Source organism: Pleurodeles waltl, chromosome 2_1 (assembly GCF_031143425.1).
Source record: "Pleurodeles waltl isolate 20211129_DDA chromosome 2_1, aPleWal1.hap1.20221129, whole genome shotgun sequence".
NCBI lineage: Eukaryota > Metazoa > Chordata > Amphibia > Caudata > Salamandridae > Pleurodeles > Pleurodeles waltl.
Genome location: NC_090438.1, coordinates 127,520,308 through 127,592,396, shown reverse-complemented (window position 1 = coordinate 127,592,396; position 72,089 = coordinate 127,520,308).

Genomic DNA, 72,089 nt, shown 5'->3' with positions numbered 1-72,089 from the left:
CTTTCTTAGGTGTTTGTTGTTTTTTCTCCCAGCGCTTCTTAGTACCCTCAGGCTGCTGTTGTTTAGCATTATCTTTACTATTTTTACCCTGCAATTGGGGTTTTTGTGGTCTTGCCCCTAGGCTATCACGACCAATACTGGAATATGTTTCTGCTATTATTCTCAGGAGTTCCCGCTCCTGATTAAGTTGCGTAACGTCTCGAAGACGCATATGCACGGCTAGCGCCACTGCCTCTCTCTTGAGATTACTCAAAATAATAGAAGAAACTGCGGCAAAATTGCCCATCAGCTGCATGCCTAAATCTAAGGCCGGGGCAGCCCCATATTCATCTTGAATTTGTTTAAGCACTTCCGGTAGATTAGCTAATGTTGGTGTACCGTGTGCTGTAGTGTAGAGCGCGGCAAACACCGTGCCCCAGGTATTACAAAGGTCCACAGGAGGAACCATTCCATACGGCAAACACATCGTCAATATTCTATGTTTATTCTGAGTTCCCATATGGGGAAATACTGCTTCCAGCGTATCAATTTTTTGCGCCAGCCAAAATGGAGTTTCCTCACGTTTAGCCGGTACCTTACCCATAACAGAGTGTACAGTGGCCGGATTGATACCCGGAACCACTGCCTGTGGGTGCGCCGGAGCAGCATGCGCTGCATTAGTATTTAAGGTCTGCATGACAAACTGAACCAGTCTTCTGTATGTAGTTGCTAAGTCTATATATAAACGACGAACGTCAGCCACTGCCAAGTTAGCAACCGCAGGATATGGTGTATATGTAGCCAATAAAGGCCATGTTGGACCATCATTACTCAGTGGACCTAACCTAACTTGTGATACTGTGTGTGGGAGGGCGCCATCAAGCCAATTATGGCGTTCTTGATAAGATAAAGATATCTCTAAGTATCCATAAGCCCTGTACTGTCCAGGGACATTCGCAACAGTGTAGTCGTGAAAAGTGTTTGTACCCCCATCAACTGCTGGAAATACGACCCAAGAATAAAAAAGTTCTGTTCTATAGGCTGCATGGGCGTCCACCACAAAAGTGACCGGACCCCCCCGGTTCGTCAAACCATGTGCTAACAGATGTCCCGTGAGTGGTTGGCGCATATTAAGCGCTATGTTCACTACTTGAGGATTCGCCATTAGGAAAAAATAGCACCAGGGCAGAGAAGGCACACCAATAACGGGGTTTTCCCTTCAAAGTTCAAGTTTGAACCACCGACAACTAAGGAATAGGATGCACCTATCCCGTGTCGGCGGAAATCATCAGCCCCACGGACGTCTCCGCTTAGGGAACCGAGGAATCAATATATATATGAGACCGAGAGAGTCAGCCAGACCAAAAAATTTGAGCCAGGCCAATCGTTGGTGGTGCCATGTCGCGTGGGCTCTCATTATCCTAAATGAGACTACTGGATTTCTAGGCAGCAGGATCGTTCACGGTGTGGGGGACTGAGTCGGACCCACTTGGAAGGACCTCTGTCACCCTAAACCCGGTTGTGAGGGAAGTAGGGCGATGGTCGGGGATACAGAGAAGACGGACGCAGATCCTTTTTTTTTAACCCTTTTTGTAGGGACTTTTCTTGTTTATTTTCAGGTTCTTGTAAGAGGGTAAATACAAATAAGATAGTGTCCTTCTTTTCCTTTTCCTTGTTCTTCTTTTCCTATTCTGGGGAAGGCCCGGGTCCTCAGGGGGTTTTTAATCTTCTCTCTTTCAGGTGGCGAGATTCAGAGGTCCTTCCTTTGTTCTGCGTTTTACCTCGGAAGAACAACAGAGGATACAGCAGGTAAGTGGGACGATATACCTTTGGTCTTTGGGGTCTCTGTGCGTAGTGAGGGGAGAGGGGCGGTTGTGAGGGAGGTAGTGAGGGGTTTTAACAACTCTAATAATTCGGGGAGGTGCTTTCTTAAGTGCGGATAACTAAGGATTTTTGTGGAGGAGGGAGGTTTTTTTTCCTTTATCTAAGAGTGAGTGGGAGGGGTCCTGGGTGTCCTTCCTTGCCCCCCCCCTTCCCTTCCTTCCCCGCCTTCCCTCTCCCCCTTCCCTTCGTTCTCCTTAGTCTGAGTGCCCTTAAAGAGGGCCCGTACCTTGTTGAGCCACGACCCTCCTGGGCCGTGGCAGGCTAGTTCGTGTCCTCCGGTGTTCGACGTTCCAGCCGTTTCCTCTCTGCTGGAATCTGCTCTCGGTTCCTGTTCGCCTTCGCTGGGGTCTCCAAGGAATTCCCTCCACTCCGGTTCCGCCGCGCGCGCCTCTCTCGCGGCGCCGTCCATTTTTAAAGGGCTGGCAACCCGGAAATCGGGTGCCGATTGCCGTCTCCGCCCCCACGTGTCTCCCTGACGACGTGGGCGGAGATCGGGGAAGGCGTCGTCAACACGCCAGGTCTGCCTGTTCGGAGGCGAGCGACGTCCGCCTACACACCCCTTCCCAAGACCGGGACTGGTTGAGTACCGTGGAGTCCGGACAGCGGGATAGAAAGTCAGCGGGACACTGCCGTGCCCCAGGTATGTGTCGGACCTGGAATATAAAGGGTTGCAATTCAAGGAACCAGCGTAATATACGGGCATTGGTATCCTTATGGGACGACAACCATGTTAAGGGGGCATGGTCCGTGTAAAGGATGAAAGAACGCCCCAGGAGATAATATTGTAAACACTCTATTGCCCATTTTATGGCCAGGCATTCCTTCTCAATGGTAGGATAGTTGAGTTCTCTAGGTAATAACTTCCTGCTGATGTATACAATGGGGTGATCATACCCTTGTTCATCTGGCTGTGCTAATACGGCTCCCAAACCGACATTCGAAGCGTCGGCAAAAAGATGGAAAGGTCTGGAGAAATCCGGACATTTTAATATGGGTTCCGTAGCTAGGGCTTCCTTAAGCCATTGAAATCCACTGAGCTGTGCGGGGGAAAAAGGGGGCAGGGTGTTTGAGTACTGCTTTTTTAACAAATCAGTCAGAGGGGCTGTACTGGTCGAGTATTGAGGAATGAACCGCCGGTAATAACCTACCAGTCCCAGGAATGAACGGAGTTCTTTCTTAGTCTTTGGAAGTGGTATTTGTCTAATGGTGGCTACTTTATCTTTCTGTGGACTCAGTACCCCTTTACCGATGACATAACCAAGATAAGATATCTGGGTCTGTCCTATGACACATTTTTTTGGGTTGGCGGTAAGGCCTGCTTCTGCTAATGCTGAGAATACTTTCCCTAGGTGTAGAAGATGGTCTGACCAGATGGAGCTAAAAATGACAATGTCATCGAGATATGCAGCCGTGAAGTCATGAAAGGGACGTAACAGACGATCCATTAATCGCTGGAACGTGGCCGGGGCACCATGAAGGCCGAAGGGGAGAACGGTAAATTGGTACAACCCCGAAGGGGCAAAGAACGCTGTTTTCTCTTTATCTGAGGGAGCTAGGGGAATCTGCCAATATCCCTTCGTCAAGTCAATAGTGGTCATAAATCGGGCTTGTCTGATTTTTTCTAACACCTCGTCCACCCGGGGAATGGGATAGGTATCAAAAAGGGATACCTCATTGAGTTTTCGAAAGTCGATACAGAAACGGACCGACCCATCTGGTTTCGGCACCAGTACTATAGGAGAGCACCATGGGCTGGTGGATCTTTCAATAACCCCAAGCGATAACATTTTTGTTATTTCGTCCTCTATTAGGATTTTCCTCGCTTCGGGGATGCGGTAAGGACGTTGACGTACAATTTTTCCCTCGGGGTTCGTATTTGATGATAGACCCATGAAGTTTTCCCCGGCACTTCTGAGAAGAAATGGGCATGATTTTGGATTAGTTCCATTATCTGTCGTGTCTCTATCTCTGACAAGGACTCGTTAACCCTGGGAAGTTTTTGGGGTTCTAGATGGGAGAGAGGACATAGTTCTAACGCTAGTGGTTGACTCGGGGTGATCAGGCATGCCTGTGCCGGTGTGGGATTTCCCTTTTCGGGTTCTTCCCATTTCTTTAATAGATTTATGTGATAAATTTGGCTCCGTTTGGGTTGGGTGTTTGATTCTACCAAGTAGGTAACTGGGGTAACCGCTCTTATTAACCGATATGGCCCTTGCCATTTGGCTATCAACTTATGCTCTGAGGTGGGACGGAGGATTAATATCTTATCGTCAGGTTGTAAAACCCGTAGCTTAGTACCCCGATCATAGTAATACTTTTGAGTGTCTTGTGCCTTTTCTAAATGTTGTCTCACATCCTCCCACACTGTCTGGAGATGGCTCTTTAATTTGTGGATGTAGTCTAGGATGGGTCGTTCCTCGTTATTCTCCTCCTCCCATAATTCTGCTGCCATATCTAATAGATTCCTAGGTTGCCTCCCAAACACAAGTTCAAACGGGCTATGCCCGGTAGAGGATTGCTTGTGCGTTCTTATTGCATATAATACTAAGGGAAGTTTTTGATCCCAGTCCTTCCCAGTTTCACTCACTGTCTTTCTTAAAAGGCTTTTGATCGTACGATTGTATCGCTCCACTAAACCATCCGTTTGTGGGTGGTATACTGATGTCCTGATTTGAAGAACCCCTAGGGACTTACATATCTGTTTCATTAGTCCCGAGACAAACGGTGTTCCCTGGTCCGTAAGCAGTTCTTCAGGAAACCCCACTCGGGCAAAGAATGCTATCATGGCTTGTGCTACTGCTCTAGTGGTGATGCTAGTGAGTGGAATAGCCTCTGGATATCTACTCGCATAATCCACTAAGACGAGAATGTGAGTGTGACCCTTGCTGGATGGTAGAAGCGGCCCTACTAGGTCCATACCAACACGTTTGAAGGGGGTATCAATAATCGGAAGTGGCCGTAAGGGGGCTCTCCTTATGGCACTTGGTTCTACCAACTGACATTTTGGACACTGGGCACAATATCGTCTGATATGTGCATATACCCCGGGCCAGTAAAACCGCCTTAGTAAATATTCCTCGGTTTTCTCTCGGCCACAATGACCTCCCCCTGGTTGATTATGGGCTAGGAAGAGAACCTGTGTCCTATAGGGCTCGGGGACCACGAGTTGTCTCTTTTCCCTATTGGCGCTAGTGAGTACTCTATACAGCAAGTCCTTATGTACCAAGAAGTAAGGACCTACCTCCCCAGTAGGGGTAGCCTTAGCGGTTTTCCAGGCGTTCACTAGTGTAGCGTCTTCGTGTTGACTCAGTCGGAATGACACGGGGCAGTGTCTATATTGGCCACCAGTTTCCCTTTTTCTTCTTGTTCCTGCATGGATGCAAATTGTTGTTTCTCTGCTCTCTTTTCTCGCCGGGTCAGTTTTTTCCTTGTGGGTGGGCTACTTATGGAGTCCTTCCAAAAAGGGGCTTTACCCCACCATTCGTCTAAGGGATTGTGTTTCCGGGTTTGATCAAGAATCTCGTGGAATCTCTGGTAATCAGTTCCAATGACGCACTCCTCTATTAATTTATCCATAAGCCCTACGGAGAGAGGGTCTAGGTGAGTGTTCCATCCAACCTCTACCCTTGCAAGGGGATACTGACTCCGGTCCCCATGAATACAGCATATCGTGACCCACTGGTCAGTAGTCTTTGGTGCCGGGTGTATGATACTACGGCGAATCACCGACTGACTGCATCCGGAATCAATCAAGGCGAGGACCGGAATCCCATTTATCTTAAGGGGGTACTTAAAGGATACATCACTTTTTCCCAGGCATAGGACTCGACCCCGCGTGACCCCTATTTCCATTGGTTCTATCCCCTCATGTTTTTTTGGACATCCGCAGGCGATATGACCCCACTGCCCACAACTAAAGCATTGGGGTTGGTGCATGGGACTTCTTTCCACGTTTCTTGAGGGTCCGGGTTCCTCAGTTATTCGTCTGGGAGGAAATTGAGGTGAAGGTATAGGCAATTTCCCCATGGGTCGGGTTGGCTGATGTTTAACCTCCCCGGATCTATGGTAGGCACATGCCAATTCGACGGCCGTCTCCGTGTCTATTTTGGGGTGTTGCCTTATCCAGTTTCGGGTGTTAATCGGTAGGGAATCCAGGTACTGTTCTAGGATTATTATTTTGATAACATCCCCACGGTCAGTCCCTATGGGTCCCAACCATTTTACTCCCAAATCCTTCACCCGGTAATAATACGTCCGTGGGTCTTCATTGGGCCCCCATTTCACCTTTCGGAATTTGGCCCGGTAATACTCGGTGTCGTGTCCCACACGCTCCAAAATACTTTTCTTTATCTCTGCGTATGGTGTGACGCCACCTGGGTTGGCCGCCTGATAAGCAGATTGAAGAGTGCCCGTTAGGAGGGGGGCAACATATTGGCCCCATCTATCTTCGGGCCACTGGGCGGAGGAAGCGACTCTTTCGAAATTTGTGAAAAAAGCATCAGGGTCTTCCCCCTCCTGATACTTTTGTAGCACCGAACTTGGGACATTGGGATGCACCTTGCTGGCAGCGATGGTGTCTGTCAGTCTTTTTAATGCCGTCTCATGGACCAATTGGTTACTGGCCATAATTGTCGCCTGACTTTTTAGAGCGGACTGTAGGGCCTCTCTGTCCTCCTTGGCCTCTCTTTGTTGTGCTTCCCACACTAACTGGAGGTGGCGCTGTCCCTCTGCAAGTTGTTTAATCATATCCTCGAGACCTGGTTTATCCTCCATGGTATCGCTGACTCTGTACCCCGTTGGGGCCCTTTAAAATCCCACTTCTGACACCACTGTGAGGGAAGTAGGGCGATGGTCGGGGATACAGAGAAGACGGACGCAGATCCTTTTTTTTTAACCCTTTTTGTAGGGACTTTTCTTGTTTATTTTCAGGTTCTTGTAAGAGGGTAAATACAAATAAGATAGTGTCCTTCTTTTCCTTTTCCTTGTTCTTCTTTTCCTATTCTGGGGAAGGCCCGGGTCCTCAGGGTTTTTTTAATCTTCTCCCTTTCAGGTGGGGAGATTCAGAGGTCCTTCCTTTGTTCTGCGTTTTCCCTCGGAAGAACAACAGAGGATACAGCAGGTAAGTGGGACGATATACCTTTGGTCTTTGGGGTCTCTGTGCGTAGTGAGGGGAGAGGGGCGGTTGTGAGGGAGGTAGTGAGGGGTTTTAACAACTCTAATAATTCGGGGAGGTGCTTTCTTAAGTGCGGATAACTAAGGATTTTTGTGGAGGAGGGAGGTTTTTTTCCTTTATCTAAGAGTGAGTGGGAGGGGTCCTGGGTGTCCTTCCTTGCCCCCCCTTCCCTTCCTTCCCCGCCTTCCCTCTCCCCCTTCCCTTCGTTCCCCTTAGCCTGAGTGCCCTTAAAGAGGGCCCGTACCTTGTTGAGCCACGACCCTCCTGGGCCGTGGCAGGCTAGTTCGTGTCCTCCGGTGTTCGACGTTCCAGCCGTTTCCTCTCTGCTGGAATCTGCTCTCGGTTCCTGTTCGCCTTCGCTGGGGTCTCCAAGGAATTCCCTCCGCTCTGGTTCCGCCGGACGCGCCTCTCTCGCGGCGCCGTCCATTTTTAAAGGGCTGGCAACCCGGAAATCGGGTGCCGATTGCCGTCTCCACCCCCACGCGTCTCCCTGACGACGTGGGCGGAGATCGGGGAAGGCGTCGTCAACACGCCAGGTCTGTCTGTTCGTAGGAGAGGCGAGCGACCCCCGCCTACACCGGTTTTGCTCCGGCTGACTAGCAGTGCCTCATTTCTCCAAAAGGGAAGAGATGATTGGGCAGCAGAGCGCATGACATCTTTGGAACTTCTCAGGGAAGTCGTGGTCACTCAGATCCAAACCAACTCTCTCATTTACAATATGATCTCATATACAAATGACAAAGGCAGTATAAGTTTTATATAATGTTTTAATAAAACGACTGTATTTTAGATATTAAGGCGTGAGCCACAATAACCAGAACCATACAACACAGTAGGATTGAAATAGTCACGAGGAGAGTGAAAAATAAGAACAACGCTATCATGGTGTTTAACAAATTCTACTCTCTCTCAGCTAGTTCTATTTCGAGCACAGCATGTTAAGCTTCCAACTTGCCTTTCTGAATCCCTGGGGAGACATCAGCCCTCATACCTGAGCAAAGCCTGTGATCTGGTTCAGCATCTGCAACGAGGCAGTCAGCGTCTAGTTGTGGTTCCCTGGTCGGAATCTCCCTCTTGCGTGTATTGGGACAAGGAAGTGTTTTTATAACTAACATGTCAGCGTGATCACAAAATGTCCCTACACAGGAATGCCAAAGACTAAACTCCTACCACGTCTATCGGCAATGTACCAGACAGTATCCTTGACTGAAGCACAGAGTGAACAGGAATGTGTTATGGAGAACCCCAGTGCTGAAGTAGGCTAAACAGTGTGATATAAAAAATAAAGCAAGACCGTAGAACTGGCTATTTGAAAAATAACAGTACGAAGCCGAATAAAAGCATTTAGAGCAAAGTGCACAGAGGCTCTAAACTGCGAGCAAAGGAATAAAATACATCCAGGGCAAAATGCAAAAAGGCCTAAAGCCTGAAGCTAATGCGCAAAGGATACGTAAAACTGACCACACTACAGCACCACTTTCTATAAATCTGCCCCTATGCCTGCCCTCGCACAGTCTTTCAGATGCAATGTCTTGTTATGAATTCAATGTCCCTGCGAGCATCGCACCAGCTTGTGTGAAAAGTTTGAATTTTATCTTATTTCTTTCTTTTTATTTTAGGTGTCTGTATGGAATTGTCCAAGGAGCGAGAGGTCAAGAAGCTGAGGAGAGCCAAGGATCAGGCGGCAAGGATCATAAGAAGTAAGACATACTTCCTCTCTTTTACAGAGGATAAAACACTGTGGGGGTCATTACAACATTGGCAGGCGGCAAGCTGTAACCGCCGTGCGGCCCCAATGCGGCCGCACTCCCGCGGTCCCCATTACGACATTCCCGCTGGGCCGTCGTGCGCAAACCTAGTTTACGCCCGTCGGCCCAGCGGGGATGCGGCCGCAACATGGGAGCCAGCTCCTAATGGAGCCGTCGGTGTTGCGGCCGTGCGACGGGTGCAGTAGCACCCGTCGCGCTTTTCACTGTCTGCTATGCCCTGTTAGGGGGCCTCTGTTAGGGGGCCTCTGCACTCCCCTTACCGCCAGCCTCTTCCTGGCAGTGCAAACAACCAGAAACAGGCTGGCGGTAGGGGAGTCATAATCCCCAGGGCAGCCCTGCTTGCAGCGCTGCCCTAGCGGATTATCACCGCCGGGGCTAAAATGGCAGGAAACCACCGGCCCCGGCAGTGCGACCCCGGCGCTACCGCCGCAGTCATAATAAGGGTCTCTGTAGGCGGCAGCCTGTTGGCGGTACGGATGCCACTTTAGCCCTGGCGGTCTCCGACCGCCAGGGTCGTAATGACCCCCTATGACTTTAGTTTAGGTAAATTTATGGAGTGAAATCACTGCGTACATTCAAGGTATGCTACATGATCCAACCATACAAACTATTAAAATAAAACAAGTTTGAATGTATAACTTGCAGTAAAGATCATTAGCACAACATTAATGCCAATGGTCTTACTGCAGTTTTGAAATAAAGTGTCCCCTGTCCCCAGTGAAAAAGAAAGAAAGCCCCAGGAAGAGCATAGAGTGAGAAAAAATGTATATCTGTGTGTTTTTCAGAAACACATCCAAAATCCATCCATTTTGTTGGGCGCAAATTGACCTAGGGCTAGATCAACTGTTGCATTATTTGAGTTTGTGTGCTGCTAGATGTCAATGGCATCTCAACCTCTTTTGAAGTATTGAGGCCTCAGTTGGACAGCAGGTTGCAAGGGACATCTTAGGATGTACAAGCAGGTACTGGTGTACATCCATGGTTTAAGACGATGACCTATGCTGATGAAAGGAGAACACCAAGGGAGAATGATTATGAAATTGATTTACTCTTGGGCCAGTATCAATAACCCAAGAGTCGTATGTAGAATTGTGGACTACATCAAAGTACGTGAGGCTCACAAAATGTATTCCAATGGTGCTCATTCGTGATGAGCAGGCATCTACGGACCATGTTGCGATGCGCACGCACACTGAAGGATTGGTCCACTAAAGAGGTAGCAAGTCTCACATATTATGTAAACGGGTATATGAGCCACGAACAAGAACAGTGCAACCATCACTGTCTCCATGATTTCCTGCCACCTTGGCTCCTGGCATGTTGATTTGTGGAAGCTGAGGACATCTCTGGTTGCCCAGCATACAGCAAAGGTGCATGTGGGCAAGGTGCATGAGTGTCAGGGAAGCGCTGAGGTCAATACTTGGATGGGTGACACCATCCTGGGTGGGCACAGCCACAATAAAGAGGACACAGGCCAAGCAACACATGACACGTTGTTAGCCAGACCGTCCAAAAGAATTGCTGTTCAGACACATACTTTTTTATCTCGCTTCTCAAATTTGTCAGTATTTGAATCTGCTTGCATGAAAGAGCACTGGCTTCAAAATACGTTTTTGAAAGTAAAATTTAAGGAATTGCTGCAACACATTTAAAAATAAATATTTATTGTCTATAAAAATGTTATCCATGTATAAGACATGAATGGCTACATTCAAAGTTAGGTAGTTATCACACATTTGAAAATAAGTAACATATTTGGTTTGGTGGATCCAGTGGTGTAGCAAGGGTGCAACGGGCCCTTATGCAAGGAAAGAAAATTGACTTCCTTCTGCCCTGGTTACATTATAAAAAAGCATTCATAATTGGGCTGCGGGGACTTGTCTGATCTGGTTACCTTTAGCCTTTCTCTCTTTACCTGTATCTCTAGGTTCATGATCCTGTCCTATCAATCTTCCTTTGCCTTTACATCATTATCTGTATATCTTCGAGCACCCATCCTCTCGATTCCTCAGTATGTCACTACTTTCCATCTTCTATCTACTCCGCTCATCTTTCCCTCTTAATGTCCTCTCTAGCTTTCTGTTCTGTTTTCTCTCCACTCTCACCTCTGTGATTTATCCTATATTTTCTTCATGCCACCCTCTTGTTCTCTTCCCTTTCCATCCTTCTTCTTTGTACATTCCTCTGTTATACACCAATCTTTTCCTTACCCCTATCTTTTCCTTGTTATCTCTCCACTCTATATCTCCGTGCCTCCTTTTATCTTTTCCTACTGTATCACCTTCTTTCCTGTATCTCTGTACCGTCTGTGACCCCCTCTCCACGCCTTTTATTCCCTCTCTACACTTCTTTGCGCTTCTCCTTTTACCCCCACATCCCTCTATTCTGCCTTGTGAATCTATATTTTGTCCATCCTTTCTTGTATCTCTCCACCCTCCTCTTTACCTCATTTCCTATCTGTGTCCTCCCCTTCATGAACTGTCCACTTCCCACTCTCTCTTTATGCACCCTATTATTCTTTATTGTCTTCTCTGTTTTCTCCTCCATATCCCTCCATTCCCTCCCCTTTCATTATCTCTGTATTGCTCCAACCCAATTTATTCAGCCTCCACTTTCCACATATCTCATTACTGTCCAATGAAATCTTTCACTCCTGCATCTCTCCATTCTTCCACTTACCCCTGTCACTGTGTGTTACACACTACACATTACAACACTGCATGAGGCCCTTCAGGAGCTCAATTTGGGGCTTTGACAGCTCACGTGTCAGTATTTATAAATTGTTCATCATGCTTCAAAGAGGCCCATCAAAAAATATAGCAAATGTATAAGCAATTACAAAGTTCTCTGGTTTCCCAGGCCCATGCGTGACTCATCCAGTCCAGCTTTTTGCTTTGCATTGTGGGACTAGTAGTCCTTTTTAATTCTGCACTACTGCTCCCAGATTGCAAAGATTGCAAAGCAAAAACCTGGACAGGATAAGCTACTCAGCACGGACCTGGCAAACCTGAGAGCTCTGCAGGTTAATGTTTCTGCCATTGGTCATCCCTTGCTGTAAAGAGCTCTTCAACTCTAAGCTCTCCTTGTAGTGACATTATCAGCCTCCTTTTAAAAGTAGACAGCTGTGCGTTTCCTCACAAAGCCCTCCCAGTACGCTGGTTATGGGAACCAGTAGTCCATCCAAGCTTCCCATCTACTCGCGATCGCAGCAGGGCTAGGTTTGCTTTCTTCATGTAACTATCACCAAGGTCCCCATCTTACAGTGATGCCAGTAACAAGCTTTCCATCACCTCACAGTGATACCATCACCAGCACTGTCATCATCTCACAGATACCCACACCAAGATTCCCAAATTAACACCAGTACCGAGCATCCGTTCTCCTCTCATCAGCGCCAATCTTCCCATCCCATGGCAGTGATCCTGGTGCGAGCTGCCCATCCCCTCAGGTGATACCACCACTGAGATTCCTATGCACTCACAGTGACACCATAACCAAGCTTCCCATCCCTTGACAGTAACACCAGCACCAAACCTCCCTTCTCGACTGATTGCTACCAGCTTCAAGATTCCCTTCCTGACAGTGATGCCAGCGCTGAGCTGCCCGTCCTCTCAAGTGACACCATAACTGAACTTCAGATCCCCGAGAGTAACACAAGCACCAAGCTTCCTTTCTCCTCTCAGTCCACCAGAGCCAAACTTCTTATCCTTTGACAGTGATGCCAGAGCCGAGCTGCCCATTCCCTCACAGTGATCCCAACTCTGAGATTCCTATGGACTCACAGTACCATCATGGGTAATATTCCGGGACCCACCCATTGTGTCGTGTCCAGGGCCGGCTTTAGGGCGGTGCGAGTGGTGCAGCAGCACCAGGTGCTGACCTGCATGGGGTGGCGCTGGCCTCAGGGGGGGCGCTGTGTTTAGCAATAACTTATGAAACTTGCGATTTAAGAGCACCTGGTAAGAGGCTCCTTGTGCGTCCAGCCTTCAGGAAGGAATTCAAATGTCAAGATAACTCTTGCGATTAATGTTCCTGCTAGAGAGAGAGGTGGAGTATTCTCTGGTGGCAGCTTTGACTCGTCATAACGTAGCACAGAGGGTTAAAGTGCCTGCTGCAAAGAACAGAACAATATTTCATGTGGATAGCTGAGTGGATTAGTAAAGCCAGCCATTACCAGTGCTTAAAACAAATGAATGTATTTGAAAGGGGGGGCTATGGAAAGATGAGGGGCACATTTTCCCTGTGGTAGTGACGGAATCCGAGGAGGTGGTCATGGGGTGGGGGTCGCCACAAAAGACTGTCACACAGAGTGCCACAAGTGCTAAAGCCAATCCTAGTTGTGTCAACAAAACAGCATCCAGACTGCACAGCCGCATGGTGATGCTAAAGCTGGGACTGCAGCCCCTCAGATGGGCAGTCAGACTGTGCCCGGAATGCACTCCTATCCAACAGATGCTGGGCTAGAATGTGATTTAATGCTCTTGGATGTGATTTAATGCACTTACAATTGGAATTAAAGAAATAGGTAGGGGTGGGTAGGGAAATCAGGCACAGAGAACAATAAAGGGAGACAGAAAAGAGAGAGATGCAAAGATGGAGAGAGGGCAGAGACTCCAAGAGAGACAGAAACAGGAAGGAAGAGAGCGAGAGAGCGAGATAGAGACACAGAAAAGATAGGAACAGAAAGAGGGACAGAGGCAGATATGGAGAGAAAGAGGAAGAGGGACAAAGGAGTAGAGAGAGAGAGGGACGGATGTGCAGAGGACAAAAGATAGATAGATAGATAGATAGATAGATAGATAGATAGATAGATAGATAGATAGATAGATAGATAGATAGATAGATAGATAGATAGATAGATTGATTGATTGACTGGTAAAGATAGATAAGGACATGTAGGTAAGTAGAGACAGATGCAGATAAGTATGTTTAGATCGACAGGTATTGATAGATACACAGCTATAGCAAGCTAGTGTTGGGCAGACTGGGCCCCTCAGACTCCTTTGCCCCGGTGTCGCTGCACAGGCTGTACCACTGATAGCTATGCTCCTGGCTGGATCGCAGGCGAAAATAGAAAATGAACAGTGAAATCGGACATACATTACACTGTTTAAAACTATTTCACAGATTGGGAACGCTTAAATATAAAATAGTCTTTTTCACAGATTGGGAACGTTTAAATATAAAACAAGTTATTTCACAGATTGGGAACATTTAAATATAAGACAGACCATTGGAAAGATAAACCCTGTTTTCAGGGACTCGTTTATTTTAGGAACTTGTAGCTTCAGAGAAGAGAACCATTTTCATGGGCACATTCAGCCTCCCATATAATAAAGTGAAACAGTCTAAGACTGCCTTATTCAGCATCATGTCTCCCAGTGCAGGCAACCAAGACATCAGTTCTAGTGTTTCAGAACTTTCTGATCTTCACAGGTACTTGTAGGAGAACAAGTTGTATTGCTGAGGGATTTGATTGTATAAGCTTCTGGCAATAAATGTTCTGAGTAAATATTCACCTGCTACCAACCAATTTAAATGCAATATTCTGGTAATGTACAGTTTTCTGAATTTAAATACTCTTTAGCAGCGGTCGAAGTCCATTAATAAAGTGTGAGAGCTGTGAAGCTGCATGCAATGGGGGCGGGGATGAATGTTGTGGCTAAAAAAACAAAATGTGTATGTGTTTTTGATCTTTCACCATCAGGTAGCTACATATAAAATAATGCGCAGCTTAAATGAAAAATAAATGTATAAAGTTGTTACTTGATGGGAAATGCACCATAGTACATTATGAAACCTCTATTAGTTTGCGCACTGCAGAGGTCTGTGTGTAGCCAGACAGCCACAGAATTAAATCTTGGTTGGTGCAGTGGAGAATAGTGACTTGTGTATCTTTAGTGCTATGAGGTCACAGCCTGTGACAGAAGACACTGTGAGTATGTAAGTCATTATTTTACACTTGCATTACACACAGTATGCGATAGACTGCTTCAAAATTAGTCAAAAGTTTTAAGATAAAATGTTTCTTCCGAAATATAGATTTTAGTAATGCCCAAACTGTACCCAGTGCAATTTCTTTACAGAATTGTCCTTTCAACACCTCTTAAGGGGTAATAAGTGCAATGTAACTGCAATTACAATCAAATACACACACTTCACAGCTCACTCAACTCTTTGAACTGCCACTCAAAAAAATAAATCTTTGTCATCACAAAGCTTTGAGTGATTCCAAGGCTTGACTGGCAATACCGGGCATTGGGTGCTTCCCCGAGAGGCTGGAAGGGTAGGATTGCTTTTGTTACTTGGGGCCGGTTTTGTAGCAGTGCAGCAGTTTTAAAAGCACTGCAGAGTTCCTTGCATATCCAACAGTTTTCAGGCTAGAATAAAAATGGCAAAATAATTCTGGTGATTAATGTGCCTACTAGAGAGATCTGGCTGTTTTGACTCAACCCAAAATAGTGCAGAGGATTACTATGCCTGCTGCAAAGAATGTGTACAATGCAGATTACCGAATAGTATTTTATGTGCAATGCTTAGTGGGATACTGCTTTTATCGCAGAGATCCTTTTGTTACTGTGCAGTTCATAAGTTACAGTCATAATGTAGCACATTGAGCTATGAACTACCATCAAACAGCTGCATGCAAAATACATAGTACAGGTTGGAAAGTAAAGTTTTTTTCCTAGTCCTTTATTATCCTAATTTTGCCAAAAAAGGGTTTGTTTGAGTAGAAATAAATTGCTATTAGTAAAGTCAACCCTAACCACTGTGTTACATTCTGAATCCTCAGTTTATGTTTCCCCAGGCCAAGCACCATTAGAAAATGCCTACTAGAATGGATGACATGTGAATCCTACACTTTATAGTCCCCTTTGTCTTATGTGACGTTTTTGTGATTCATTGTTGCTATATATATGTATGTGTGTGTTTGTGTATGATGTAAATAGCCCCAACTTCCCACTCTGGTAAGAGAGACACTCTAAAACAAATGAAATACATGTGGGAGTTGGGCTATGGAGAGATGAGAGGCACTGTTGGGGTGATGGGGAGGAAAACATTGAAGAGCCCTAATAAAGATCACTGTATCCTAGTGCACTGTAAGGTCATTTACTATGCTCTAAAAACTAATACAATTGAATATACAGTATAATGAAAAATGTATTGCAGAATGCACAGTTTTTGCCCCCCCCCCCCAAGTTTTCTTGATGTGAGAACCCCCCACAATCCTTATTGCAGAGGTTGGATCTTATTGGAGCCGGTCTGACAAGATTTGCCAGGGCTGCTTTGGGTTCCCAGACTGGCCCTGAGTGATTCGATCTATTAAAGTCAGTATCAGCTCCCAAACATCCTCTACATTTGCAGTTTACCCTTTACATTTGCAGATTAACTCATTGCTCACATTTGCATTTCTTTTAGGCAAGCAGACACACTGTGAGGAAGGCTTGTTTAGCTGTATGCCCGGCTTCGGTTTCACCGGACAGGAGACTCACGGAATGACACTTCAGCTGAAGCATTTAAACTATGAGAATTAAAGGATGGTTGTCTTTTTACAAAAAGTAGGGGAATGTTTTTTCATAAATCAAAAAAATAGGGGCTCCTTGTGCGCCTCCAATCCTGCCCACTTTGACTTCTGCTCTTTAGACTATTTAAACATAATTCCAAGTTGAGTGGAAAAATAATTTGAAAAGTGCACATACTTTTACTGATATACTATGGTAACATGGTATGACATGCACGCAACTGGGTGTAAATGTTGAGCAACATGTAGGCAGCACTAGATGGTGTGATGATTTTGAGTGTTTTTACCACATGCAGTTTCAACAGATGCAAAAGGACCATGTTGGTTTTTTACATGTATGACAAAGCAGAAAATCATAGTGTTACAACATAGACAGTAGATAAAAGTGAACAGGAGCACTAAGGAATTTACCTGAACACAAGCAGTCCTTTTCAGAGCACAAATAAAAGCGAAACACCAAATATTGTCCGGTCAAATTCTTCGCAGACAGTAGCCCAGACAGAAAGGATCATATTACCATGGTGTTTACATCCACCAGTAGTACTCCTAGACGATGAGGTGGTGAATGAAGATAGAAGGCTCTTCAGGCACTTTACATCCAAGACATCCTTAAGACGAAATCAAGACTTTGGCTGTCTATCATCAACCAAGTAAACACTAAGGGGGTCATTCTAACTCTGGCGGGCGGCGGAGGCCGCCCGCCAGAGTTCCCCCCTCCAGAATACCGCACTGCGGTCAGAAGACCGCTGCGGTTTTTCTGGGTTTCCCACTGGGCTGGCGGGCGACCGCCAAAAGGCCGCCCGCCAGCCCAGTGGGAAACACCCTTCCCACGAGGAAGCCGGCTCCGAATGGAGCCGGCGGAGTGGGAAAGTGCGACAGGTGCAGTTGCACCCGTCGCGAATTTCAGTGTCTGCAAAGCAGACATTGAAATTCTTTGTGGGGCCCTCTTATGGGGGCCCCTGCAATGCCCATGCCATTGGCATGGGCACTGCAGGGGCCCCCAGGGGCCCCACGACACCCCGTACCGCCATCCTGTTCCTGGCGGGCGAACCGCCAGGAACAGGATGGCGGTATGGGGTGTCTGAATCCCCATGGCGGATTCATGTGGGCAGCGGAAAACCGGCGGGAGACCGCCGGTTTTCCTCTTCTGACCGCGGCCAAACCGCCGCGGTCAGAATGCCCTGCGGGGCACCGCCAGCCTGTTGGCGGTGCTGGTCAGAATGACCCCCTAAGTGTACAGTATAAAGAAAGAGAGACTGACTTCAAGAGATGAGCATAGGCATTGCAGCAAACACCACAGCCAATGACTGGCAACAGGTGGTGGCTCCCCAGCTTCACTAGTCATACGACCATAGCACCCCTTACTGAATGAGTTGTAAATTTTGACAAATCAAATCAATACCTGCTTCCTTCATTGCACCCTTAACTCACCTTGCAATGGCTGCATTCGTAATTGCTTGAAATGGTTTCCCATACAAAACCAATAAATGATCTACTCCATCACTTCTCTTCTCCATCATTCTGCACTCATAATCCTTAATACATTTCACCAGACAAAATGTAGGTGAACTATCCAAATTAGAGTAGAAAATAGAACTGGACATCGTTTTTGTTCTTCTCCAGACCTTGAACAATACCCCTGTTGGCTGATAAAACCTGTTTGAAATCTACAAAGCTCCTACATATGAAACTCTCCTAAAATATACTAAACATAGGAGAGTTGCCAATTTCCAAGAAAGTTCTCTTACCCCTAAGAATGTATTACTTGGCCATTGTTGAAACAATTCCCAAACCAAGTCCACATCCCAAAGGAATTGATACCTAGGACTGGGACATCTCTTTAATCTTCTCCCTTTCATCACCCCACAAACGAGACAACATTTTCCAATCAAACATCCCTGAACCAAAGAACGTCATCCATGTATGAAAGACCCTTATCAAAAAGCTCTGCCAAAAAATTAGCCACCTCTAACTCATCAACATCCACGGGATCCAAGTCCCTTGCCATGCACCAATGTAACCATACTCCCCAAGTACTTCTGTATATCTTGGTAGTTCCTAGGGGCCCATGATTTATTGAGTAATCCCGAAGCAGATTCCAAAAGCTTTGTGAATCTTTCAGCCTCACTGAAACTTTTCATACTACAAGGTGGTTTCACAAACCAGATAGAACTAGGTAGGGAGCACACCCTCTTCTACTTCTTCTAATGAACTTTCCTCGACTTTATTAAATAAGGTCTCTCTCATAAATAGGGTTTGATTAAACAGAAGTATACAAATATGAACTGTAAATACTACTTGTAGGAATGTAGCCTCTTTCTAGCTTGGTTACCCCTACTTGTTGCCTGTTTGTCAGTATGCTTGACAGTGTTTGACTGGGTTCCTGCTAACCAGACCCCAGTAGTTTTTCTCTCTCCTCTAAATTGTACCTTTATCTTCCCACAATTGGCATACTGGCCTCCCCATGTAAGTCCTTAGTATATGGTACCTAGGTACTCAGGGCATTGGGGTTCCCGGGGTTCCCTTTGGGCTACAGCAGCTACTCCACCACCCATAGGGAGCCCATGCTAAGGGTTCTGCATGCCTGCCTTTGCAGCCTGCGTGAAATGGGTGCATGCACCCGTTTTCACTACAGTTCACTACACTATGGCACTGTAAGTCACCCCTATGGTAGGCCCTCTCAGCCCAGAGGGCAGGGTGCAGGTACCTGTGTGTGAGAACAGCCCTGCTCTAGCAGAGGTGCCCCACGCACTCCAGCCCCATTTTACTGGACTTCGTGAGAGCAGGGACGCTATTTTATATGTGTACTGGACATAGGTCACTACCTATATCCAGCTACATAATGGTGTTGGAGTGTAGTTATTATAATCAAAATTAACATGAAATGTTTGTAAATTAATGCCTAATGATGCCGTATAGAAATTGTATTGCTGTGCTTTTACTAAACGCATGTTTGAAATGTTTCCACGGGGAGTGGCCATCACTGTGTACAATGATAAATGAAATTGACTAATGATGAATTATTAATGTACTAATGTATGATTTTGTACTAGCATCAATAGTTATATGTTAAGATGTTGCCACAAATTAATACCTAGACCTTAGTTAGCATGAGTCGGGGCCTAGCTGCCAGTCTCATATTAAATGTGTTTTTCTAACATGCGATGTGCTGACTTGCTGAAGGACATTTACCCGTACTTTTCCAGAAACTAGAAGATGTGTGTAACCGTAGTAAATTCTTTCTCATGAGACTCGACTTGCTCAAGGAGACATTCTTGCCGAACGCAACAGTGTAAACTTGCAACAGGTACAAGGTCGCCTGAACTGGTAAAGACAATGGAGCTACTGACTGGGACCGCAAGAATAAAGTTCGTACCTGACATTCTACCCGTTGGAGACGTCAATTACAGGAGCCAATAAACTACGTGAGAACTGTTCTAAAGCGACAATCCTAATGTGGTGACTACCTCATTATTGGATGGAGATAATGATGCACCAAAATTTGCCCAATTGGAAATTAGGGAACTGTACAACAAGATTGATATAATCCTGTGACACAAGGAGAAATCAGCCATTACGTGCCTTTTTGCTATCACCTAGCCACTTTGTCATTCTGACTTTGCTGTTTGATTCTTCAAACCATTCTTATTTTTGTCTTGCCTGATTCATACTTTTTCTCCTTATGAGGGAAGTGTCCCGTATTGCCTGTCTCGCTGAACTTTGCTGTGTTTCCTGGCTGATGGCAAATCAACTGATGTCCTGAGGATGAAGACTGACTCTGTATGCTGACCCATTACGGAGGGTAACTATATGATAATGAAATTGTAATTGTCTGTTTGCCTTTCCTTTCTAGGTACCAACTGCTACCTTTTGATAGAGACCATAGTTAGATGTTTTCTAAATTTGTGTTGCTAAATTGTTTTGCATGAAGCCCAACATGCTAATGCTAATTTGAGGTTAGTTAAGGAGTTCACTAAAACGGACGCAAATAGACAAATGACTGAATCAATGCTTTGTTGAATGATGCGCTAATGACACTCTGTTAAAGTTAATCCATGTTGACGTTGTGCTTTGTTCTAATGTTTATGATCTTTGCCTTGATGAAATCTTATTCTAGTTGCCATATTGTGACATTGCTGATGTTCTTTCTGGTATTGAGACTAAGGGCCAGATGTAGGAAGGTTCCATTTTTGCGAGTTGCATATAGCGAGTCCCAGCGACTCGCAATTTGCAACTCCCAAAAGGGAATGCAGAAAGGTGTCTCAGTCACCTTCTGCGACTCGCTATGGGGTCGCAAGGACCCACCTCATAAATATTTATGAGGTGGGTCGCAGTTTGCGACCCCATAGCGATTCTAGGCACTCACGGGGATGGTGGCCTGCTGGAGACAGCAGATCACCATGTCTGTGACTGCTATTAAATAAAGCAGTTTTTTTTTTTTCTTTTTGCAGCCCGTTTTCCTTAAAGGAAAACGAGCTGCAAATAGAAAAAATACCGAAACCTTTGTGTTTCGTTTTTTTTCAGAGTAGGCAGTGGTCCATAGGACCACTACCTGCTCTGAAAAAATATTTTTGTCTGCATTCACAAAGGGGAAGGGGTTACCATCCACTTCAAGTGGATGGTAACTGCGAGTTGATTTGCGACCGCTTTCGCGGTCACAAATCAACTCTACATCGCGATGCGGTCGCAAATAGGAAGGGAACACCCCTTCCTATTTGCGAGTCGGAAACACATTTTGCGAGTCGGAATGTGTTTCTGCATCGCGTGAGGCCTTTTGCGCCTCGCAAACAGCGTTTTTCACCGTTTGCGAGGCGCAAAAGGCTACCTACATCTGGCCCTAATAAACTTGCTAGTAGAGTGTAACCAATAGGGAATAAATATCATAAATCTTACTAAATATTGTGGGGTTATTCATGGCTGAAAGGTCATGGTGTGTTTCGATTCTTATTAATGTCATTAACCAATTTGATTGATTTGTTATTGTGAATATTGATGAGGTTATTGATCTATGGATTGACATGTTGACTAGTTATCTCGTCTTAAGGAGTCTCCAATCAGGGTGAAAAGATTCATTGGCCTAAAATGAGTCCCAGACTAAGCAAATTATCTAGGGCAGGACGCATTATCAGTTCTGGTAGCAGAGGACGGTTTAGGCCCTTTGGGGCCCTAGGACGAGGGACCATTGTTTTAGGATTGTTTTCCAAATAATGCAAATTGGAGGTATGATGTGCCCCTAAGTCCCAAATGACTTTCCCGGAACCTCGGAGCTTGCCAAAGTGAGTTGGGTATGTTCTCGGCGTTCTAGTGACAGGTATGCGTGATGTAGAATTTGCGCTTGCTCAGCTTATGCATATCGCAGGTGAACTGTGAGGTTTGTGAGAATTTAGGCCAGGTAATGTTTTAGTTAGAGTAGGTGTACTCTGTAGTATGAGAGTGGGGAAGTCGGCGAACTTCATGTGAGAGTGGCGCTTGGTGCTCAAAAAATTGTCCACGTGTTTGTTGGTAATGTACGGACCCGGCATGGTCTAAGACTCCGGAGTATATTGATAAGTGTATGAGACACTTGGTTTATGTTGTAATTTGCACAGTTTAATAGGTCAATCGGGCGTGGTTGACGAGTCGAGTTTGAGTCAAAATGTGTGAGTGAAACCTTCGATGGAGATTTGGTAAGTTCTAAAGTGAAATTTGCGGGTCAAATTTTGCTTGCGAATGCGGGATCTGAGAAGGAGAGAGTAGCGGTCAAGGCTTCAAGTGAAATCTCCGTAAAGTTCTGAAGCGATTGTGTTACCCTTCCTGTAGTAAACCGGCAAATTTGAGTTTGTTGTTCAGGTGCTCGCAATATCTTACATTAGTTTTGCATGGATTTAGAGTGGGGAAGACAAGCCACAAGACTTTGTCAGCTGCAGTGTGTGTGAGTATGACGTCATTGGAGCCTCGCTGGGATAGGTCAGCGAGTGAGAAGGGTAGCGCACGGATTGGCAGCCGTCCGTGGGAGGCAATTGGTTGAGAAGGTAGGCGAAGAGTGTTCTGGGAACTAAAGTCACTTCCTGATTCGATTCTAAACAAAATAAAGGATGCAAAAATGAAGATTTTCAAGGCTTTAAAGAGTGCTTTGAGGGGAGATGCGTATATTACAGTGAATATGTGGGAGCCTACACCGCCACAGGATACTCCGGCTTATGCCGTAATGGAGGAGAAGGGAGTTGTGCCATGTCTTTGGCTAAAGCAATGGTGCAAATTAACAGAGAAAGATGGGTGTTTGGCGTTTCCAGAGAATGGAACCTTTAACATAGGGGTTCTAGAGAATTTGCAGAAAGCGTTAAATGAGCAAAAGCCGCCTCCGAGACCAGCTCAGTTTGAGGCGTTAGCGATTATTGGCCATACGACAGAGGCAACAGAAATTCGAGAGGAGAATGAGGAAAGCAGAAAAGACTCTAGTGGAGGTGAGATGGGAAAGTGAGACTAAGATGTGGAGAAGGGAAATCATAGACAGAGTTAGGATGTTTTTGGCAATAACTCAAGAAGCCGAAACACAGGGAAGAAAGGCCACTTGTAAAATAAACAAGGGGTCTAGTAGGCAAAATTAGACTCAGAAGTCCTGGGTAGATGCAGATGATTGTTTCTCAATCAGTTGTTGCATGATCGACCACCACCATATGCCATAAATGACAACAGACCGAGTACTAGTGCAGGTCCTGTAAGTTCGCCACAGAATCAGGGGATCACGAATACACAACAGGCAAATAATGCTACCACGTCAGCCCTGATACAGAATGGTGCTAGTGTATCCACTGCACCTGAGACGCAGATACAGTTGCAGCCGCCACCAGTTCAGAAGCTCTACCCTGATGTCCCAGTATTAGAAACAACTACAAATTTGATGGTGCCATCTGATCCAGTATACGTGAGATCAAAGTTAGTGCAGATTGAGCCAACTCCACATTTGCTGCACCAGCCGCAGCAACAGGTGGTTCCGAATTACACTTCGGTCACTGGTCCGCAATCAGTTACAGCACCTATGATGAATCAAGCTATGGGAGTAAATGCTCCACCGGGATTAGGGGGTGGACAGTCACCAGCTGCTATATCTTGGCCAATTACTGTTGGTCCGCCAGTACCGCTATATGCGCAGAGAAAACATAGTGTATGTGACCAAGGAGTAATGACTCAAGGGGTGATAAGAGGAGGGTCCACAGGAAGCTCCCAGGGAATGACACCGGGAGAACAGACAGCGGAGAGGTCTAGATCCTTGTTGGACTTCAGTCCAATTGGGGTTCCTTTAGAAACCATGAGACAAGCAGGTTTGGGTCTACTAACTCCACAGGTACTGAGTGCAAATACGTGATGGTTCCAGCTGGAAATATCTTGTTGCAAGGTTTAACTGCGCAACAGTTGAATGAATGGTAAGACAAGCTTAACACTCCACAAACTACTCCTGCGACAGCAGAGCAATCAGAAAGAGAGGAATACCTGAATTTTGTAAGGTTAGGGGCGGAGGCAGCTGAGTTAGTAGAAGGGAGCATGGGAGTGAACAGATTAGAATCATACACTGAAGCAGAATTACGATTTCTGTGACCGAAAATAACCAAAGAATTGAGTAAGGTGCACCAGAGGTTAGCGAACTTGAAAGACAAATATGGCATAAACTTGGACAATACTAAGCATCTGAAGAGGAATTATAGGCTAGACTTCGAACCTAAAGATTTTGATCACATGAGGTCTACTGGGATGAAGGCACACCTTAAAGAGATACTACAGAGTGTTCAAGTTTGGGGACCTCTAGAAAAGTGGGAAGGCAGGTGGGTGAAGAAGAGAGATAAGAGGAAAAGTGACTGCCTGGAACCACAGCAGGCGAGAGCTGCGCCAGACACGGGAACAATAAAGATGTTACCGATGAGAGAGACAGCTGGAGGGGTTCTGGTTCATGTACCATCCTCTAGAGGTGAAATTTTTTCATTCACAAATGATTATCCCAGGTTGAGGGAAAAGCCGATAGAGTGGTATCAGCAAACGGATAGGTTTGTGAAGCTTGCGAAGTGTCTCTGGGAAGACTTGAGCACACTGTTTGAGATTATAGTTCCAGCTGATTTGTGGCTTGAGTGTAAGAGGAGTGTGGATTGGTCGACAGCGGAACCACCAAGGGACAGGACTACAGGAGCATCGCCTCCTGAGGTGATGAAGCACTACTATAAGGTGATTGAATTTTCTAAGCAGAAAGTGTCGCTGAAAGTTACAGATTGGCAGAAAATTGATCGAACGGCACAAGAAGGCAAAGAGTCGATACATGCTTACTATGAGAGGTTGTTAAAGGCGTTCAAACACTACAGTGGTACAGAGGTCATAGAACCAAAAGACAGGAATCATCTTGTGTTCAGGTTCATTGAAGGATTAAAACCAGAGATTAGGCAGATGATTCAGAATTATTTGATCTGTTGGCAAGCGAAACCGATTGATGAGGTGTTGCAGTACGCGAAATACTGTAGCGATGAGATTGAGTTGAAGCAGAGAAAGCTGAAAGAGAAGGTGATGGTGATGCAAATTAAGGCACCTCAAGCAGGGATGCAGGGAAATGGAGTACAGCAGATGGTACAGTGGCAACCTCAAGGAAACGTAATATTTCAGCCGCAAGCAAGAGGCAGAGGTCGGGGAGGTTTTGTAAACCGTGGTCCAGACTTGAATACTGTTGTGGTTCAAAATGACATGCAAGGGATAAAAAAGATATCACCATGCCATGCGTGCGGCGGCGTGGGACACTGGAAGCGGGAATGTCTGATAATGATGCAGGATGGTGTTGTTCAACAAAGCAATGACATCGGTGCATTCCAAAATGTGAGGGGTCCAAGAATAAGGGGTCCAAATCCGAACTTTCAGAATAACATGGTTCAGATGCAGGGTCTCCAGCCCATGCAACAAAAGTAAATGCCACATGTACAACCAGTGCAGGTGTAGCAAGCGCAACAGCAGATTCCTGTGGTACCTAGACAGCAAATGCAGTTGCCTTTAGCTCCGATGGGACAGCAACAGGTGATGCTTCCTCAACAGGTAACAGGTCAAACAATGAGTCAAAATAATGCAGTACAACAGTTCCCATTGCGTGGTGAGAATGGAATAAACGATGAATGGTCGGATGACTGTTCGGACCGTGAGGCATGCAGGCTTGCAGCACCCCTAGAAGTAGATCAGAGGGGCCCATATGTGCAGGGAAAGGTGATGGGTCACAAGGTTTAGTTCCTGGTTGACACAGGAGCTACACACTCTACAGTCAGAAGTGCAGAAGTTCAGAAACTGCAGCATTTAGGGCGTACTGTAAAGGTGGTAGGAGTAGCAAATCAGCTCCTGACTAATCCAATTACAGATCCGGTCCAAGTCGAGTTTGGTACCTTTCAGGGATTACATAGGTTTGTAGTCTGTGATTCAAGTCCTGTGTCCCTACTGGGGAGAGACTTGCTGTGCAAGACAAGGTGTTCAATCACCTGTTCAAATGAGGGAATTGAGGTGCAGACAAACAGTGAAGATGAAGGGGGCGATGGTCAGATCTCAGAACCAGAGACGGAGACCACTGATGAGGAGTACCCTTTGATAAGCTTTTTCCCGATGTTCACAGTGACTGATTTGCCGACCGAATTACAGGGAACAGTCACAGAGAAGGTGTGGGACTTGACAGGAAAGGAAGTGGGACTGATAAAAGGAGTGGAACCAGTAAAGGTAGAGATGAAACCAAATGCCGTGTTTCCCCAGGTACCGCAGTACCACATGGCACAAGATGTCCTCATACAGGTGACTCAGATAATTGCGGATTTTGTGAAGCAAGGGGTCTTAAAAGAAGTGATGAGCAGCCCATGTAATTCGCCAATAATGGGATTGAGAAAGCCTTGTGGGAAAGTTCGAATTGTCCAAGACCTGAGAAAAATGTATGAGATAGTGGTAAAATGCTGCCCAATAGTGCCAAATCCAGCTGTGATTATGTCTCAGGTTCCATGTGATGCAGAGTGGTTCACAGTCGTGGACCTGTCTCAAGCGTTCTTGTCTGTGCCTCTTCATGAGGACAGCCAATTTCTTTTCAGTTTCAAATTCCTGGACAAGGTTTACAGTTGGTGTTGAATCCCTCAAGGGTTTTCAGAATCACCTTCCATCTTCAATCAGATACTGAAGAAGGACTTGGAATCATTGGAACTGCCATTTAATTCGACTTTAGTACAGTACATTGATGATTTGTTGATTGCATCCAAAACAAAAGATGATTGCCGGTATGATACTATTGCCTTACTGAATCATTTGGGAAAGAACGGACATAAAGTGTCCCCAAAGAAGCTGCAGTACTGTCAGAAAGAGGTGAAGGACTTGGGCCACCTGATTGAGAAGAGGTCAAATAGAATATCCAAAGAAAGAGTGACGGCCATATTACAGATGAGTCCCCCGACATCTAAGAGAGAAGTTAGGATGTTTTTGGGAATGGTGGGCTACTGTTGCCAGTGGATTCCCAACTTTTCAATTATCTCTAAGCCTTTGGTGAGGTTGACTGTCAAGGAGGTTAAGGATGACCCAGATACCCTAACTATTTCCAAGAAAGAGATGAGTGCATTCATTGAACTGAGAGAATGTATGTGCAGGGCTCCAGCTTTAGGTATGCCTGACTACACAAAGCCTTTTGTCCTGTTTTGTCATGAACGTGATGCTTGTTCTTTGTCTATCCTGACACAGGTCCATGGAAGTGCAAACCGCCCAGCAGCATATTTTTCAGCTACTTTGGACCCAATCGCAGCAGCCTTACCGGGTTGTCTGCGTGCGGTTGCAGCAGTTGGTCAAAGCCTCACTCAATGTGAAGGTATAGTGATAGGACATCCCTTAACAGTTATGGTCCCACACTCAGTCGAAATACTACTCACCCGAACTAAGACCCAGCACATGACAAATGCTAGACTGACCAAATACGAGACGATTATATTGGGGTCACCTAATGTATTATTGAAGACCCCTAATGTATTATTGTTAAACCCGGCAACTTTGCTTCCCACTGAGAATACAGATGTTGATGATGTTGAGGAAATAGAACATGATTGTCTTGAGGTAACAGAACTGTGCACCAAACCGAGACCTGACATAAAAGATACTCAATTGGAGGAAAATTATTACGTTATCTTTGTTGATGGTTCATGCCTGCAGGACTCAGTAGGAGTACTGAGAGCCGGATACGCTGTGTGTACAATCACCGGTATCCTGGAAGCATCTTGGCTCGAGAGAGTGTATTCTGCTCAAGTGGCTGAATTGGTTGTTCTTACTAGGGCATGCCATGCTGCTGACAAACTAAAAGTGACTATCTATACTGACAGCAGATACGGATTTGGAATTGTCCATGATTTTGGCCAGCTATGGTCACAGAGGGGTTTCATGACCTCTTCTGGTTCTCCAATGAAAAATGGTGAAAGAATTAAGGAGTTGTTGCACTCGATTCAGTTACCTCTTGAAATTGCCGTGGTGAAATGCAGCGCTCATGTGAAATCACAAGACTTTGTGTCAATGGGAAACGGATATGCAGACCAAGTCGCAAGGTTTTGTGCATTGAACTGTATATTGTTCAAGGATCAGTGGCAATTGTTACCTGAAACTGAAAATGAGACATGCACAGGTTAAGCATTGAGGGTGGTTGACACAATGGAAGAGTTAAAATTGTTGCAGGGACGGGCCAGCAGAGAAGAGAAACGCTCTTGGCTTAAAATGCAATACGTACAAAGACCTGATGATTTGTGGGTTTCAGATGAGGGGAAAATGGTTTTGCCTAACAGTCTTTTGTCACAGTTTGCATGGTTTTACCATGGGCAAGCACATATTGGGAGAGATGCCATGATCTAGTTGTTCAAAATCGATTGGTTCAATCCAAAATTCAGACAAGCGGCAGAAGTAATCTGTCACAGATGCATCATCTGTCAGCAGATGAATGTGGGGAAAGGGACCGTGGTGAATTTGAGCCACATTGGGAGAGCTGGAGGTCCATTTAGCATGATGCAAATGGATTTTATCGAGATGCCTGTGTGTGGAGGTTTTAGATATGTGTTGGTGATTGTGTGTATCTTTAGTCATTGGATTGAAGCATACCCTACATGTAGAAATGACAGTCTCACAGTAGCGAAGCTGCTTCTTAGGGAATTGATACCACGTTTCAGGTTCCCGATCCGATCTTTTTAGAATCAGATAGAGGACGTCACTTCAACAATGAGGTGGTTAAGCTCTTGTGTGCCGCACTGAACATTGAACAGAAGTTGCATTGTAGCTACCGTCCTGAAGCCTCACTACTGCAAGGGTCTGGCTGACGTGGCCGCTCTTTCTCTCACCAGGTGGAAGCAACCACACTGCCACCGATAAATGATCCAGGTCACAATCTGAAAGCCGCTAACTGGGTTGTTGTCAAGAAACACGTGAGGAAGTCGTCTTTGGAGCCACGTTGGAAGGGGCTGTATCAAGTGATACTGACAACTACTACTGCTGTGAAAAATGCGGGAATTCCAAACTGGATACATGCCAGTCACACAAAGAAGGTGACGTGTCCAACTGATGATGAACTTGAGTTATCGAAAATAACAGCTGTAGAAAAGGAAGTCTCAGGGCCAGAGAGTAATCAAAGGGGAACTGAGACTGAAAGAGAGCCCGTTGAGGACGGCTTGGTCACTCAAAGAGCAATCTCAACTGAGGCACCAGGAGGACCGACCCAAAGAGAAGTTCTCCCAGAAGCAGACGGTTACGGGTTTGAAGTTGAACCCCTGACAGACCCAGAAGGCGAAGGATTGGAGACAGAAGGAAGTCAAAGTGTTCAGACTCCTCCCGAGCCACTTGCAGATCAATCAAGAGAAAACACCATAGCACAAGAGGAGGGCATTGAACAGCAACCTGAAAAGCAGAAGGGTAAAAGAACCCTGAGAGGAGATAAGCGGCCAGAATCGCAAACTGAAAAAGGGAAAGTGGTGATCAATGAAACAATAGAGGAAGAGGTCGATACCACAAGGAAGGAAGATCTGAGTGAAGGAGAATTGCAGGGTGACCGCAAGTTGAAAAGAAAGAGAATAGCCAACAGAAGATATGCAGGTCCTGAATGGGCTTATGCAACGTCAGCTGAGTGGCAGCAAGAGTTCTTGCCATTTTGTTTTGATCTTGAGGTTCCAGGTCAATATTATGGTACTTGAAGTCAGCTACAAATAAAAGAGACTGTGTGAAGCTGAAATTGAGGAAAAGGGAAACCTGAGAAAAGAGAGTGATAAATTACCGAATGTGACACTGTTAACCTGAATTGACTTTTGAAAAAAAAAACGATTGTGACAAGCTGCTAACTGAATTGACAAACGACCCTGGGATTGAATGAGAAAGCTGTAAATACTTGCTGAGAAAAAAAAAAGACTTTTGCATAAGCTTTGCGGAAAGAAAGAGTTATTAGCCATCCCCCTATTAGTTGATTACGTTTGTAGTACTTTACTTTCTGATTCTTTACAGATCATGCCTAGGTCAGGAGATGACGTTGAGGGGAATAAGCGCTGTAAATATTTGGGTATTGCTTTGGGTGTTATGTGTGTGATATTCATTATAGCCTTGTTTGTGGAAATGTGTTTGGTGGATGAGAGTGAAGCTAACAATGCTACTGTTTCTGAGACTGCTACACTAACACCGTGGGATAAGTTTGAGCAAGATATAAAGTACTTGCATGACAAAACTAATACAAAAGGGGAGCGGTCTACTAATGTTTTCTATCGCTTGTTGAGTGAGTATGTTGAAACTATGGATGCGAAGGCTTGTTATGTGTGTACACAAATTCCTCTTTCAGTCCAAGAGGGAGTTACATATCACAGTTTGCCATTAACATACGGGATTAGTTGTAGTCTGCTACTAACGCGTTTCTATAATCAAGAAGTGCAATATTTTTATTCGAACTATGATTTAGTGTTCTCTTACGTGCCTATCATAGAAGATTTGAATAGTGTAGCTAAGTATTATGCTATAAAGCTGATTAAGGGATTCTTGAGCCTAGAACGACAATTAGTGCTTCATATGCGCACCGCAATAATTTGACATGCTTGCTTACATCTGTAGAAAAGAGCTTTCTAGATCACACAGAAGATAGAAGGAGGGTTTCAAAGGGGAAATTAGAAAAGGGCTTGCAGCAACGATCATTCCTCAGTAATAGTAATAATGGGGTTAGGGAACAAGGGAAGCTAGCTTTAGATGCGAAACATGTAGGTAGACTTTGCATTACGTGACCAAAGTCATATTATGACGATTTGTTTGTGGGAACGAGTGAGTGTAAGCATGTGTTTTTGTTTCAGAATAAATGGACTTTCATGCTAAATGGAACGGATCATGCGATCCCAGGGGTTTATTACATTTGTGGACTTAGTGCTTATTACCGTCTTCTGAAGGGGTGGTATGAGACATGTTATTTGGGAATAGTTTTTCCAAAGATTTATCAACTAGATGATTTAAAGAAATTTCCGAAAGTGACGGAATTACTTTGTGCTAGACAAAAGAGAGAAACTGCTGCTGGCGTAGTAGGAGACATATTTGGAGCAATAATTCCCTCAGTGGGAGTTGTTTTGAACTCCATAAAGATTTGTAAGTTGTCTACTATGGTGGATAACATGCTGACAAACTTCACAGGGGCTATACTCCTGATGGATACTGAACTTGCTGCGCAGAGGGCTATGACTTTCCAAAATAGGCTTGCTTTAAACATTCGAAAAGTGGCGGAGTCTGTAAGATGCTTAATGAGCGCCACTGTTGTGCCTACATACCGTATAATAGTAATGGGATTAGAAGTAAGCTTACAAACCTAACAAGAGATAGTACAGATTTGAAGGAACTAAAAGAACCAGGAGTCTGGGAAAAGTTTGGAGAGGGATTTTCGCATGTGGGAAGTTGGTTTAGTGGTCTTTGGCATGGGTTCCTGGGAAAATTAATACAGGGAATAGTAATTGTTTTGGCTTGTTTATTTAGACTATGGGTACTTGTAGGAAGCTGGCTCTGTATGTACTATTTCAAAGTAAGAAATAGCATGCACAGAGTCCCAGGGTTCCCCTTAGAGGTAAGATAGTGGCAAAAAGAGATAATTCCAATGCTCTATTTTGTGGTAGTGTGGTCGAGCAGTAGGCTTATCAGAGGGTAGTGTTAAGCATTTGTTGTACACACACAGGCAATAAATGAGGAACACACACTCAAAGACCATTCCAGGCCAATGGGTTTTTATATAGAAAAATATATTTTCTTAGTTTATTTTAAGAACCACAGGTTCAAGATTTACAAGTAATACTTCAAATGAAAGGTATTTCACTTAGGTAACTTAGGAACTTTGAATCAGCAAAAGAGCTTGTACAGTTTTCACAAAATGGCAATAAGCTATTTTAAAACTAGACAGTGCAGTTTTCAACAGTTCCTGGGGGAGGTAAGTGTTTGTTAGTTTTACAGGTAAGTAAACCACCTACAGGGTTCAAAGGTGGGTCCAAGGTAGCCCACAGTTGGGGGTTCGGGGTAACCCCAAAGTTACCACACCAGCAGCTCAGGGCCGGTCAGGTGTAGAGGTCAAAGTGGTGCCCAAAACGGATAGGCTTCAATGGAGAAGGGGGTGCCCCGGTTCCGGTCTGCCAGCAGGTAGGAACCCACGTCTTCGGAGGGCAGGCCAGGGGGGTTTTGTAGGGCACCGGGGGGGACACAAATCAGCACAAAAAAGTACAGCGGCACGGGCGGCCGGGTGCAGAGTGCAAACAGGCGTCTGGTTTGCAATTGGTTTCAATGGGAGACCCATTGGTCTCTTCAGCGAAGCAGGCAGGCAAGGGGGGGGCTCCTCGGGGTAGCCACAACCTGGGCAAGGGAGAAGGCCACCTGGGGGTCGCTTCTGCACTGGAGGTCGGATCCTTCAGATCGTAGGGGCTGCGGGTGCAGTGTCTTTACCAGGCGTCAGATTCTTAGGAGCAGGCAGTCGCGGTCAGGGGGAGCTTCTGGATTCCCTCTGCAGGTGTCGCTGGGGGAGCTCAGGGGGGTCAACTCTGGCTACTCACAGGGTCGCAGTCGGCGGGGAGTCCTCCCTGTAGTGTTGTTTCTCTGCAGGTCGAGCTGTTTCTCCGCAGGTCGAGCAGTTTTTCTTGAAGTGGGGAGACATGCCGGTAGGGCTGGGGCCAAAGCAGTTGGTGTCTCCGTCTTCTCTGCAGGGCTTTCAGGTCAGCAGTCCTTCTTCATCTTCAGGTTGCAGGAATCTATCTTATTAGGTTCTGGGAGCCCCTACATACTCAATTTAGGGGTGTGTTTAGGTCTGGGGGGTTAGTAGCCAATGGCTACTAGCCCTGAGGGTGGTTAAACCCTCTTTGTGCCTCCTCCCTGAGGGGAGGGGGGCGCATCCCTAATCGTATTGGGGGAATCCTCCATCTGCAAGATGGAGGATTTCTAAAAGTCAGAGTCACCTCAGGGTTGTCCTGACTGGCCAGTGACTCCTCCTTGTTTTTCTCATTATCTCCTCCGGCCTTGCCGCCAAAAGTGGGGCCGTGGCCGGAGGGGGCGGGCATCTCTACTAGCTGGAGTGCCCTGGGGCGCTGTAACAAAGGGGGTGAGACTTTGAGGCTCAGTGCCAGGTGTTACAGTTCCTGTAGGGGGAGGTGAGAAGCACCTCTACCCAGTACAGGCTTTGTTACTAGCCACAGAGTGACAAAGGCAGTCTCCCCATGTGGCCAGCAACATGTCTGGTGTGTGGCAGGCTGGTAAAACTAGTCAGCCCACACTGGAAGTCGGGTATGTTTTCAGGGGGCATCTCTAAGATGCCCTCTTGGGTGTATTTCACAATAAAATGTACACTGGCATCAGTGTGCATTTATTGTGCTGAGAAGTTTGATACCAAACTTCCCAGTTTTCAGTGTAGCCATTATGGTGCTGTGGAGTTCGTGTATGACAGACTCCCAGACCATATACTCTTATGGCTACCCTGCACTTACAATGTCTAAGGTTTTGCTTAGACACTGTAGGGGCATAGTGCTCATGCACCTATGCCCTCACCTATGGTATAGTGCACCCTGCCTTAGGGCTGTAAGGCCTGCTAGAGGGGTGACTTATCTATGTCATAGGCAGTGTGAGGTTGGCATGGCACCCTGAGGGGAGTGCCATGTCGACTTAGTCATTTTCTCCCCACCAGCACAAACAAGCTGGCAAGCAGTGTGTCTGTGCTGAGTGAGGGGTCCCCAGGGTGGCATAAGACATGCTGCAGCCCTTAGAGACCTTCCCTGGCATCAGGGTCCTTGGTACCAGGGGTACCAGTTACAAGGGACTTACATGGATGCCAGGGTGTGCCAATTGTGGAAACAAAGGTACAGGTAAGGGAAAGAACACTGGTGCTGAGGCCTGGTTAGCAGGCCTCAGCACACTTTCAAATATTAACTTGGCGTCAGCAAAGGCAAAAAGTCAGGGGGTAACCATGTGAAAATGTTCAGAGCAAAATATGAAAAGGCGAAGCAGAAAGAGGAAATTGAAATGAAGGAATTGAAAAGGTAAAGGATTGTTAAAGAATGGATTTGTGTGATGACAAGTGTCATCAGAGGAGGGATTGTTGGAGTGTAATTATTATAATCAAAATTAACATGACTTTTTTGCAAATTAATGCCTAATGATGCCGTATAGAAATGGTATTGCTGTGCTTTTACTAAACGCATGTTTGAAATGTGCCCACGGGGAGTGGCCACCAATGTATACGATGATAAATTAAATTGACTAATGATGAATTATTAATGTACTAATGTATGATTTTGTACTAGCATCAAGAGTTATATGTTAAGATGTCGCTAAAAATTAATAACTAGGCCTTAGTTAGCATGAGTCGGGCTTAGCTGCCGGTCTCATATTAAATGTGTTTTTCTAACGTGCGATGTCCTGACTTGCTGAAGGACATGTAGCTGTACTTTTCCAGAAACTAGAAGATGTGTGTAACCGTAGTAAATTCTTTCTCATGAGACCGATTTGCTCAAGGAGACATTCTTGCCGAACGCAACAGTGTAAACTTGCAACAGGTACAAGGTCGCCAGAACTGGTAAAGATAATGGAGCTACTGACTGGGACCGCAAGAATAAAGTTTGTACCTGACATTCTACCCGTTGGAGACGTCTATTAAAGGAGCCAATAAACTATGTGAGAACTGTTCTAAAGTGACAATCCTAATGTGGTGACTACCTAATTATTGGATGGAGATAATGATGCACCAAAATATTTGCCCAATTGGAAATTAGGAGACTGTACAACAAGATTGATATAATCCCGTGACACGAGGAGAAATCAGCCATTACGTGCCTTTTTGCTATCCCCTAGCCACTTTGTCATTCTGACTTTGCTGTTGGATTTTTCAAACCATCCTTATTTTTGCCTTGCCTGATTCATACTTTTCCTCCTTATGAGGGAAGTGTCCCGTATTGCCTGGCTCGCCCAACTTTACTGTGTTTCCTGGCTGATGGCGAATCAACTGATGTCCTGACGATGAAGACTGACTCTGTATGCTGACCCATTACGGAGGGTAACTATATGATAATGAAATTGTAATTGTCTGTTTGCCTTTCCTTTCTAGGTACCAACTGCTACCTTTTGATAGAGACCATAGTTAGATGTTTTCTAAATTTGTGTTGCTAAATTGTTTTGCATGAAGCCCAACATGCTAATGCTAATTCGAGGTTAGTTAAGGAGTCCACTAAAACAGACGCAAATAGACGAATGACTGAATCAATGCTTTGTTGAATGATGCACTAATGATACTCTGCTAAAGTTAATCCATGTTGAAGTTGTGCTTTGTTCTAATGTTTATGATCTTTGCCTTGATTAAATCTTATTCTAGTTGCCATATTGTGACATTGCTGATGTGCTTTCTGGTATTGAGACTAAGGGGGTCATTCTGACCCTGGCGGTCGGTGATAAAGCGGCGGCCAACCCGCCAACAGGCCGGCGGTCCAAAATATGCAATTCTGACCCTGGCGGGAACCGCCAACACAGCCCGCCGCATTAACACTCCGACCGCCACGGCGGAACAAACAAACAGAGCGGCGGTCACCACTAACAGGCAGGCGGCAGACAATGTACCGCCCACCCTATCACGACCCACCAATCCGCCACCTTTTCCGGGGCGGGAGCACCGCCGATAAAAACACGGCGGAAACAGACTACGAACGGGAAAACGCTCACCTCGACATACTCCACGCGAGATTCCGGCAGTATGGAACCCGAGTTACAGGTCATCCCCGCACTCCTATACCTGCTCCTGTACCAGGAGCACGCCCGGCGGCGCGGAAGACATCGGTGAGTACTGCACCTACGACACAGGGGAGGGAAAAGGTTACCGGCACACACCCACCCACCCACACCCACTACAACACACACATCAATGCATTCCCACAGATCACTGTCACAACCCACAAACCCCCCCTCCGAAATAATGCAAAGACCAAAAGAAGAGATCTTAAACGGGCAGATATATTGAAAAATGGACAGCAGTAATCCAAATAAATAAATAAACTATGTACAAAATATATACATCTACTATATGTAGTCCAACCACTGTCCGTGGACCACAGGGGTCCTGAGCAAAGGGGCAAGGCCCAGTCCCACGACAAGAACTCCACGGAGAGAACACTGCAGGGGCATCAGAAAGAAAAAAGGACAGGCACCTCAGGGGGAAGGGAAGGGGGGGCACCTCAGCCACTTGAGTACACGACGCCAGATCCACAAGGGGACTCCATGACCACTGGGCCATCCTGGGGAGTGCAAAGCCACAGTCCATACAGTCCATACAGTGGGTGGCCTGCCCACTGGGCCATCCTGGGGAGTGCAAAGCCACAGTCCATACAGTCCATACAGTGGGTGGCCTGCCTACTGGGCCATCCTGGGGAGTGCAAAGCCACAGTCCAAACAGTCCATACAGTGGGTGGCCTGCCCACTGGGCCATCCTGGGGAGTGCAAAGCCACAGTCCATACAGTCCATACAGTGGGTGGCCTGCCCACTGGGCCATCCTGGGGAGTGCAAAGCCACAGTCCAAACAGTCCATACAGTGGGTGGCCTGCCCACTGGGCCATCCTGGGGAGTGCAAAGCCACAGTCCAAACAGTCCATAACAGACTCCACTGCCACTGGAGGAGGCATGTTGGCCAGAGGACATCCTGCAGCCCTGCCCGAGACAGATCCTGCCCTGCCACGTCTGCCAAAGGGCCAGCGGTTCTTGCCTTGAAGGGCCCAGTTCAGCGGTTCTTGCCTTGAAGGGCCCAGTTCAGCGGTTCTTGCCTTGAAGGGCCCAGTTCAGCGGTTCTTGCCTTGAAGGGCCCAGTTCAGCGGTTCTTGAGACGGCGGTCCCCAGCGGAGCGGTGCTGGAGACGGCGGGGCCCAGTTCAGCGGTTCTTGCCTTGAAGGGCCCAGTTCAGCGGTTCTTGAGACGGCGGTCCCCAGCGGAGCGGTGCTGGAGACGGCGGGCCCAGTTCAGCGGTTCTTGCCTTGAAGGGCCCAGTTCAGCGGTTCTTGTCTTGAAGGGCCCAGTTCAGCGGTTCTTGAGACGGCGGTCCCCAGCGGAGCGGTGCTGGAGACGGCGGGGCCCAGTTCAGCGGTTCTTGCCTTGAAGGGCCCAGTTCAGCGGTTCTTGAGACGGCGGTCCCCAGCGGAGCGGTGCTGGAGACGGCGGGGCCCAGTTCAGCGGTTCTTGCCTTGAAGGGCCCAGTTCAGCGGTTCTTGAGACGGCGGTCCCCAGCGGAGCGGTGCTGGAGACGGCGGGGCCCAGTTCAGCGGTTCTTGCCTTGAAGGGCCCAGTTCAGCGGTTCTTGCCTTGAAGGGCCCAGTTCAGCGGTTCTTGAGACGGCGGTCCCCAGCGGAGCGGTGCTGGACACGGCGGGGCCCAGTTCAGCGGTTCTTGCCTTGAAGGGCCCAGTTCAGCGGTTCTTGAGACAGCGGTCCACAGCGGAGCGGTGCTGGAGACGGCGGGGCCCAGTTCAGCGGTTCTTGCTTTGAAGGGCCCAGTTCAGCGGTTCTTGCCTTGAAGGGCCCAGTTCAGCGGTTCTTGAGACGGCGGTCCCCAGCGGAGCGGTGCTGGAGACGGCGGCCATTCTATGGCCAACTGCTCATTGCCTGGTGGTGCCCTCCTGGGCAGCGGGGATGGTGCTCCTTCAATGCCCACCTGGGCTGTGGGTGGTGGGGCCCTCCTGGCCAGCTGGGCTGGGTCCTCCCTGGGCAGCGGCTATGGGGGTGGTGGGCTCTCCCTGGGCAGCTGTGACGGTTCCTCCCTGGGCAGCGGCTATGGGGGTTGTGGGCTCCTCCTGGGCAGCTGTGACGGTTCCTCCCTGGGCAGCGGCTATGGGGGTGGTGGGCTCCTCCTGGGCAGCTGTGACGGGTCCTCCATGGGCAGCAGGCCTGCTGCCTGACTTCTCCGCCTTGCTGCCCTTGCCCTCCTTAGTCGGGAGTCTGTGGCCCTTTCCTCCCTTTGGAGCTGTGGCTGTTGACGGTGGCTGGCTAGTGTCCTGGGGGGATATAGAACCCGGGCTCCTGCGGCGGCCCTTCCGCCTTCTGCTCCTCTTCCCAGGGGGTGGGCTGGCTGTCCCCTTGCTGCTGGGCGAAGATCCAGACCTGCGGGCTGGTGGGCTCCAATACCCCTGCACCCTTGTCAAGGGGGCTGCAGGGCTGGTGGTGGCTGAGGTGCTCTTCTTACCCCGACGAGAAGGAGGGGGGGGCTCAGGGTCAGGAAAAAAGGTAGCAGTAGAGAGATAGATTTTCTTGGGACAATGGAGAGTGATAGGTACAGTGGGAATGGGAGTGGAGGGAGAGGATGTGGTTGTAGGTGAGTCACGTTTGCTGTCTTTGGAGGCAGGTGCAGGAGGGATAGGCTGTCGTGAGGTGGATGGCTGTTGGGTGGGTGGGTGGCTGCGTTTGTGTGGTGTGGAAGAGGGGGTGACAGACACAGTGGGAGAGGACACAGGGGACGTGTAAATGGCAGTGGGGGTGGTGACTGCACGTGTGCGGACTGTACTGGAGGGTGTGCTGGTGATGGAAACACTGGATGATGGTGAGGTGAATGAAGGTGTGAGTGTAGACGTCACAGGGAGGGAGGAGGGAGACGAGGAGGTGGGGGTCACAGAGGTGGTAGTGACTGTTGGCATGTCTGCATCGGAATGTTGCTTGTGTGAATGTCTGCGTGATCTGTGGTGCTTATGTTTGGATGAGCTGCTCTTGGGTGTTGAGGTGTGTGCAGGCTGGTCTGATGGTGTGGGTGGGACAGGCAGAGGAACAGGAGACTGGGAGGAGGGAGTTAGTAGAGGGAGGCAGGAGACAGGGACAATGGCTGCCGTCAGTGCTGAGGCCAGAGCCTGGAACGATCGCTGATGGGCAGCCTGACCCGAATGAATGCCCTCCAGGTACGCATTGCTGCGATGAACCTCCCTCTCCACCCCCTGGATGGCATTCAAAAGGGTAGTCTGCCCAACAATGAGCGTTCGGAGGAGGTCAATGACCTCCTCACTGAGGGCAGCGGGGGTAACAGGGGCAGGGCCTGAGGTGCCTGGGGCGAAGGAGATGCCCGGCTTCCTGGCAGAGCGGGCACGGGGCGAACGCTGAGGGGCTGCTGGGAGGGCAGAGATGGTGCGCTGGGTGGCGGCTGTACCGGTAATGGCGGGGGGCACGGATGGTGCCACCCCCGCAAGGGAGCTCCCTTCCGAGGACTTGTCCGTGTCGCTGCAGGCTCCAGTCGTCCCCGTTGTGGAGCTCCCCTCGCCCTCCGTCTCACTGGTCCAGTCAGACTCTGTGGCATGGCCCTCCTGGGCCATGTGAGATGCAGCTCCCTCCTGCCCCGATGCCACTTCTCCTCCGCCTGATGATGCTGATGCACACAAGCACAGAAAGACAAACAAAAAGGGGGGGGGAGAGAGAAATAAAGAGATTTTGAGTACATGGATCACCGGTACAGTTAGCGGACATGACAGACACAGATGCCCCCTGCACTAAGTTGCGCACTTGGGGTCCGCTACGCATTCCGTGGAACATGCCCTACACGCCTAGAGTTGACAACTGCACCCATGGATGACACGGCCCAGGGATGGCTGTACTGGCACACTACTGAGGGTGGTGGCTGGGGACACAGGGGCTTACGGGGGTGCCCAGCCTACAGATATCGCCCTGGCCTAGGGGGACCCACAGCCCTCCTCCCCCACCCAGACACCTCCACTGCGCGACAACAGAGTAGATTATGCTTGTACTCACCCCCTTGTGTCTGCTGTGCTGCCCTCACGCGCCCATCCAAATCAGGGTAGGCCACCGCCAGGATCCGGAACATCAGGGGGGTCAGTTGACGGCAGGCACCCCGCCTACGTTGGGAGGCCATCCCCAGCAGAGACTCGGCGGTCTTCTTGGTCCTGCGGCGGATGTCCTCCCACCTCTTGCGGCAGTGGGTGCCCCGTCGATGGTGGACCCCCAGGGTCCGGACTTCCTTGGCGATGGCACGCCAAATCCCGATCTTCTCATGGGCGCGGACCTATGTGACACGTACAGGGAGGGAGAAATACCACGTTCAAATTTGTCTGCATTTTCGTTGCCAGTGGCCCAACGCCCCCCATCCCCGCCAGGCCCCCCGCCATGCCCCCCGCCATGCCCCCCGCCAGGCCCCCCGCCAGGCACCCCGCCAGGCCCAACATGCCCCCCATCCCCGCCATGCCCCCCGCCAAGCCCCCCGCCAGGCCCAACCTGCCCCCCATCCCCGCCATGCCCCGCGCCATGCCCCCGCCAGGCCCAACATGCCCCCCATCCCCGCCAGGCCCCCCGCCATGCCCCCCGCCAGGCCCCCCGCCAGGCCCTCCGCCAGGCCCAACATGCCCCCCATCCCCGCCATGCCCCCCGCCTGGCCCAACCTGCCCCCCATCCCCGCCATGCCCCCCGCCAGGCCCAACATGCCCCCCATCCCCGCCATGCCCCCCGCCATGCCCCCCGCCAGGCCCAACCTGCCCCCCATCCCCGCCATGCCCCCCCGCCATGCCCCCCGCCAGGCCCAACATGCCCCCCATCCCCGCCAGGCCCAACCTGCCCCCCATCCCCGCCAGGCCCCCCGCCAGGCCCCCAAGCCAGCCAGTGGCCCCAAATCCATATTGAATTAAACTCACTTGTTGGTCTGGAGGACCGTAGAGTAGCGCATACTGGGGGAGGACCCCATCCACAAGTTTCTCCAACTCTTCTCCAGTGAAGGCAGGGGCCCTTTCCCCAGGCGCAGCAGCCATTGTCCCTTCCAGACCGAGGTCACAGCAACACTTGCAGTATAGGTCCTCTCCTGTGAAAGTTCAAGTCGCGAGTGAATAAGTAGAGAGAAAATGGCGGTCACGCCCGCGGCGGTGCGTACCGCGGCGGTGCGTACCGCCACCGCCGGCGCCCTTCGCCATTGGCTCCTGAAACCCATAGGCTTCAATGTTAACCAATGCGGCTTCGCGCCGCGGTCTTTGACCGCCGACCGCCGCGGTGTGCCACGCCAGCGCATTGACCTCACATCCCATTGTCACACTTCACAGGTCAGGCAGCCGCCATTTCGAGGGTCCACATGGCTCAATTTCAACTGCGTCACACAGGCCTAGGCCTTGCATAGCCACTCATACACGCCATTCACTGCATAGAGAATCGTTTACTGTGCAAGCTGTGAGTACGTACCTGTGGGTTGCTTGACTGTGTGCTCCATGTTGTCCTTCCTAGGCACCGTCCGCTGGGTTTGGCGAGGAGACGGATGAATCCTCCCGTGTACAGGCCGCTGGTGGACCTGTCGACAATGGAAGCACGCCACATTATCCTGACCTACCGGCTTGACCGTGCCACTATACATGAACTGTGTGCCCAGCTGGAGCCCGACCTGATGTCCCCCATCCGCCAACCCACAGGGATTCCCCCTCTGGTGCAGGTCCTGTCAGTACTCCATTTCTTGGCAAGTGGGTCATTTCAGACAACAGTGGGAATTGCTTCTGGGATGTCTCAGCCCATGTTTTCGAAGGTGTTATCCAGAGTGTTGTCTGCCCTGATGAAATACATGAGGAGCTACATCCTTTTCCCTGAGGTGGGCGAATTGGCTACAGTGAAGGGTTATTTCTATGCCCTTGGACATATTCCCAACGTCATTGGTGCCATTGATGGGACCCATGTGGCTTTGGTTCCCCCAAGAGACAGTGAGCAGGTGTACAGGAACAGAAAAAGTTACCATTCCATGAACATCCAGGTGGTGTGTTTGGCTGACCAGTACATCTCGCATGTAAATGCCAAATTCCCTGGGTCAGTGCATGACGCCTACATCCTAAGGAATAGCAGCATCCCTTACGTGATGGAACAGCTAGAGAGACACCGTGTATGGCTATTGGGGGACTCTGGGTACCCCAACCTGTCGTGCTACTGACCCCAGTAAGGAATCCCCGGACCAGGGCAGAGGAACGGTACAATGAGGCCCATGGGCGTACTAGGAGGGTGATCGAACGCACCTTCGGCCTCCTAAAGGCCAGGTTTCGGTGCCTGCATATGACAGGTGGATCCCTAATGTACTCACCTAAGAAGGTGTGTCACATCATCGTGGCCTGCTGCATGCTTCACAACCTGGCTTTGCGCCGCCAGGTGCCTTTCCTGCAGGAGGATGGTCGAGACGGTGGTGTTGTGGCAGCTGTGGAACCTGTGGAGAGTGAAGAGGAGGAAGACGACGGGGATGAAACAGACAACAGGGACAGAATCATTGCACAGTACTTCCAATAGGACACAGGTAACAATTCAAACATAATTTAGTAAATGTAAACTACTCTCCTGCATCTCTGCTGCCTGTCTATTTGCCCCAGTGTATGATGACTGAGTTGTGGCTTTTCCCTCCCTATTTCAGATCTGGGGTCCCCACTACGAGTCCTGTGCTTCGTTTCCCCATGGACTACAGCTTTGTGGCAGCTGTTTGTTGACTTCACTATGTACAAGGACATATTTGCACTGTCATGTCAATTACAATATTTTGAAATCACAGCCAGACTCCAGATAGTTTTGTGCAAAATAGGTGTTTATTTCAGTGCTCAAAATGGGATGGGTGGTTTCAAGTGGGTGGGGGCTATGGTGAAGGAATGTCCATGGCAGAGTCCAGAGTAACAGTCACACAGGTGCATTGTCCATAGGCCTGTGGAGAGATGGAGCATGGGCAGTTCAAGGATGGACAGGGTGACAATGTGGGACAGTGGGATGACATCAGGTGGTATCCTTTGCTGGCGGGGGTCTTGACATCCTACTCTGTCTTCTTGCGAGATCTCAGGGCCCTCTTGCGGGGTGGTTCTTCTCCTGCAGGAGGTGGGGGTCTGGTGGGCTGCTGTTGTGCGGGGGCCTCCTGTCCACTAGCGCCGGCGGAGGTGGTTGGCTGTTCTTGGTCCAGGCTAGTGGCAGGGGCCCTTTGTTGTTGTTGAGTGTCCGTCCTGGTGTTGATGAGTTCCTGCAGCAGCCCTACCATGGTAACCAGGGTGGAGGTGAGGGCTCTGATGTCCTCCCTGTACCCCCGATAGTGTTCCTCCTGCAGTACCTGGATCTCCTGGAACCTGGCCAGTACCGTCGCCATCGTCTCCTGGGAGCGGTTGTATGCTCCCATGATGGTGGTGAGGGCCTCGTGGAGAGTGGGTTCCCTGGGCCCGTCCCTCCCCTGTCGCACAGCTGCCCTCCCAGTTCCCCTGTTTCCCTGGGCCTCTGCCCCCTGGCCAGTGTGCCCACTACCACTGCCCCCAGGTCCCTGTTGTTGTTGGGGTGGTGGGTTATCCTGGGTGCCCTGTAGTGGTAGACACACCGCAGATTGACGCGCCCTGGAGACAGAGGCATGGGCCCGCAGGGTGGGAGCTGTGCTGGTGTTCCCAGAGGGGTTTGGGTCTGTAGTGGCCTGTGGCTGTCTGAGGGGAACCGACTGTCCAGAGGTCCCCGATGGTCCGGGCTGGTCATCAGTGTCCAGGTCGACAGAGCTGCTGTCATCGCTGACGGCCTCTTGGGTGGGGGGTGTGGAGAATTCTGGGCCCTCCGTGGCGGTGTGTTGGCGGTCGGGTCCTGCAGGGGTATAGAGGTATGGTTATAGTTTCAATGTGTGCCATATGGGTGTATCTGTGGGTTCCCGTGTCCCCAAGTGCTGGCATTCGTGTGTGGGGGCTTTGGTGAGGGTGGCTTGTGGGGGGGATGTGTATATGCATTGGGCATGCTTTGGTGATGGGTGTCCATGCTTAGTGGACGCATGCAGGCCTAGGTTTTGGGATGTGTGGGTTGTGATGGTGAGACATTGGCAGGGAATAGGTGTGCTGGGGGTGGGGGTGAGGATGGTGGTGGGGGTGAGGATGGTGGTGGGGGTGAGGGTGGGGGTGAGGATGGGGGTGGGGGTGAGGGTGGGGTTCGAGGATGGGGGTGAGGGTTGGGGTATGATTTGGCATGCAGGTGGGGGGGAAGCAGTATTGAAGCTTCAACTTACCAGAATCCATTCCTCCGCCGACTCCTGCGAGGCCGTCAGGATGCAGGATGTTCAAGACTTCCTCCTCCCATGTTGTAAATTGTGGGGGTTGAGGTGGGGGTCCTCCGCCAGTCTTCTGCACGGCGATGTTGTGCCTGGATACCATGGAACGCACCTTCCCCCGTAGGTCGTTCCATCGCTTCCTGATGTCTTCCCGATTTCTGGGGTGCTGTCCCACAGCGTTGACCCTGTCGACAATCCTCTGCCATAGCTCCGTCCTCCGGGCAATGCTGGTGTATTGGACCTGTGTGCCGAAGAGCTGGTGCTCTACCCGAACGATTTCCTCCACCATGACCCTGAGTTCTTCGTCTGAGAAGCGGGGGTGTCTTTGGGGTGCCATGGAGTGGTGTGTATGATGTGTGGGGTGGAGTATGTGTAGTTAAGTGTGTGGAGTGTGGTGGTGTGTGTTGTTTTGTGTGTGGATATTGTGTGGGTGATGGTGTAGTGTGCCTCTGTGTGATGGTGTTCTGTGATCACTGCTGTGTCTCTCAGTGCTTCTTTTTGGATTTTGGTCGAAGGGGTTTGTGGGTGATGTGGGTGTGTGTTTTATATTGTATTGTGTGTGTGGGAGTGGTGTGTGTATGTGTATCAGGTGTGTGGAATTCAAATCGTCCAATGTGGCTGAGTTTTGTTCGTTTGTGTGTATTCTGACCGCGGCGGTGTGTACCGCCAATGGAAAACCGCATTTGAAAGACCGCCGCGTGGATTCGTGGGTCGTAATGGCATGGGCGTATTTCTGTTGGCGTGACGGTGGAGGTTTGGTCACCTCCACTTTTCCGCCGACCGCTGGTCTGGAGGTCTGTTGTCGCTGTCGGATTTTCGGAGGTTTGGCTGCTGCGGGTCAGAATGACCGTGGCGGATTACCGCGACCGCGGCGGAATTATGGAGGATTTCTGACCGGCGGTAGGCGCCTTTTACCGCCGAGGTCAGAATGAGGGCCTAATACACTTGCTAGTAGAGTGTAACCAATAGGGAATAAATATCATAAATCTAACTAAATGTTGTGTGATTATTCATGGCTGAAAGGTTATGGTGTGTTTTGATTCTTATTAATGTCATTAACTAATTTGATTGATTTGTTATTGTGAATATTAATGAGGTTATTGATCTATGGATTGACATGTTGACTAGTCATCTCGTCTTAAGGAGTCTCCAATCAGGGTCAAAAGATTCATTGGCCTAAAACGAGTCCCAGACTAAGCAAATTATCTAGGGCGGGACGTGTTATCAATGGTAACTCTGAATCCGGGCATGTTTGTTATCAAACATGTCGGAATCATACCCCAATACTATTGCAAGTATTGGAAGTATGATCCCATGCACTCTGGAGGCTCCTTAGAGGACCCCCAGCATTTCTACCACCATTCTTACAGGGTTTTCTAGGCAGCCCAGATGCTGCACCCCTCAGACAGATTTCTGCCCTCCTGTTGCTTGGGAAGCTCAAGCCCAGGAAGGCAGAACAAATTATTTGCTTTGGGAGAGGGGTGTTACACCCTCTCCCTTTCGAAATAGATGTTACAGGCTTGGGAGGGGTAGCCTCCCCAGGCCTCTGCCAATGCTTTGAAGGGCACATTTAGCATCCTCCTTGCATGAACCAGTCTACACTGGTTCAGGGACACCCAGTCCCTGCTCTGGAGTGGAACTGGACAATGGAAAGGGGAGTCACCACTCCCCTGTCCATCACCACCGCAGGGTTGGTGCTCAGAGCTCCTCCAGACGGTCCCTGGGTTCTGCCATCTTGATTCCAAGGTTGTCAGGGAGCTATGGGAGCATCTGACTGTCCAGGCCAGGCAGGTGATGTCAAAGCCCCCTCCTGATAGGTGCTTACCTGGTTAGGTGACCAGTTCCCCTTTCAGGGCTGTTTAGGGTCTGTCTCCTGGGTGGGTCCTCAGATTCAGCTTGCATGATTCCAGCAGGACTCCTCTGCAGCCTCTGCTTCAAATTCTGACCTTCGGAACCGCAACTGGACCCTCCAGGAACCTACAAACTGCAGATCCACAAGGACGACTCTTCTTCAACATTGTATCCAGACTTCCTGCCACCTTTGCAACATTTTCCCAGTAGTCATCCTCAGAAGATTGCTACTCTTCAGCCTGCACAAGAAGAAGAATACATCTCCATTGGGGTGAAGGCATCACTCCCCTGCATCCGAAGGTACCTGGGTGCATCAACAACTGGCTGCATGGATCTCCCCTCCTCCTGAGTGGCTGGATCCTGGAACACGGGTGGTGGTCTGGAGAGTTCCCCTTGGTCCTCTCTACCAGCTGTCACACTTTGGTGGTGGTAAGTCCTTTCCACTCCACACAAGACAGCAGCCCTGTGCACTGCATCCTTTGCAGCTGCCAAGGCTTGTTTGCTTTACCTCCATGGATAACTTCAGGCAACATGAAGCTCCAGCCACCAGCACTCCCTCCTGCAACTCCTGGGCCTCTGCGTTGTCCTCCAGCAACGTGGGAGCAACTTCTGTGGTACTGCGTGGGCTGCTTCAGGGACTTCTGTGTTCCTGTTCTCTGGGACATTTGTGGGTGCTGCCTCTGCTGCTCTGGGTCTTCTGTGACACGGATGATCTGATGTAACTCCCCCTCCTGGGTAGAGTCCTCCTGGGCCTTGCTGGTCCCCGGCAACACCTCTTTTCCTCCAACCGCGAATTTGCCTTTGCCAAGGCTTGTTGGTGGAAATCCTTCAGCGACACCCATCTGCAATCCAGCTTACAGCATGGGACAGCTTCTGCATGCCTCAGGAACTCTTCTCCGGCTTCTGTGCTGCAGTGAAGTCCTGTCTTCCTTCTTCTTCGACCAACTCCAAAAGGAACCTCTGGGTTGGCAATATCTCCTACCCCCGTGGACTCCACAAACACTTCTGGACTTGGTCACCTCTCTCCACAGGTCTCCATATTCAGTAATCCACTGCTGATTTCTTGCAGGCAGTTCTGGGTGTTTTCTTTTTCTTCTTTTCATCCTTTGGGGTGGTTTTGGAGAAATCCAGTGTTTTACTCCTGTATTCCTGGTCAATTGGGGGCACTGTGTTACTTACCTGTGTGGTTTCCTAGTACTCCCAGCTCCCCTTTGCACAATTTACTTACCTAGGTGGGGGCCTTGTGCTCGCATTCCACTTTCATAGTATATGGTTTGGGCTCCCCCTAGCGCTACTATTGCTTATTGCTATTTTACACTGTTTTCTAACCTTTTTATGCCTCTTACTGTTTATTAGTGTGTATATATATATATATATATATATAAATATATTTATTTATATATATATAGTGCATTTACTTACCTCGCGTTGGAGGGTTGCCTCTCTAGTATTTTCTGATACCGTGTTCCAAAATAAAAGTACCTTTATTGTTGTACAACCAAGTGTTTACTTTCGTGTGTGTAAGTACTCTGTGACTGTAGTGGTATTGCATGAGCCTTGCTAGTCTCCTAGATAAGCCTTGGCTTCTCATCCAGAGCTAGAGAGCCTCGCTTCTAGATGCTTCTTACACTTCACTAAGAGGGGATGTGTGGACCTGGTATAAGGTGTAAGTACCATAGGTACCCACCACACACTAGTCCAGCTTCCTACACCAGTCAGGCCCAAAAAGCATGTAATGAAGCCCTGTGTGGACCTAAGGTTATTTTAATCATGAATACCGATGTTAAATATGCTGTAGTACCACACTGGGTGCATGTGTCGCATACCCAGAGAACCAGAGATCTGTATGAAGAAATAGTGTTCTGTTAGCCAGAACGAGAGCACTGGCTACTGTACCACTGCAAGTTGTACAAGAGCAAGGAGCAATAATGCAAGAGACAGCATTAATGCAACAGCAAAGAGTAGAAGGGGGGAAAAACTGCAGACAAGTGCATCAGTCCAGTTTCCGGAGATCTCACAAAGTGGCATTGAAATTTCTGGTGAAGAGAAGCGAGAGCCCAGCCTGAAGTGACAGTTGAGTCAACAACAAAACAACTAGAAAATCCAGGTGAAGGGACAAGTACTGGATCAAGAGGAGGTACTTACAATGCTGAATGGCAAACAACTTATGGTCGAAAGAAATTGAGACCAAGTATGTCAGTTGAACACATACCACCAACAATTGTTGATGAGACAGAGTCAAGCAGTATAAGTGACACAGAAGAAGATCAACATGCACCCATGTGCTGGAAGTTAGCCAAGCGATCTCCACACACTACAAAGGCAGCAAAGCGCTCCTCATGGGCTGAGGGTTAATGAAGCGCTCTACACACTCTCGTTTTTGAACAGTGACGTGGAAGTGCAAAGCGCCCGCTGTGCGATAGGAGAAACTAAGGTGCTTACTACGCGCTTAGTGAAAAAGAAATGAACATATAAAGCCCTTCCTCACTATGCACTATTGATTGTAGAGGCCAGGAGCAACAACTAAAGCCCACTACATACTGGACCGCTAGGAGAGCACTTGGGAGTAGGCAGGCAAACAGCAGTGGGCAGGGAAGCCAGCACAGAAAAATCAGCAATTCTGATGGCGATCCTCCCAGCACTCCAAAAAGTGCCATGGTAGATTAGAGTTAGGGAGCAGCTGGCAGCTGGCAACAAGGCAACAAACAGAAAAGCAAACCAGTGAGTCCTGTATGCCACCTAGCAAGTAGCAGATAGCAGGGCAACAGCAGAAAAGTAGTCCAGATGAGTCTTTTAAGCAGCACAGCAGTCCTTCTGATAGACGTTCAGTCCCAGTTCCAAAAGTGCTCTGAAAAACATGGGGTCAGAGCCCCTGTACTTATACTCAAAAACATCTCTGATGTACAGGATGACTTCAAAAGAACCCTTTCAAGAGTAACACAAATCTCTTTCCACCCAGCCCTGGCTCCAGACATCAGTAGGTTTAAATCAGCAGTTTGTGTGAGGACAGGTCATAACCAATTGTCATGTAAGGCTTGAACGACCTCTTCCTCTCCCAGCCTAGGAAGACTATCAGTATGTAGATGAATGCAGATATATTTCCTGTCACTCTCAGCTATTCCTGTGTTGTGGCTGTCTGGAAAGTATGCACAAAGTGTACCTGTCACTCAGCCATAGATGTTGATTGGAGTCAGGGTACAAAGCACTTATGCAGAGAGAAATGCTCACTTTCTCAAAGTGCCACTTCTAAAATAATAATGTAAAATCCAGCTACATCAGTAAGCAGGATTTCTCAATACCATTACAAACATACCAAACATGGCAACGCCACTTCTTTCAGATCAGAAATTACCACTTAAGACTATATAAAAGAATTTCCAGTGCTAACCTATGAGAGGAGCAGCCCTCACAGTAGTGAAAAATAAACTAGGCTGTTTGTCACTACTAGGACATGCAAAACATAAGAGTACATGTCCTACCTGGGGGGCGGAGCTAGCCGACCGGCAAGATGGCCGTCACAGTGTGAGGCTCTGCCGGACTTGGGGCTCAAATTCTCAATTTCTCCTGATTCAGGGGTGCTGTAGGCGCTCCCCCCAACAGGAGGCATTTGTGAACGGACCGGGTCCCCCCCGGTTCGTGAATTTACAGGCTCACTGCCTGGGGAGCCGGTGGAGTGCTGGGGACCTGCTGGTGTCTGGCTGGGCCGGAGGCGGAGTGGCACGCTCGGAGCAGCTGGTCTGGCTCGAAGCTGCTGCTGGGCCGGGAGGGGCTCTCCCTGCGGCCCTGTTGACGGGAGGTGAGGGGTGGCGCTGGCTGGAGGGGGGGCCTCGGTGGTCTTGTCGGTCCGCGGCCCGCCCGTGAGGCTTTGGACCCGGACTGGGTTTGGCCCAGGACCACGCTGTGGATTTGCGGCGGGCGGCTGCCTGGAGGCACGTACTGCGGATACTAGGCCTCCCCACCTTGGTGGTGACTGCGGAGGCTGGGGGGGTTCTCCTGTGGCCTGCCTGGAAGGTAGGAGTGGCGGCGCTGGCTGGGGGGCCATCGGCGGTCTTGTCGGGCCACGGCCTCTCCCCCTCTCCCTTGTGAGGTGGTGGGCCTACTCAGGCCTAGCTTGGTGCCACGCGGCTGCCTGGAGACGTGCATCGCGGGTGTGGGGCCTTTCCTGCCTTGGAGGTGGAACCGGAGATGGAGAGGCCCGATCTGGAGCAGGTCCGCGGGGCCCTCAGGGTGGTGGAACTTTTGCAGTGAGGGGGCACTGTGGGATGCAGGCCGGAGAGGGCCCATCTTCTGTGGCTTAATGGGAGGCAGCCTTGCTTTGAATCTCGGATGGTGAGCCCCTGCTGGGGGGGCCTGCATTCCATTGTCGCCGGCCGGATTGGGCCAGGGGGAGCCTCACGGGGTCCTTTTTTTCTTTTTTTCTGTCTGTGCCCGCATGTGGAGGTGATGTGACTACTGCTGTTGTCCACTGTTGCCCATTGCAAGTGCCGGAAAGCTTTTGTCTCCCTTTTCTCTGGGGCTTGTGGAGAGCTGAGGAGGCACTTGGGGTACCTTGCGTGCAATTGAGAAGATGACTGTTGGTGCTGCTATTGCTGGACAATTTCCTTCGGAGGGGTGTGGCTGTCGGCGGGTGTGATCTGATCAGTGGCTGGAGAACTCCCTGTGAGTAGTCGGCGGCTCTTTGCTTGCTGTGGACCGCCTGCCTTTGGTTACCTGGTGGAGTGCCTGTGGTCAGGCTCTCCGTGGCGGCCGCAATGGGTAAGGCGGAGCAGCGGCAGGCCAAGATCTCCTTTGAGGGTGGTAGGCGGAAGGGAGGCGCCGTTGCGCTGCAGTCTGGTGAGGTACAGATGGAGGATGGGTTTTCTGCGGCTCCTGTCAAATCCATGTTCCTGGATCTTAAGAGTAGCTTGGCTGGAATAGACGCTAAGTTGGACCATTTGGCAGAGCAGATAGAGCGAGGGCTCGGGTGGATGAGCATGACGCTCGATTTGAGCTGCTGGAGTCGCGTACTTCGGAGATGGAGGATCAGCGGCACGGGGAGAGAGAGCGTTTGCTGCAGATGGAGCGAGTGCTGGAGGTCATTAGGGCCAAGAATGAGGACTTGGAAGCGTGGTCCCGGTGCAATAATGTTTGGTTGCTTGGCCTCCCTGAGACCACGGACATGGGCAGGATGGAGGATTTTGTGGAGCAAATGGTTGCCGATTTGTTTCCTGGTGAGCTTTCTCGTATGCTGGTGGTAGAGAGGGCTCATAGATCCCTGGGCCCCAGGCCCCCTCCTGGGACCCCGCTGAGACCTGTTATCTTTCGTCTTTTGAATTATCGTGACCGCGATGCTGTGCTGCGCCTGGCTCGGGATCGCCGCCCGGTGGTATATAGAAACACTGAGCTGCAATTTTTTCCAGACTACACTCCAAGTGTGTAGGCGGCACGTAAGGCGTTCTTGCAGGTTAAGCGCTCTCTGAGTCTGATAGCATCTTGCTTTTCGCTCATCTACCCGGCTAAGCTTCGGATACAACATGGTGGAACACTGCATTTCTTTACAGATCCGAACCTGGTGGCCAAGTTTGTCAAGACGCTTCCTCGGCGTCCTGCGGCTGAACAGTCTGGAGCTTCGGGCTCGGAGCAGGCGTGCCTCAGTGATACTGATTGACTGCTCTGCAGTTGTGAGGACGGCTGGCCCTGAATCATGGCAGGTACCATCTCGGTGGTGCCGCTGACTTCCTTCAGTTCTGAATCAGTTTATCTGCCTTTTTTATTAGTCCTTTGTCCCTTCCGGCCTGTCTGTTATTTGGATGGTCTGAATGGCTAGCTTTACGACCCCTGGATGAGTCCTTTTCTTCTGATGTGGGGTTCAGATCTTCTCTGTTTGGGGAAGGGGGGGTGTTCTGCTTCGACCTGTTTGGGGGGTCCGCGTGGGTGGGCGGGGGAATGGGTTCTGATTTCTTGTATTCGTGATGTTAGACTTGCATTACTGTGTTATTGTGTTGGACGGAGCTGGCTGGCGGTGATGGTTGGATCTGCAGCGGGATGGCTGGAAATGGTGCTGGAAGGATGCTGGGGGCAATGACGGGGGTTAGTTGCCTTATGTGGAATGTGCGTGGTCTGAATGATCAGCGGAAAGTGCGTCATGTCTCTGCTTATATCCAAAGGCATCGTATAGATGTGTGTCTATTTCAGGAGACTCATCTGGTGGCCCAGACGAAGCGATGAGTGTCATGGTGCGGTGTTTTCAAGTTACACTAGAGGGGTGGCTATTTTGCTGCGCAAGGGGCTGCAATGGTGCACGCATCGTGTGATAGTGGATCCGAATGGGCGGTATGTGCGGCTGGGCGGGACATTGTTGTACAGGCCCTGCCAGTTGGTGTCCATGTACGGGCCAAATGTGGATGACCCTGGCTTTTTCTGCGAGGTGTGGCGTTTGGTGGAATCGTTGGGCAGTGGTGCTGTGATCTGGGGGGGAGATTTTAATGTGGTTCTGGATCCGGAGAGGGACCAGGAAAGTTCGACTAGGCCTAGGCATTCTGCTGCTGCTGCTGTTTGAAAAATGTGATGAGTGATGGTGCTTTGGTTGATCTATGGAGGGCTAAACATGGAGATCTGAGGGAGGGCACATGTGTTAACTATGTCCATAATAGTTGGTCACGTCTGGATCGCCGGCTGGGGACCAGGGATGTGGAGATGTGGACGCATTCGGTGGGGCATCTGGCACAGACCATTTCGGACCATTCTCTGAAGCGGTTGTAGCTGTCGATACCTGGGGCTCCGAAGGCTGCATTTGCTTGCCGCTTGCCACAGGGAGCTCTTTGTGATGAGATGTTTCGTGAAGAGGTGCGGGAGGCCATTTTCCATTTCTTTGCTGAGAATCATGGGTCGGTGGATTCTGCCGGAACGCTTTGGGAAGCCTAAAGAGTTTATTCGAGGTGTGTGCCTCTCCAAGCAGCATGGTGTACTTCATGCCTTGCGTCGGGAATTAGCTGAACTGGAGTCTCAGATAGTAGAGTTGGAGGTGAACTGGGCTGGTGAGAGGTTGGCGGATTTGCGGGATGCAGTCTCCCGAAATGAGGAGGCATCTGATCGCGGGTGTGTTTTTTGGGGAAATATGCCAGGGACCGACGTTATGGGGAGGGTGACATGGCAGGTCGCACCTTGGCGAATATGCTGCGCAGGCCCTGTGGGAGTGGGTATATCACTGAGATAGATGGGCGGGAAGGACAGCGGGTAACAGGAACGGCAGGAATTATGCAAGTCTTTGCACAGTACTTTGAGGATCTGTATTCGGCCCCTGCTGCGTCAAACCTTGATGCAGCGCAGGCTTACTTCACTGACATCAGTCTGCTCTGGTTCGATGACAAGCATAGAGCCTACTTTGATGAGCCCTTTTCGATTGAGGAGATCAAGGCAATAATTAGTGGATTGCCTATTGACAAGGCTCCGGGCCTTGATGGCTTGACCCCTGCCTTTTACAAGGAGTACTCCGATATTCTGGCTCCCTACCTGTTGGAGGTCTATGCTGAGGCGCTGATTGTTACAATACTTAAGCCAGGCAAGGATCCTTGCAGTTGCGATTCGTACCACCCGCTCTCCATGATTAATGTTGACAATAAAATCTTGGCTAAGTTGATTGCGCTTCGGTTGCAGCCGTTGATGTCGCTGCTGGTGCTCCCGGATCAGTCTGGCTTTGTGCTGGGGCGTTCGACTGCGCACAATTTGCGCAAGTTTTTTGCGGTGTTGGGTAGCCTCACGGCAGACGATGAGGCTGCTGCAGTGTTTTTGGATGCGACAAAGGCATTCGATTCCCTGTCCTGGCCCTATTTATTTGTGCTGCTGGGCAGGGTAGGTATGAGTGCGCGCTTTATTGGGTTGATTCGCTTGCTCAATACGGATCCGGTTGCGAGGCTCTGGTTGAATGGATGTATCTTGGGACCCTTCCCGGTGGCTCAGGGAACTCGACAGTTGTGCCCTTTGTCCCTGCTCCTTTTCGCTATTGCGATGGAGCCATTGGCGGCCTATTTGAGGCAGCATCACAATCATGGGGGACTGCAGTTTAAGCAGCGCCCGATATTGGTCTCTATGTATGCGGATGATATTGCGCTGTATATGCGGGAACCGAGTGGGAACTTGGATATTTTGCTCACTGAGGTTGTCTGTTTCGGTACCTTCTCTGGCATAGTGATGAATTGGTCCAAGTTGGTGGTGCTTCCTCTTACTCATACTTATGTTTAGTTTCACTTAGCAGTAATCTAAGAGAAGCTATTTTTCATAATCCTCTAGGTGGTTTCCATAAAAATGCAAATTTGAAAAGGTAGCAATTACCCCATTGATGCAAAATAGGACTATCCAACAGATGCTGCTCTTTGTATAGAAAGAGCTCCGAATTGTTCAGGGTACATTTCTATGAAATTGACATTAGGGAAAACATAAAATATAAAACTTGCAAGGGGCCTGCAAATCTTGTAATATGGAAATCTACGTCAGTTCCAGAAGTAGGATTACCCTGTTACTCAGAAGGGTTGCGTGGAAGATCTATTTTTATTGATGTTTAAGTTTCTGCATGAAGGACTCAGATTTCTGCCTTCACTGTGCATATCACGCAAAATCAAAAATACATGCTTTTTGCATTGATGATTATCCAAATTTAGCTAGCCATTTCAGCATATTATAAATATTCCCATTCATTAGTGAACATTAAATAAATTGTGAGCAAACATCTGTTTGTTGTAAATTCCTTTCTGCCACATTCAGAACAGAAATGTAATTGGTGTCACTGATACACTTTTAAAGACTATGCAGAGGAGGGCTGAGAGAGGAGACCACAAGACCAACAACTAAACGGAATGTCACATTGTCACATTTTTAGTCACATGGTGGTTGTTCAAATATCTCCTTCCTCCAGGCTTGAAAATAACTCACAAGAACAGCAGGGGTGGCTCCTCCGCAATGGCAGAGGCCTGTTGCCTCCCTGGCCAAGTGCCAGGAAATGAAAAATGAAATGATAGTTACACAGGAGGAGGGAGGAGGAGAGAATGCACCAAGTGCGCATGTGTGTTTGGGCGGCCTTCTCAGGCCAGCGGCCATGGACCCCAGGTCATTGCCATTGAGACCAACCCTGACACTGCTTTCATGTTAGGTTTTGCATGAAAGCAGCACCAGTATTGCTGGGGAGCCTGTGCTGCTGTTCCAGTGAATGCTGAGACACCAGAAGAGGAGCGAGGCGGCAGGAGTCGGCGGGAACGGCGAAAAAGGTATGTTTATTTATTTTTTTGTTTCCCACTGTCCTTGTCCTTGACATTTGCGGCAGCCGAACAGAGACTCTTTATAGTTCCTGGATATGTCCTGCATTATGCACCCAATTAGCTACGTCATCAGAGCTATAATACACCAGCCCCCAAATAAACAATGCCACTTTCCTATATGAAGGGCCTCATTATGACCCTGGTGGCCGGCGGTAAGCTGGCACCAACAGGCTGGCGGTATACCACCAGTGTATTATGACCGTGGCGCATTAGCCACGGCCATACTGCTGGCCCCTCCAACATACCTGGCGGTCTTAATCCCCAACCGCCAGCCTTTCCATGGCGGTAAATACTGCCATGGAAAGTCTGGCGGTAAGGGGGATTTGGGGTGCCCCTGCACTGCCCATGCACTTGGCACTTGGCATGGGCAGTGCAGGGGCCCCCAGGCACAGCCCCATCGCGCATTTCACTGCCTGAATTTTGGGCAGTGAAATGCGCAACGGGTGCTGCTGCACTCGCTGCACATCAACATTGCCGCCGGCTCTATTATGAGCCAGCTGCAATGTTGATGTGACTTTTCAGCTGGCCCAGCGGACGGAAACGCTGTTTCTGTCTGCTGGCCCAGCGGAAAAGTCATAATAGGGAGCCACAAATACCACCAGCACTGGCGGTATAGTGGCGCCCGCGACTTCGGCGGTCTTTTTGAAACGCGCACCGGAAGGCGGGGGAAGGGGAGGAAACCCCCGGCAACCCTCGTATCGGGCAGGAGCCCTTTAAACTTTGTGACAGCGCTCCCGCTCCGCGGGACGCGCACCGGAAGGCGGGGGAAGGGGAGGAAACCCCCGGCAACCCTCGTATCGGGCAGGAGCCCTTTAAACTTTGTGACAGCGCTCCCACTCCGCGGGACGCGCGCGGGCGGCGCCCGGGCAAAGCCCGGGCCAAGGGCGGGCCCGTCCTGCGCCCGTCAGCGACCGGAAGAGGCCGGGCTGGGCCATATTATTTTCATCCTGACTTCCGAGGTCGGCGACCAGCGGGCGAATATATTTTACCCACCCGGACACCTTCTTAAATAGGTGAGCAACACTTTAGACCCTCCTGGCGTCTTAGCTTTTCTTAACAAAGCCCCAGTAGAGCTAAAACAGGGTGGGAACAGGAGAGGAAGAGCACCTACGGAAATAGACTGCCAAATTTTGGGACTGGACTTAAGTGCTTTATCAAAGCAAGATGGGTAGACAGAAGGGGGGGATCCCTTTGGAAAAATCCGGCAATAACAAGACTCTAGATGGTTTCCTTCAAAAAGCGGTTGGGGCATTAGAAAAAGAAATTGAACTGGTGGAGCGCCGTCTGACTGCCCCCCCCCCCACCAACGGAGGCTCCGTCAAAAACTCCACCACAACCTTTCCACCCACCAGCTCTCCAGCCTGCCCTGCCAACTCCACCTCCAACTACCCAAACTACCCGAATGTCCGTCACAGAGCCCATGGTCAAGGTCACATATCTTTCAGAAATTACACAGCCTATGCCAGACAGGCCTGCACCCTCCCCAGAGCATAGCTCAAAGGGCAAAAGGAAACGAGGGGAGGTAAACTTAAAGAATAAACGGGCTCGTGTTTTGAACTCTCCCAATCATGCCGTGCCTGCTCGGACCAAGGACTGTACACCTGCCCAAGCTCCTACCAACGGCAGCCTAGACATAGCCTTCATAATAGATTCTATAAAAGACGAGCTCTCCAAAAAACTATACCCTATAACAACTCGCCTATCAGCCATTGAGGAGAAACTTGACGTTCTCATCAAACGTAATCAGCCAAATACCTCTTCCTCATCAGATTTACAATATTCGCAACAACATTTTCCCCCATGCCCTCCAGTTAACAGTGCTAGTAACCCTTCTCTATCATCAAGTACGATCCACATTTCTCAATCACTTTGCCCTGATTCTTCGCATCAACCAGTAAAGGCTTCTACTGCTAGACTGGCCAATCCCCCTGAAACTTGGCACTTAAAGAGAGATTCCCTCCTCCCAAGGCGGACTGATGAAATTGTTTCTTCCATGAACATGGGCACAAAACTGCTCAAGGATCATACCATCTCTCCAGCAGACCGGATGCATAGGGATTTAGGAACCAATATGAGAACTTTACACTTACCACCGGAAGCTTGCCCTTATGTGCTTGTTATTACGAATGTTCCTAAGCTTAAGCCTAATATTCCCGAATCATTTACAGGACTGAAAAATAAGGTTATCCACTGGCTTCATAGATACGCTAGATTTGCTTTTGACATGATACCCTCAATACTAATGGTGAGGAGGGTGGGTTGGGTGGGTCCACTCAAAAACCCTGGTACAGGGGACTGCATTGTCATTAATTTCGATGCGCCTTCCCTTGTCCAACAGCTTTCCTTGAATGTGTGTCATTCTAACCCTCTAGGGGGAGTAACCTCACTTTGCAGGCTCCAGGCTTTTTACCCGCACAAACCTGTACCAGCTATTAAGGGGGTAACAATGCCACCCAGAGGCCCCACTAGGGCACAGACGCAGCCTGATTCTTAGGCGAGATGCAGCCCTTTCTCGCCCTCGCTTTCTGAAATTGATTGACTAAAAGCCAGCATTGAGTACAGTTCATCTCAGCCTCTAGGTTTAAATAATTGGGACAAAGAGTACCCTATAGTCGGAAATAATGAAACTTACAAAATAGGGCAAAGTAATCCTGAGGTGGAACAAACCCCTACTGCAGACATCAGAGACCCTATGCCAATTCCTACACCTGCTCAGCCAGATCCTTTTAAGATGGAAACTAGCATCTGGCTTTCCTCCTGGGCCCAGAGTCCTGAAATCCGTATTGGGGATGCAAATAAGGAGCGCAAGGTGATTGAGGCCAACTTAGCCACAGATTTATTAGACCTTAGTAAACTTGGATACCCACCACTATTCCAGACACTCAAAATGCTCACGCCACCCCCCGATCTAGACGGGGCAAGAAATACATTGGGCAACACTGTAGTGGGAAATCCAAATATGGCTGATATAGATACAATTGAAAAGGGTATAAAACTTCCCCACGGCACTCCACGTGCAAGAGAGAACCCTGTGGTTGAAGTTCCCCAAGACATAATAGATGGCCTAGATACCATCCTTAGTTGGAATATTGCAGGGTTGGAGAATAAAATGAACAACCCTGAATGGGGCAAATTCATAGATGAATATAAAATATGCCTTTTCCAAGAAACATGGGCACTGGAGCCCAAATACAGAATTGGCTACAAAAGTTACTGGGTCCCAGCAACTAAGGTGAATTCAGGGAGACCCTCAGGTGGGCTGCTTATATGGCTCAGCTGTTCCTTCAAATGTCGGATTGAAATAATTGACTTGGGCTGCCCTGATTTAATGGGTTTATCAATACCATCCCTTAGCGAGAAACCACTTCTAATAATCAATATTTATAACAGGAGCCTGGGTAGCAAATATGAGTCCGACACATTGACTATTTTGGACAGCTTTCTTTCCTGTAAATCCCCTTCCCACTTTATTCTTATTGCTGGAGATTTTAATGTCACTTTTGAACCCTACTCGCTGGCCCAGGAACTATATAAAGATGAAGACGCCTACTGGGGCATCCCTCAACTGGTATCTAGCAAAAGACCAAAAATAAATAGATTAACACACCAGGTTGTGGACATTACACTGGCACATGGCTTGCGGGCTTGCAATGGTCGTTCCCGCTCGGACCCTAATCTTCACCCTACATTCAGGCGTGGGATACAGAAGAGCCAGATAGACTATATTTTGCTTGATATCCGCCTGTGGGGCTATATGGTTGACATGAACATTGTAGAACATGAGGAAAGTGACCACGAACCATTGATTTTATTCCTTAGGAACCTATTACCCCTACTTGAAGTCTCTTGTCCCAAGACCCACGAACAACAGCTTGCATTGACCAACAATAGACGAAATGTTAGATGGGAATCCCTGAGCACCGACACAGCCACTTTGGCATCTGCGTACAGGCAGTTGGCTGATCACATGGATCGTATATCTCAGCCTTTAGAAGATAGTGGTGTGCTTATAGCAGCCCACACACAATTTTTTAATTCTCTAAAAAATCTTTTTACTAAAGAGTCTGCAAAAGAAGTTAAAAAGAAGTGTAACGCAAGGTGGTTCAACACCGCATGTAGGGAAGCACAGCACAAACTCCTGAGAGCTTTAAGAGGAGGCCAACCAGACCGTATAAGGGAAGCCAAGAAAGATTACAGACAGGAACAAAGTAGAGCCCGTAGGACATGGGATGAATCTAGATGGGTTTCTCTCCTGGAGTCTGCCAAAATAAATGACACCTCGAAATTTTGGAAATTGGTGGCTGATGCCAGCGAAGAACCTAATTGCTCGCCTGGTGCCTCAATACTCCCTGTAGAGTGGACAGATCACTTTTCCCGATTATATTCTGGGATTACTGGTGTTACTTTCAGGGAGCTGACCCATACCATGATTACTGAGACTCCCAAAATTGAATTTACCCTGGCAGAAACTAAGGCTGCGATTGCTTCACTAAAATGGGGAAAGGCCCCCGGCCTTGATAAAATACCAGGTGATTTATACAAGACAAACCCAGATATATGGGCCCCATACCTGAACCTCATTTCCAATGCGGTAACTGCAGGAGCACCTGTCCCGAGTTCCTGGTTGGGAGCAGAGATAGTTCCCATCTTTAAGAAAGGCAACCCCTCTAACCCTGCTAACTACCGCCCAATCTCCTTACTAGACAACTTCCAAAAACTTTTTGCTAAGCAAATTTTGTCTCGTTTAGAAGAATGGATTCTGGAAACCGATGCCATTTCTGATTTGCAAGCAGGGTTTAGGCCAGCAGTTAGTACCATAGATCAGGTGCTAAGATTTTTAACAATAAAATGGAAGACTGTGGAAGTAGGAGGAGGCAACCTTTTTGTAGTTTTTATTGACCTTAGAGCCGCGTTTGATTTGGTCCCCAGAAACCAGCTATGGCTGACACTAGCCAATATGGGTGTCCCACATGGCCTTTTGAAACTTATCATCCGACTACACGAGAATACTTATGCCCAAATCAGGAGCGGCAAAAATGGTGATCTAACAGAAGCAGTGGCTATTGAGAGGGGAGTCAGACAGGGGTGTGTTTTGGCCCCCACCCTTTTTCTTCTATACATAAATAATTGTATTAAGTATTTAGCAAATTGCATTAATGATTCCCCAAAGTTGCCCGGGACCAAAGTTCCATGCCTACTTTATGCAGATGACACTATTCTTCTGTCTAAATCATCCATGGGAATTCAGAATCTGGTTAACCAGTTCGGGGTATTCTGTAGAGATTACGGGTTAGACATGGATCTTAAGAAAACTAAACTCATGATATACAGTGCCCCGAATAAGAAGCTCAGAGCAAATATTAAGATGGATTCAATTCATCTGGAGAGGGTAATGGAATACGATTATTTGGGTATCAGACTATCTGATAATGGCAGCTGGGATCCAGCTATAAGGAAAGGGGCTCTAACAATCAGCCAAAGATTCGGAGTGATAGGACGTAAGGCTAGCACTGCAACAAGCCCCCCTCTGACCCTCATCTCTGAAATCTACAAAGCCCAAATCCGTGCCGCGGCCCTATATGGAGCGGAACTTTGGGGATCTCACAGACAAATGGACACTCTTCAAATCAAAGAAAATAATTTCCTTAGACACATATCCAAACTAGGGAAGGGCACGCCGATGCTCCCCCTAAGACTGGACCTGGGTCTAAATAGTATTAAGGATACAGCATACCTAAGACCACTTCTGTACTGGGTCAGATTATGGAAAACGGAGGAGCTCGAACCCTTCAGACTAGCAGTTAAAGAACTATTGCCACCTTGCTATGGATGGGAAAAAGTACGGTGGCTTAGGGAGATGAAAGTGGCTTGGGTTAAACTGAACTTAGCCCATTATTGGGAGAATCCCGAGACGATTCCTGGTAACACTAAACGCTTGATCAAAGACCGCTATTGGGAAAAGATCCATGAGGAATCTCTCGGCTCAATTGGGTTGGGTCGGTTGACTGCAGAGTTTCTGCTGGTCAAGCACGAACCTCTGCCTGAAAGCTTCCTGGATCTCCCTATGCCAGCCCGTGCTCGCTCCTTATTACTTCAGTTCAGATATGGAACATTGGCAGTCAACAGCTTTACGGCTTGCTGGTCGACCAATAGTTCTTTATCTGACAAATGCATAAACTGCCATCTATGCAAGGAAACTTCTGAGCATGTCCTATTTTTCTGTCCTTTGTACAAATGCCCTCGCGGGAAGTGGATTATTCCTCTGTGCAAAACACTGCCATCACAAAACCATAACAGTGTATATAGAATATGCAAATATGACACTTCCATGCTGATAGTGAGTTCTGTTTCTAAATATTTGGCAGCAGCATGGAAAATCCGCAGTAGGATTACTACAGATCTTATTCCACCGGTCGAAGAACGGTCCAGAAGCTAGCGAACTAGCACCCTGTTATATTAATCTGGGATCTCAAATAAAACGATAAGTGCGACCTATCGACGATATAAGTCTGTAGCCCCGAGCATGCTGTCTAGTGGGTTACCCCAATTGAAGTGACTTATAGTCCCTCAGCATATATAATTTTATAAATCGCAAGATGCAATTTATTTGATCAACTTATTTAATAGAATTGATTAACTTAAGGCATTATTTTCCACTGGTTGACCTTCAGCTTTTGCCAACAGGAGCTATTATATGTAGTTTTATGTCTTATTTTATGTATAAACTTGTTTTAGAATGGTTTTTATGCTTTTAACAATTGATTATTATTATCTTAGCATCTAGCCTCTTGCATAGGGAAAGATTCAGAGATTATTTTGAGAGTCTTTTCTTAATTATTTATGAAAATTTTTATGTAGTTTTATGAATTCTTTCTTTTTTTTTTTTTTGTATTAATTGCTAATGTCTTTTTTATTAAGCGATGGTTTATGGCTCTTATCTTTTTGCATGTATGATCACTTTTAACTTCTCAAATGGTCCAAATTTGGACCGAATAAACTATTGATTGATTGAAAGACCGCCGAAGTCGTAATGAGGGCTGAAGTCTTTAAGCTTGTCTAAAACCTGAGAACATCAGCCCAGAACATCTTTCATCATGTAAGTAAACAGATCTGACATAAAGCCAGCTATAGGAATAATTGAGAACTGTGTGTTACAGAGAAATATGCCCCTGCCCATCCCACTTGGGACTGACAGATCTCCCTGGGTACTCATGACTATGCTCAGGTACAAAACAATGGCCTGTAGTCCCTGCTCTGGAATCACTTATTTTAATTGTATTTCACTCCATGCACTATTCTTCGTCTCTGCTATGAGAAGCCTTGATGATAGAGATGTCAAATCAATGCAAGTAGACAGAGATCAATGTGTCAATCCCCACCCTTTAGAAATAATCTTATCAAGTCACTGCCCATGTACCATAGCCAAGATTCAAATGGAGAGACCTGACACCCTACATTCTTTGCTCTAGTGCCTGGGAATGTAGTGCAGTATATACCCAAGCAGCTATGTCATTATAGCTGTAATATACCAGCCTCGAAACTACAACATTTTTCTTTATGAAGTCTTAAGACTTGTCTAAAATCTGAGAGCATCAGCCCAGAACATCCTGACTATAGGGGGCTGCACACTCAGACATTCAGTGTGGGCACACCAGCAAATTTATAGTGCAAACCGAGCCAGGGCGTATCATAGGATAGACAAGTTGATTTTGTCTCTAAGCGTGGCTCTAAGTCCATGCACAAGTCAAGCCATAACAACTTTTGGCATGCAGAACTTGCAACAAACATAATGTAAAAATATGATTCAGTCTATTCAAAATTCAAAAAAGTGTATTTCTTTATCAGGCAGAAGCGTTTCTCATTAGAATATATCACTGCATAGACAGATGCAATTAAACACAAACGTAGAAAGATTTCTGGCTCGCCCCCGACATTGCTGTTAGATAAACCCTAAACATTGTCTATTTCTTATTATAATGGAGCAACATTATAGTCTATGAAATCAAACATAAGAGACAATTATAGAGCCCAGTAATCAAAAGTGCTCTCATGTGTGATGATAGGGAAAAAGGAGGCTGTGTGAAATAAAACGTTTGCTTAGGATCACACAATATGAGAGTAGGGAGGTTGGAATTAATTGCAGGTTATCTGGTTTCACATTTTGAAATCCAGCAACTATGAGTACATCTCTGTCTCTCTCTCTTTCACACACACACACACAGTTGTTTTACATCAAAGGACACTGTTTTGGCTTTTATTCGTATTGCACTATGAGAAAAACTGGCACAGACATAGGAGACCCTACTCAAGGCCCACGGATACAACTACCAGGCCAAGATTCCATTTATGTGGGGAATGTCCCACTTCAAACCTCCCCAGTCTGCCTTGTGCCAGTGTTATGCACCTGTGTGTGTTATGTGGGGTTTTGTGTCTGTAAAAACATATTTGTGGTCCCCATGCTCTACGATTGTAGAAAAAAGAATTGAAACACTGCAGTGACAGGCTGTTGATTTCCTAAGGCTGGTTGGCCACCCACCCTGGACTGGGAAATACCATAATAATCAGAGTACATAGGGTTTCAGTCCATTGATGGCTCTGGCAGCAAGTAGAGCTACCCCTCAGCCAAGGTGAGGGCAGAAGACTGTGGTCTTAACAACAGCAGTTCATATACAAGGTCCAGTCAGGAGGATGGGATGGAAATTACCATCCACCAGGGAATCACAGTATCACTTGCGTTGTTAATGTTAATCAGTTCCAGGTACTAGCCTTTCTTTAGTAGGTGCAGAGCATTGTCTTATCCATTGTCTGCCAGGGTGCTGGCTGTCGCAGTGCCCACCTCATTGAGTCTTGTGGTGCAGCTTCTGGCACTAGTGTCTGATGCCACTCAGGGCCTGATTTAGAAAGCTAAACGTACATGTTTGTGTAAGTTTATTCTTTTTCGGTATTCACAAAACTGCAATTAAATAGTAACTTTATGACTGAGGATTGTTGGAGTGTAGTTATTATATTCAAAATTAACATGAAATGTTTGCAAATTAATGCCTAATGATGCTGCATAGAAATTGTATTGCTGTGTTTTATTAAACGTGTGTTTGAAATGAAATGTGCCCACGGGGAGTGGCCATCAATATATACGATGATTAATGAAATTGACTAATAATGAATTATTAATGTACTAATGTATGATTTTATGTTAGCATTAAGAATTACATGTTAAGGTTTTTGCTGAATTAATTTCTAGGCCTTAGTTAGCATGAGTCGGGCCTAGCTGCCGGTCTCATATTAAATGTGTTTTTCTAACGTGCAATGTGCTGACTTGCTGAAGGACATGTGGCTGTACTTTTCCAGAAGCTAGAAGATGTGTGTAACCGTAGTAAATTCTTTCTCATGAGACTTGACTTGCTCAAGGAGACATTCTTGCTGAATGCAACAGTGTAAACTTGCAACAGGTACAAAGTCGCCTGAACTGGTAAAGACAATGGAACTACTGACTGAGCCTGAGAGAATAAAAATTTGTACCTGACATTCTACCTGTTGGAGACGTCAATTACAGGAGCCAATAAACTACGTGAGAACTGTACTAAAGTGCCAATTCTAATGAGGTGATTACCTGATTATCAGACGGAGATAATGATGCACCAAATTTTGCCCATTTGGAAATTTGGGGACTGTGCAACAAGTTTGATATAATCCTGTGACACGAGGAGAAATCAGCCATTACATGCCTTTGCTATTACCCAGGCACTTTGTCACTCTGACTTTGCTGTTTGATTCTTCAAACCATCCTTATCTTTGTCCTGCCCGATTCATACTTTTCCTCCTTAAGAGGGAAGTGTCCTGTATTGCCTGTCTTGCTGAACTTTGCTGTGTTTCCTGCTGATGGCGAATCAACTGATGTCCTGAGGACGAAGACTGATTCTGTATGCTGACCCATTACGGAGGGTAACTATATGATAATGAAATTGTAATTGTCTGTTTGCCTTTCCTTTCTAGGTACCAACTGCTACCTTTTGATAGAGACCATAGTTAGATGTTTTCTAAATTTGTGTTGCTAAATTGTTTTGCATGAAGCCCAACATGCTAATGCTAATTCGAGGTTAGTTAAGGAGTTCATTAAAACGGACGCAAATAGACAAATGACTGAATCAATGCTTTGTTGAATAATGCGCTAATGATGCTCTGCTAAAGTTAATCCATGTTGATGTCGTGCTTTGTTTTGATGTTTATGATCTTTGCGTTAATAAAATCCTATTCTAGTTGCCATATTGTGACATTGCTGATGTGTTTTCTGGTTTTGAGACTAATAAACTTGCTAGTAGAGTGTAACCAATAGGGAATAAAATAAAGTAAATCTTACTAATTTTTTTGTGGTTATTCATGGTAGAAAGGTCATGTTGTGATCAAACTTTATTGATGCATTTATCTAGATTGGTGTTCTTTGGCATATTGAATATTGAGAAAATTATTGACCTAGTGATATATATGCTGATTAGTTGTCTGGTCCTAAGGTGTCTTCAATCAGGGTCAAAAGATTCATTGGCCTAAAACGAGTACCAGACAAAGTAAATTACCTAAGACGGGACGTGTTATCAGTTCACTCCACGGAGAACTGCGCACATAAAAAGATAGACCTATTCTATTTTTTATGAGTAGAGTTCCCTGTAAAGCTATTGGGTATTTAAACATTCTTGTACCCCCTTCTAAGCTATTTCTACATCAAAAGGAGCTGCAGTGCGTAAAACTGCTGTACTACTGGTCAATCAATCAATCAATCAGTTTTTGTAAAGCGCGACTACTCACCAGAGGGGGTCTCAGGCGCTGGGGGGAGGTGAGGCGCCTCATCCGAAGAGCCACGTCTTGAGGTTCTTCCTGAAGATGGTGAGCGATGGGCTTTGTCTGAGGTGCAGGGGGACTCAACAATAGAACTCAACAGTATTCAGCATTGCATACACATGCGCATTAAGGCAAATAAGATTATTTCTAGCTCTAAGACTCTGAGACTCTAAGACTCTGGCCTCTGTAGGCCAAGCCCCAATCAGTACTACATATGGAAGGATTTCAAATATGTCCATCAGGCCTGCAGCCTAACTTACAACAACAGATTCACAATGTTTTGAGTGAATTATCCATGAAACACATATGGAATTACAAATACAAATTGCATGCATAGAGTGATTTATTTGTGTTGTACATAATGTACAATGTATATTACATGCATGTCTGTTGTAAACTAACCTTACAAGGGGAAGTATCCAGTGAAATGTTAAAAGAGGAACCAAGGATGCAGAACTGAAATTTGTGTTGCACTCAAGTAGTAAGTTTAATGGTATTTACAAACATTTAGGCAGTCTGCAATGGAGCAATCAATCAAGTACTGACACCACTTGGTAGGACAAAGTGACCTGTACTGAAAGACAATTACTTTGAAGGACAAAATAGTATAATAAAATGTTTTGGAACTTGATGATTAAATATTTTCTAATGTTTATTGATTCTTTACATGCCCAATGTGTGCATGCCATATATTACTCACTAGAAGGGTTAAGAGAATGTTAATAAGTCGGAGTTGTATCTGAAATCCATCTGTTTCATACTGTTGACAACAATTTGTCTTCTGTAATTCCTTCTTTTTTAAGCTTTTAGTGACCTTTGGTCTGCCTGGAAATTAAGGCAGAGGAAGAAACTTTGTGAGAAGTTTCAAAATTTTACAAAGGAACTATGGGGAATTTCCAAATTGCTGTGTAATATTTTGAAAATCTGGCATAGATGAGCAAATATGTCAAATACGCATAAAAATGCGTGTTGCGGATTTGGTCTGCCCCTGCTGATAGTTGTTCTAACATACACAGTGTTCAACTGTGCCTTGTGCTCTGATAGGTTCTGCTCTCATCATGTAGGTTCCTGGATGATATTGTAAGAACTGATGTTCTGGAAACCCTGAAGCACAACTGCTTGGGTTGAGAAAGGTCCAAATGGCAGGCATCATGATAAAGAAGCTCTTTAAAACATTTGGTCCTCATAAGCAACAACAAACAACCCGAGATCAAGTGAGCACTACCTTAGAGAATAAATAATTTATTGCATCCAAAAAAACATAACATGTAATAAACATTTTCTTACTATTTCTATAACATGACGAAAGTTATTGTGACATATTCCTTTTTTAACAGAAACTCCTAAAGAACAGTTCATTGGAGTCATGGCTGATCCCCTCACTGGCCCTTACAGCACCAGTTAATCGCCTTGGGACCAAATGTCCTTCAAATGTAACTTTCACAGGATGAACATACCCACTCCCTCAAACTAAGGGAGCCTGGGCAACATATAAACTAAGCCCTAAAACCAACCATGCCAGAGCCAACCCCAAAAAGGGGGATCCCCCAGCAGCACTGTTTGGGAGATGGGCCTAGGCAACTGGGCCAAACCATGGCCCCTGGTGCAAGCATCAACTCCGAACATCCTCAGGGCAGTGCAGTAAAGTACCCCAAAGTGCCAGGGACAATCACAATAGTGCCCACACTCAGCCCGACCCTGAGCACCGCAGTACCACTGCCCCAGCTTAGGATAAGATTTAACCCCAGTTCAATCCAGACTTTTTAATGCCTAATGTCAAGAAATCTACATTGTTTGTGGCTAACCCCAACTGTACCCTGGCCATAGACTCCGAGAGTTAAATAACCTCTCAGGCCCCCATCCCCTCACAATGTGGCATTTATGTCAGTGAGAAACACCATGCTGCAAAATCAGCAAAAATTCAACAAACAATCCATTGCCCAGTGTAGTTAAATTAACACAATCTCTGTAGAAATACGCTTCGCCCATGAGGCAACTGTGTGGAGGCATCATTAGTAAAGTAGTGTTAAGTAGCCTCTTCAAATGACTAAGTCCCAGACAGACTTGTTAAGGGCCCTGGATGAGGAACCAACCTTCAACACCTCTGGGAGATAATATGAGACCAACAGTCATAGTCCAGGAAACCTTTCATCTAACCATGAAAAAATCTCAATTAACAGTGACTCAAAGAGGCCTCTTCTCCCCAGGAGCACAAAGTCGTCACTGCCGATGTGAAGAATGATGAGTACTGGTGCCCACACCTACCCAATAGATCTGCAAGTCAACATCAGCTGCCAGCCTGTGGAATGGGCCTTGATTAAATGCTTTTCCTGCTTTTATCACAAATGAATGCCCCAGAATCCTTACACTGCCTTGGGCCATGTGACCTAATGCAAACAGCTAGAGTCAAAAAATCTACTTGCTATCCAGTGACACACCCTAGATCATGTTGAGATGAATGTATCATTTGCAGCAGTCAGAATTCCATCGCACTATTCTTCTAAACCTTTGACTGTCTCAGCACCAAGTCCAACACCTCCTGCTGATGCAGCAGCACCTATCCTGAATTAATGGGAGCTTTAATTTATCTATGCTGGTCACTTATACAGCCTTTACTTGCCCATTACTTTGCAAAACATGTATCTTGTGAGCGGTGTACCGGTGCTGTGGATCAATAGGGAGGTGGATGCAGCATTTGGCCTCAGATTGAGGAATTCATGTAAGGTAGCGAATGGACACCTCAGGACCCCACCTGCCTATCTAAATATCACTTGTTCTTCCTTACCAGCTTGATAAATCTTAGAGCGAGGTAAAGTAACTACCAAATCTCCCAATAGTGCGTAGATGTGGTCCACTAGCATCCCTTCATGAATGTCTATTTTGGAACCTGCCCCACTGATTATTGCTTTGTAAATCATAAAATGGTTAAAAAAACAACTGGGAAAAACGGGATCAATGTAAGTATATATATGGGTGAGTGTAGATTTATTATTGCTAACTCTACATGTACATACTTTTAAGATACAACAATATATACAAATCTATAAAGACACGTGGTGTTAAGTATAGTAAACATTTACTTCCTCTAGGTATTGAGGGCATAGCAATCACTGTTTCACCACATGCAGTGGTGGTGGGGTCCATGGATGTAGCGCACCAATACCGGCTCTATTTAACCACTAAACCGGTGATCGGGAGGGCGTTTTCTGTCTTTCATTAGGGACCACTACTATTAGGGTCTTGCTTCACTACTGTACACCTGTGAAAATGACTTATGCAATGCATGGTGTTAGACCTTTCCTCCTTGGCGTGGTCTCCCTTAACTTTTTGCCTCTGTTCCCCAGGTTGTTGATGTGTGCTGGACTCTGATTTTGCTGTTTTTGTTACTCTGGGCACTTTACCACTGCTAACCAGTGCTAAAGTGGAAGTGCTCCTTTACAAAATGTGTATGTGATTGGTTTATCCATGATTGGCATTTTGAGTTACTAGTAAGTCCCTAGTAAAGTGCACTAGAGGTGCCAGGGCCAGTAAATCAAATGCTACTAGTGGGCCTGTAGCATTTGTTGTGCCACCCACATAAGTAGCTCTGTAATCATGACTCAGACCTGCCATTGCAGTGTCTGTGTGTGCAGTTTTACCTGTAAATTCGACTTGGCAAGTGTACCCACTTGCCAGGCCTAAAACTTCCCTTTTCTTAAATGTCAGACACCCCTACGGTAGGCCCTAGGTAGCCCCAAGGGCAGGGTGCAGTGTATGGTTTAGGTAGGACATATAGTAATGTGTTTTATATGTCCTGACAGGTAGGACATATAGTAATGTGTTTTATATGTCCTGACAGTGAAATATTGCTAAATTCGTTTTTCACTGTTGCAAGGCCTGTCCCTCTCATAGGTTAACATGGGGGCTACCTTTAAATCTGATTAAAGTGTAGATTCCCTTTGGGAGCAGATGGACATGTGGGGTCTCTGAGCTCACAATTTAAAAATACATCTTTTAGTAAGGTTGATTTTAAGATTGTGCGTTTGAAAATGCCAATTTTAGAAAGTGAGCATTTTCTTGCTTATACCATTTCTGTGATTCTACCTGTTTGTGGATTCCCTGTCTGGGTCAGTTTGACAGTTGGGCTGGTTGCTCCTCACACTAGACAGTGACACAAAGGGAGCTGGGGTGTAGCCTGCATATCCTGATGAGCCATCTGTGCTAGGAAGGAGGGGAGGAGTGGTCACTCACACCTGAAAGGGCTGTGCCTGCCCTCACACAATGCAGTCTCCAACCCCCTGGTGAATGTCTGGGGCCTGGCCTGGGCAAGGCAGGATTTCACATTCCAAAGAGACTTTACTTTGAAGTAGGCCTACTTCAAAGGAGAAACTGGGTATAAGCAGCGCACCCAAAACCACAGACTTTAGAACACTTCTGGAAACAAGAGGAACCTCTGCCTGGAGAAGAGCTGAACAGCTGAGGAGAAGTGCTGCCCTGCCTGTGACTGTGCTTTGTGGAGCTATGCTGCAGTTGCTGCTTCTGCCAGAGTAAGAGGGCAAAGACTGGACTTTGTGTGCCTTCCATCTTGTGAAGAAATCTCCAAGGGCTTGATTCAGAGCTTGCCTCCTGTTGTTTGAATTCTCAGGGACAGCAAAGACTTCTCTCTGCCAGCACTCCTGCTCTGACAAGTGGTGCCCTATCCAGTCCCTTGTCCCTTGAAAGGAAAGCTGGTGGAAATCCAAGGAAATCGACTTCGGATGACTTCGAACCGACGCCGCTGCTGAATCCGGTGACGCCGCCTGCACCTGATGCCGTGACCTTCGCTGGAACGCAACGCTCTTCCCAGGCCTGACGCCGCTGCAGCCCCGCTGAAGTCCGCGACTCCGTGGAAGTCGCCGCACCACGTCGTGACCGGCGCCGCTCGAAGTGCGCGGATTCAACATTTCACACCGACGCCGCGATCCCCGACTTCGCGCATCGACTCGTTTTCACTCTTCACCAAAGGTACTGTACTTGGGGGTCTACGCGACTCCGTGTCCGGCGCCGCTGGTGTCGGCTTGTTGGGAACGACTCCGTCACTATGCCGTGTTAACACCTCATTGAAGCATTTTTGTTTCTAAGTGCTATTTTTGAGTTTAATCTTCAAAAATTCATAACTTGACTTGTGTATGTTGGATGTTTGTCTTTTTGGTCTTGTTTTGTTTAGATAAATATTTCCCATTGTTCTAAACTGGTGTTGTGTCATTTTGTAGTGTTTTCGTTAAGTTACTGTGTGTGTTGGTACAAATACTTTACACCTAGCACTCTGAAGTTAAGCCTACTGCTCTGCCAAGCTACGAAGGGGGTAAGCAGTGGTTAGCTGGTCCTTGCTTGAACAGGGGGTAACCTGACTGTCAACCAAAGACCCCATTTCTAACACATGGGTTACGGGGGTGAGTCTTATGCAAAGTTTCAGAATTTACAAAATGTAGTGACACATCTGTGTATGCTTTGTGTTATTCTGTTTGGAATTAGTCAAAACAGAACATAAACTACTTACCTTTACGAATGATCAATTAACATTAAGATGCTCTTGCCTAAATGATCTTACTAGTCAGTCATGAAAGGTTCTGCAGTAATGATAAAGTGTGTTATTTATGCTGAATGTCTTGGGTCCTGTTTTTGTTGAAGCAGGATCTGGGCATGAGCTGGTATGTTCTCCTTTTTTGGGCTGAGCTGTGTATTGTCACGCATTGACACTGCAGAGTACTTGACATTTCTGTGTGGCCTTCAAATACAAAGACAATTATTCTTTTCATTTCGGACGGGAGTGATTTAGTGAGCTTTGCAGTGTTATGGCTGTTGATGGTTGATGGTGTGCGTACTGTGTAACAAAGAAACATTGTGAGAAAGGGATGTTTTGAATCACTCTGTTCACAGCCCAGAGGCATGCAAACGGATGCAAATTTTTCAAAAGAGAAACTCGATAAAAACATCCTGTTGTGAGAGTTAGACTGTCGGGCGTTTTTGTTGTTTCCAAAATAGCACTTCCAAAAAACAATAATATCCAGGATGCTGTACTGGTCCAGTTTAAGAACCGTGTCCCCCACAATAGCAAGCCCAAGCCATCCCTATTCATGCATTGATCCATTTTAACAATCATGGCAACCATCAAAAAGTAATTATCACGTGGTATGTTCATTGTTCCATTTAGCAAGGCTGCAAATCACCGTGAAACTAGAACGCCCATATTATTGCATTGGTCAGTTTTAACGACCCTGACTGCAGCTGCCAGAATCATGATGCGGGACTGCTCCAGACAGGTAGCATCATTACTCCGACTGTG